The sequence below is a fragment of the Malus sylvestris genome, chromosome 14 (genome assembly GCF_916048215.2).
Source record: "Malus sylvestris chromosome 14, drMalSylv7.2, whole genome shotgun sequence".
Lineage (NCBI taxonomy): Eukaryota > Viridiplantae > Streptophyta > Magnoliopsida > Rosales > Rosaceae > Malus > Malus sylvestris.
Window position 1 is genome coordinate 13,254,079 of NC_062273.1, and position 54,356 is coordinate 13,308,434.

At 39.1% G+C, this 54,356-nt stretch overlaps 1 long non-coding RNA gene across 2 annotated transcripts; it reads right to left on the reverse strand.

Annotated features, from left to right (window-relative positions):
• Positions 1-30,043: 30,043 nt before the first annotated feature.
• On the reverse strand, positions 30,044-48,519 carry LOC126598676 (uncharacterized). 2 transcript variants are annotated; one of them, XR_007614922.1, is made up of 5 exons: positions 48,328-48,519; positions 47,967-48,118; positions 44,446-44,499; positions 41,258-41,386; positions 30,044-30,558 (listed from the first exon to the last, which is right to left on the reverse strand). It is a non-coding gene; the product is annotated as an uncharacterized LOC126598676 (long non-coding RNA). The 2 variants fall into 2 exon arrangements; XR_007614923.1 differs by lacking the exon at positions 41,258-41,386.
• Positions 48,520-54,356: the final 5,837 nt, after the last annotated feature.

A 54,356-nucleotide genomic window follows, 5' to 3' on the forward strand; every position in this document is an offset into this window, starting at 1 on the left:
TGATCCTTCGGGATTTGCTTGGGAGCTTTGGAGTTTCAAAGCTTCAAGATTTTGGTGTGAGGTGAATTGGTTATGAATTGGTATCCAAATGAATGCATTGGCTTCCTATTTGTAGAATTTTCCAAGGCCTAATTTTAAATATAATATGCAGATGAAATAAATCGTTTCTGCCAGGTGTTGACATGTGTCTTATTTGATGAGTTTTCTAATTTATTTTGATTTTTCTTTTAGTCACACGCTACGTGTAAAATTTATGTGACACGTGAACGTTGAAATTGTAACTATTGGTCAACATTTATTTCACCGAAATTTTGATGTCTACAAATGCCCCCACTTCAAGGCGCGTCATATACATGTGCTTGTCACGTGTAGGAGATGCGTTTTGAAGTCCCTTAGTGTAGATGTCGATCCAAGGGCCATCGAGGCTTGATCTTGAATTGGGCTAGAGATTTCTTCAAGGGCCATTGAGGCTTGATCTTGAATTGGGGTTGAGATTTCTTCAAGGGTCGTTGAGGCTTGATCTTGAACTTTGTTTGAAATTTCTTCAAGGGTCGTCGAGGCTTGATCTTGAAGGTTGAAATTGGACCACAAGGAGCTTCATTTGGTAGATGATCTTTGGCTTTGGTAGTGGATGAATTGGCACATATTTGTTTTTGCGCTTGTTGACTTTCCACAGCTTTGATCTTGAACTGAGTTGGAGGATTTTCTGGATTCCTCCAATTGTTGACTTTCCACAGCTTATTCTTGAACTGGATATGATTCAATGGTGGTGGACGCTTGATCTTGAATCGGACTTGTGATTTCCTCAAAGGCCGTCGAGGCTTGATCTTGAATTTGGCTGGAAGTTTTTTCAAGGGCTGTTGAGGCTTGATTCTTGAAGGTTGACTCGAACACATGGTAAGTAGGCACGAGGTGAAGGTGACGACTTATTGCTTTGTTCAATCTTTCTAATTCACCACTGAGCAGTTTGGTCAATGGTATGATCTTCAAGATTGATGGACTCTTCTTCCAGTTGGTGACTTGATCTTTAAGGATTTGATTCAAGGGTGGTGAATCGGCACTTGCAGCCCACAATGCCTAGCGAGTCAACCCAAGAATTTGAGGGTCAAAACGAGTCCTCCACCCAGAGTGATTGCAACCCTGATGATATGAGATACTTTTGGTTTTGAAAAAGTAGCAGATGAATCGGCACGTGCTTTGTTGTGCTTGTCTCCACATACTTTAATGTATCATTTTCCCTTGCCTTATTTGTTCTTCTGGTAAATGTGGTATCTTCTCTGGAAGCATAAGATGTTGAGACAATGGGTACTTCGAGAGCAGTGCTAGGTAAGCAATCAGGGAAGGGTTCTAGGCAGTCGGTTCTAGATCGGAAGATTGATACCAAGTGCTGACTGATTGCTTTCTTTCTCCTTGTCCCGCACGTAAGAACAATGACAAAGAAAAGGACAGGGAGAAAGCATGATATGAAATACTCTTACTTTCGAAGAAGTGGTGGCGATTTGACAGCGTTGCACAACAAGGCTTTGCTCTTCGGCGATGGGGCCATCAATATGTTGTTGAAGCTTCTTGAGCTCTTAGATTCAACTCAGACTCCTGCTGGGTTGGTCGATTGTGCAGGGAAGATGAGACTTGATTTTGAAGGAAATCAGCACGTTGTCTCCACATGCTTCAAGGTATCATTTTCACTTGCCTTATCTGTTCTCCAAGAAAATATGGCATCTTCTCGAGTTCCTCAACTCAGACTCCTTCTGCTGAGTTGACTGTGCAGGCTGCATTCTTCTCTGCTTGTTTCTTCTGCACGTTGTCTCCACATGCTGTAAGGTATCATTTTCACTTGCCTTATCTGTTCTCCAGGCAGATGTGGCAGCTTCTTTGGAAGTACAGTAGCAGTGGAAGATGAGTACTCGAGAGCAATACCATGTAAGCAACCAGGCAAAGGTTCCAGGTAGTTGATTCCTTACCCGAGTTTAAGTGAAGGTTCCGACATATTGCTTTCTTTATCCTTGTCTTTGCAGGTAAGAACAAGGACAAAAGAAAGGATAGGGAGAAAGCATGATATGAGATACTCTTGCTTTCTACCCTGGTGATATGAGATACTTTTGCTTTGGTGTCATTTGTTTGCAGAGGTACCCCAAGGAATAAGGAACACTAAGTGACTCGAGAGGTGTCGTTGGGAAAACATTCTCGAAGATGAAGAAATGTTCTGTATGTCTCCCTTGCAATGGAGGGTGAAGGTTGACATTTATATGGATTAATAACCAGTACTGTTCTTTCACTCTTGTCGGCAACCGTTGGATGATTGAATAGTAAACTTCACGTGCTTTCTACTTCACCAAAAATCTTTGACAAATTGCCCGTGATTTGCGTAAAGCTGAGTGTGAATGCGATAGATGCTGACACGTCTGGAAAAGCAGATGCCTCTTCGAGATCTGAAATCGGCGCTTAGACAAATTGCTCGTGATTTGCGCAAAGCTGAATGTGCATATGACTGATGTTGACATGTTTGGAAAAGCACATGCCTCTCCGATTTCTGAGCTTGCCTCTTTGAGTTCTGAGCTCCGTAAAGTGCAGAGGTTGCATGTGACAAGTGCGGACAAATCTGAAAAAGAGGATGACCCGTGGTTTCTGAGCAAGCCCAGCTTTTGAGAAAGCTAGCACCTCTTCGATTTTTGAATTGGCCTCCTCGAATTCTGAGCTTGCCTCTTAGATCTCTGAAATCCCTTCGAGTGTTAATTTTTATAGAGGCACGTAGTACGTTTCGAAGCACACTTGAATTTCTGCCTGTAGAAACTCCCTTCTTGCACTTGATTTGTCCGACCTCTTCTTTCTTCAACACCTTTGAAAATGTTTGGCCCCTCCGACCGTCATTTTGACTTGAACCTTGGTGAAGAGGCAGCCATGCTTTCTCAAGACAACATATGGCGCCCATCTTTCATATCCCCTACTAGTCCTCTTACCGTTGGGGATTCGGTGATGAAGAATGATATGATCGCTGCAGTGGTGGCCAGGAACCTTGTCACTCCCAAAGATAATAGACTACTTTCCAAATGGTCTGATGAGTTGGCTGTTAAGGATTCTCTGGCTCTCAGTGTGCAGTGTGCAGGTTCTGTGTCTAATATGGCCCAACATCTATTTGCTCGAACCTGTCAAGTTGAATCATTGGTGGCTGAAGTGGTGAGTCTCAAATAGGAGATTAGAGGGCTTAAGCATGAGAATAAATAGTTGCACAAGCTCGCACATAACTATGCTACAAACATGAAGAGGAAGATTGACCAGATGCAGGAATCTGATGGTCAGATTTTACTTGATCATCAGAGGTTTGTGGGTTTGTTCCAACAACATTTGCCTTCGTCTTCTGGGGCTGTACAGCATAATGAAGCTCCAAATGATCAACCTTGGGTGCCTCCTCCTTCTGGGGTTCTGCCTAGTACTGAGGCTTTGAATAATCACCCTCTGGTGCCTCTTCGATCTGGGGCTCTGCCGACTGTTGAGACTTCTCCTGAGCAACCTTTGTGAAGGCTCCCTCTTGTTTGTTTGTTTATTTGTTTTTGTTTTTGTTTTTAACTTATGTAAAACGTACATTTATGTAAATTTTTAGAGAAATCAATAAATGAGCCTTATTTCATTCTCTCTGTGTGTGTGTGTGTGTATATATATATATATCTTAGTGCCAAAAGCATAAAGAAATTATTATTATTATTATTATTATTATTATTATATTATTTTTTTCATGGTTTTCAAAACACTATCCTAAAAAGATATATATATATATATTTTTTGCACATGGTGCCAGATGCACCAACCATTTTTTTTACATTTTCTTTTCTTTTCCTTTTTTGCACATGGTGCCAAATGCACCCTTTTTTTTTCATGTGGTGACAGCACCACTTTGCTCCACCATCCTTTTTTTTTTATTATTATATATTTTTTTCTGTATAAATTTGGGTGATGGGTAGAGGAATTTGCGGGGAGCGGAGCAAAGAGGCCGAGAAGATGGTGCTTCGAGCTTCACGATCGGCTAGTCATTTGACAGTGGTCGTTGAAGTTCTTTGCTATCATGGTGGTCATAGTGACGAGCTCGAGGGAGGTCAGGCGCTGCGGTAGAAGTAGCAGGAGATGATGGAGATGGAGTTTCGCTTGATGGCGTCGTCGGGGGAGAGGTTGAGGAGCTGGAGAACTTGGGCAGCAGCCATAGTGGAAGAAGACAAAGAAGTGGAGTTTGTGGTGCATGCAGGAAGTCTCGGCCTTGAAGTAGATGAGGGCACGACGAGAGCAGATCCACCATTTTTTCTCTGAAGGCTTTACGGAGCTCTGACCGAGAGAAGATCCTCGGCAAATCCCTGTCACCCTTGGTTGGCTATACAACTTTATTCATATCTGTTGTAGCTGTCACTTCACCTGTTAACTACCTTGGCAGCCTCACTGCTCCGTCGAGCATCCTCGAAGCCATGTCCGCGCGGACGGAAATAGTCGGCGCTAGAGGAGACAAGAAGGTGCTTGGTGGATCTAGACCAAACTCGCTGGAGTTGCAACGGAGTTGCGGCGCTGGACGATGAGCAAGTGCGTTCTAGAGGCCACTCCATTTGAAGGTTTGGACGAGAGAATTCCCTAGCAGAATAAGGGTTTTAATGGAGGAGATGGATATCTTTTGGCCCTGTTCATGGGCTTTGGTGAAGAAGGGCTGTTGGTTCAAACCGCGAGGGCTGAAGGTGGGTGATGATGAGGAAGCCGAGAGACAGAGGTGCAGTGGGCTAAGTTGGAGCGGAGCATCCTCGCTAGGCAGAAGGAGAGGGAGAGCCAAGTGGTGATGAAGAGTCCTACTCGTGACTACTTGTAGCTGCTGTGACGATGGTTGCCATTTGCTTGTTGCTGTGGAGGAAGGCTGAGCTTCGCATGCTTCAAGAGGGATGCTGCTTTGTGAGCATGATGTTCATGGTGTTCTTGGCGCAGAGCAAGGAGGAGGAGCCACTGGTGTGAAAGTTTTTGTAGTGGTTAGCCTTGTTATCGAGCTTGCAGAGGAAGAAGACGGAGGTTGTGATGCGAAATATATAACCACACAAATTAAACCCTCTTTTTATCAATTGTAGTAAAGTATGTAAGTAGGGATCGTTCTGGACCGGGGATTAGGAGGGCTTGCTAAAACCTCTAAACTGACTTAGAAACACAAAAATAAAGTTTAAAACACTTAACAAGACTCACAACAAAGTCACAAGACTCAAAACAGATTATAGAGACTCAAAACTGCCTAGAAACAATTCTAAGGCAGTTTCTGCCACTAACACAAAGTTTGGACGAAAATTGATTTTATCTTGACTTTAAAACCCTTAAAAACACAATCTAAAACAAGTTCTAACTAATATGACTCAATAAAGTAAAGGGGGAATTGGTTTTGATGAATTTAAAAATAAAACAAGAACTTTGTAAAATAAAACAGGTTTTAGAACGAAATTGGTTTAAATGGATGGATGGAAAGCTAGCTAAGGGGTTCTTCTCAACACATGTTATACTTGCATAGAAAATGATTTCCAATTGCTCTTCGACAAACCATGAATATTCAACGCCCCAAATTAATCGTGAATTGCACTAATTAACCCTCAGTTTTTCCACAAGTTATTAGGTTGGATGATTGCATACGACAACCCAAAACATTCCCTACAAGTTCCCTACATGAATTGCATAATAGAGATACAAGCAAGAATCATTAAGTTCTATGAAAAACATAAGCATTGACGAGGCACTCGTTACTATGATTTGCATGAAACTTATGCCAAGAATTTACTTAACACGATTGTGATCAACAACCTTTACTACTTATGAATATAAGTTCATAACGATTAGGTGAAACTCCCTTATATCCTAGCAACAAACTTATGCATGAAAATTAAGCGTGCACTCTCAACCAACATACACAAATTAGTTTTAATTCATAGAGATAAGTAAATTAAATTCACAATTCATGAAACGCAATTGGAAGTAATCAAATCATATAGCAAGCTTAAACATGGTTTTGAATCCCCCCCTAGCCAAGGGGGTTTTAGTTCCTCATACTTGCAAAGCAAAGATACATAAAATTAGACATTGAAATCAAAGATAGAAAAGACCTAGAAACGCTCCAACACTCCCAAGGCTTGGGCATAGGCACGGCACCAGGTTTCTTTTTCTTTCTCATTCTTTGCAAGCTGCGGCACTAGAGGGATCGGTGTGTTTGAGTGGTTTTTATGGTGTAGAATGGATGGGGAATGGTATGGAAATGTTTAGGGTTGATGGGTGGTGTGGCTAGGGGTGATTTTTGGCTGAATTTGGAGAGAATGGTGGTGGAAAATTTCGGCCAAGGAGTAAGGATCAAAAATCTGTTATGTTGATGAATATGTGAGGTGGTATTTATAGGCTTGAGAGAGGACCACTCCATTTCCTTTGCATGTGCATCTTGTGTGGGTGTGAGTTGTCATGTTTCCCCTTTACATTTACACACACATGCTTCATCATTTCAACCACCAAACACCCACAATTCCTACCCATGTGTGTGTGTTTCCTTTGCCCATGTGTGTGTGTTTTTCCTTTGCATTTGCAGACACATGTTCTTCATTATTTCAGCCAACAATCCACCCATTTCTGCCCATGTGTGTGTGTTTCCTTTGCCCATGTGTTGCCTTTCTCTTTTTATTAGCCAAATCTGCTTAGCCCTTTTCTGACCTTTCAGTGTTACAATGCCCATAACTTCTTCTAGAAAAATGAGATTAACAATCCCTAAATTGCTCCAGAAAATAGACATCCGTAGCTTTCCACGCATATAAGGTTCATTCTCCCATTCATTCTAAGCTGTTTGTAACATGCTTCCAAAGTCAGATAATCTGCACAGGCAGTTTTGACGAATTTGTTACTTAATAATTCACTTGTGCTACTTTTCTTTTCTTTGCTTGATAAATTACACAAAAAACAAAAACATAGTAAATAGCTCAAAAATATAAGGAACTAACTAAGAAAAGACAAGTGAATTTTATGTAAAATATATATAAATATGAGCTTATCAGGTTGTGCTACCGTTAACTGTGCACTGCCGGCTGCTACTTGCTACGCTTGCTGCCATGGCTGTGTTCTGCAAGGCTTAGGCTGAAGCGAAGCAGAGCTGGTTGTCTTTGTTAGTGGAGGAAGAGATTTGGTTGATGAAGGTGCAGAAGGCCGGTCTCGGTTGAGCTGAGCTGCAGTTGCGTCTTGAATGACACCATTTGGGTATTTCCAGTGACAAATTTCCGAGCTCGAAATTCAATCGGGAAGATTAGAAAAAGACAGACGAAGTCGAAAGCTTAGAGCCGAGTGAGAATGGGCTTTGAGAGCTGGGCCCGGATTTGTAGCTGGGCTCGCTGGCTTTGGGAAGAAAAAGTTTTGGGGCTGGCCCCTTTATTTTATTTTTATTTATTTATTTATTTATTTTTTTTGTTTTTGTTTTTTTTTTGTAAATACATAATAACATATGTATTCATTTTTTTTTCTCGAAGAAACTGTAATTTAATTTTGTACAAAGAAACTTGCAAATTTTTTTTTTAATAAAATTGACCTTCATCAATGAAACTTTAATCAAACCCCTATTTTTTAATTTCTTATGTGACTGAACTCGAAGTCGAATGCTCGAGCTGCTTACGTACCCTTCCAAAGAAAGAGATCAAGTCAAAACGTAGTTCAAATACAGATTTTTTTTTTTGGATTTTTTGTTTTGGTGCCGTACGCAGTTTATGCTCTTGCGGGCTAGGAGCTTCTTGGTGCCATATGCAGTTTTAACTCGTGCAGGCAAGGAGCAATTTGATGTCGCCTTTTATGCTCGTGCGGACAAGAAGCGATTTGCTGTCGCCTTTTATGCTTGTGCGGACAATGAGCTTTGGTTGTCCCCTTTTAGGCTCGTGCGGACCAGGAGCGTTGGTTCATGCAATTTAGGCTCGTGCTAACAAAGAGCTTTTCAATTTGTCAAACGATCTTGGAGAGGCATTCCTTGCAATCCTCATAGCAATGAGTCTTGACTGAGTGATTGAAGAAGTCTTCGGGGAGGAAATCGCGCATTGTGATGGGGATGGATGATCTTTGTGTCAAAGTTTTATCATCCTTAACATTTTCACATTGCTTCAGAGGTTGACAAGAGCTGTTTTGCCCCCTTTCTGATTGGTGACCTTGTGGATGAGACGTATGCTTCTTGTGCAGTTTCTTCGAAGTAACATGAGTCCATCCCTTAACTTTACTTTGCTTGACTGGCATGGATTTGGAGCATGACCCCAGCGATTGAGGTGAAGATTTTGAGTCGACATAGCCATAAGTGATGGTGGTATAATTTGACTTCACCACATCGTCAAGATCTAGCTCAATGATTCCTTTCTGAGCCAGCTTCATGATGAGATCTTTCAGTACGAAGCACTTTTCCATTGGATGACTTATGAAACGGTGGAATTTACAATACCTTGGACTGTCAGTACGATTCATCTTTTCCGGCTGTCTGCACTCAGGTAAGTCGATCACCTTTTTGTCAAGCAAGTCTTTTAACATGGCAACCACATCAGAGTCGGGGAATGGATAAGTCTTCTCCTCAAGCTCATTCAAAGTATGTCTACGCATCTCTTGATCACGAAAAACTTCGGCTTGAATCGCCTTGCCTCGTATAGAGATTTTAACGAGAGCTGTGTTGACCGTCATTGCTTCCTTAGTAGATTTCCACGCAGCATTCTCTACCTTTGTCCCAAGAACTGTAGTCGGCGATCGGTTCTTTCTTCCCATGATGGGCGATGCTCAACTCCATGTCATGGGCGCGGGTGGCTAACTCCTCAAAGGTCCGTGGTTTGATGCCTTGAAAGATGTAGTGTAATCCCTACTGCATGCCTTGAACACAAATCTCGATCGAGGAGGTCTCCGAAAGTCTGTCTTTGCAGTCAAGACTTAAAGTGCGTCATCGGTTGATGTAGTCCACGACTGGCTCATCTTTCCATTGCTTTGTACTTGTCAGCTCCAGCATGCTTACAGTGCGGCGGGTGCTGTAGAAGCGGCTAATGAATTCTCTTTCCAATTGCTCCCAGTTGTTGATGGACTCAGGCTCTAGGTCCGTGTACCACTCAAAGGCGTTTCCTTTCAGCGAGCGCACAAACTGCTTGGCGAGGTAGTCTCTCTCCGTCCCCGCATTGTTGCAAGTTTCGACGAAATGTGCAACGTGCTGCTTTGGGTTTCCTTTTCCATCAAACTGCATGAACTTTGGTGGTTGATAACCCCTTGGCATCTTCAGGGCATCAATCTTCTTGGAGTATGGCTTCGAGTAGAACAAGGAGGTATGTGAGCTCCCTTCGTACTGCACCTTGATAGTGTTGGTGATCATCTCTTGCAGCTGCTGGATAGAAAGAGATCCCATGAGTGCCGCTGCTTGGTCTGGCTCTAGCTTCACATTGATTTTCTCCACCGGAGGCTTCTCTTCTTCGCCAGCTCATCTTTTTAGTGGATCATCCTCTGGGTTGGGGTTCTCGCCATCCTGTGGCTTGAGTCGGCTGACGAGTGTAGCGATTTGCAAGTATTTTTCTTCCACAATCTGTGTTAGCCTTGTGATCGCTTCATTCATTTGAGCCAGTTGTTCTTCAATAGTGGTAACGCCGATGGTCATGACTTGTGCAACCAATATACGTGACTTTCCTTTAGACATCCAAGATGTTGACGAAGAACGTTGTTGGCTGCTTTGGGATGTCATCTTGTGTGCATTAGCAGCATGCTTCGGTGCCCCTAGCGAGGTCAGGTTGATGACAGACTCACGCTTTTGATGCTCCCCTTGCTCCTTTAGCAGCACCAACTTTGAAGTGGCATGTTGAGGAGCGGTTGTAGCGCCAATGGATTGTCCTTTCGCGGCAGAAGTGCTCAGGATCCTTCCCTTGGTGGTTGCGAGAACGGCTTGTCCCTTTCTTGATGCCATTGACTTTGAGGTGTGTTTGGATTCCTTGAACGGACAAAGAGATGAGAGGTAGAGATGATCCCACCAGGCGTGCCAAATTTGTAAACATGGAAATTTCTGAGACAAATGAGACAAGAACACGTGTACAAAATAATATTTTGTATTAATGATTTAGGGGTTACAATCTCTTCTACAAATTTAGCCTTTGATTCGATCTCCGTAAGGTGTTGATTTGTGGATGTGTGATTGATCCAAGGGCCGTCGAGGCTTGATCTTGGATGAATGGTTGAAAGTTTTCTTCAAGGGCCGTTGGGGCTTAATCTTGAAGGTTGAGGGAAGTTTCTTCAAGGGCCTTTGGGCTTAATCTTGAAGGTTGATGGATGAACGGATCTTCAAGGCTTTTGGGCTTGATCTTGAAGAACTGTTGATGAACGGATCTTCAAGGGCCTTTGGGGCTTGATCTTGATTAACAATTGATGAATGGATCTTCAAAGGGCTTTTGGGCTTTATCTTGAAGAACGGTTGGATGTGTGGATTTGTTGATGTTGTTGATCCAAAGGGCCGTTGGGGCTTGATCTTAGGATGAACGAATGATGAACGATGAACGTTTTCTTTAAGGGCCGTCGAGGCTTGATCTTGAATTGGTGGGAGTTCCTTCAAAGGGCTGTTAGGGCTTGATCTTGAAGGTTGGGTTGACGAAGAACGAAGAGAGCTTTCTTGATCCTTCGGGATTTGCTTGGGAGCTTTGGAGTTTCAAAGCTTCAAGGTTTTGGTGTGAGGTGAATTGATTATGAATTGGTATCCAAATGAATGCATTGGCTTCCTATTTATAGAATTTTCCAAGGCCTAATTTTGAATATAATATGCAGATGAAATAAATTGTTTCTACCAGGTGATGACATGTGTCCTATTTGATGACTTTTCCAATTTATTTTGATTTTTCTTTTAGTCACACGCTACGTGTAAATTTATGTGACACGTGAGCATTGAAATTGTAAGTATTGGTCAACATTTATTTCACCGAAATTTCGATGTCTACACCCTTAAGAAAAAAATTATTTTGATAATTTTAAAGTTTAATTACTAAAAGATTTATTATAAAAATTATGAAGCTCCTTTTGGTCACCTGGGATTGCTAATTTGCTACCCTCCACTTTCTTATGGCTGCCAGTGCCACAAGCACATGAGCTATCCTACCATAAGGACTCTCAGAAGGCAATTTGTGCCTGTAATACGTAGTCCCCATCAAAAACACCACAATAGAGATTGCAAGCACAAGTGTTGGGAGACTATATCCAAGGGCCCACCCAACTTTGTCTTGTATGTAAAGAAGGTGTTCGAGAAAAGGGTCCCAAAGAAGATGTTGAACATCCACCGGTTGAAAAATGAGAGCTTTTGGATCCTCTCTTTGGGCTCAAACTCATCAAACTGATCTGCTCCCATGGTGGAGATGTTGGGTTTGGTTAAAATACAATAGCCATATTAATATATACAATATATTATATATTAAATATATAGTTTTGTATTATTATTCTATATAAGTTAAAAAAAAAGTTTTAGCCATTATTTATTTTTATTATGAGAGTTCATTATTATCATTACTAGGATAAATTTTACTTAATATGTTGTTGTTCAAAATTAAAATAAACTAGTATAGTATTTGTATATACAAGAACTAAAAAGACATACATACAAGTATGAAAAATGTGAAAGAATATATAAACACTTATGATTCATCATTATTCCTCCATGAGTAGATAATGGTTACACTTACATTATCGCTTAGATTTTTAAAATTCTTCAAACCCTCATGAATAATGTTTTTTATATAAGGGAAAAATTAATAATAATCATTGTGGAAGTGTAAAAAAATGTAAAAAAAAAATATACAATCACTTATAATGACAAGCTTTACAACTTTCATGAAGGGGTCAGCTTCGAAATCCAACACTATAATTCATAAACCTTAAATTTATATTTAACTGTCGGTTGTTATTTACGCTTTATTCTTGTTACTGAATTTCATTTTTAAAATTTTCTTTTCTGAAAACATGATCATCTGGCGGATGTAAGAAGATGAACACTTCAGATATTTGATATCACATTTCGATTTTTACGGTTAACTGAAATATGAGTCGATGTCATATAGTTTGTAGAAACTTTATAAACATCAAGCAATAATCTGTCGAAGATTTCTTGTGAAGTAGAAGGCACGTGAAGTTTACTGTTAAATCATCCAACGGTTGCCAATAAGTGTGAAAGAATAGTACCGGTTATTAATTCCTATAAATGTTAACCTTCACCCTCCATTGCAAGCCAGACATACATAACCTTTCTTCATCTCCGAGAATGCCTTCCCAACGAAGCATCTCGAGTCACTCAGTGTTCTTTATTCCTTAGGGTACCTCTGCGAACAACTCATCCAAAGCAAAAGTATTTCATATCATGAAGGTTGAAAGCAAAATTATGTCATATCATGCTTTCTCCATGTCCTTCTCCTTGTCGTTGTTTTCATTTACGAGACAAGGAGAAAGAGAGCAATCAGCCATCACTTGGTATCAATCTTCCGATCTGGAATCGACTGCCTGGAACCTCTTCCTGATTGCTTACCTAGCCTTGCTCTCGAGTACTCATCTTCAACATCTTATGCTTCCTCTTGATCTACCACATCTGCCTGGGGAACATATAAGGGAAGTGAAAATAATACCTAAAAGCATGAGGAGACAATGTGCTAATTCATCCTCAGCTAGGGACAAGGAGAAAGAAAGCAAATGGTGGGCACTTGGAAAGATTGAAGAAAGAAACATACTATCACCTCTACCTCGTGCCTGCCTACCGTGCAGAAGAAACAAGCAGAGAAAAATGCAAACTGCACAATCAAATCAACCTAGCAGAAGGAGTCTGATTTGAAACCAAGGAACTCTGATATTCCTCGCTCAGAATTCCAAACCAGTTCGAGATCAAAGCTGTGGAAAGTCGCCAAGATCATCTATCTCCAAAACCAGATTTGCGTTCTTAAACTCTACTCTGTCTGGTTTTTACTTTACCATACTTGTCATGTTTATTTGTTGTTTGTTTGTTTTTGTGTGAGTTTATGCTTGAAACATTGAGGACAATGTTTGATTTAAGTGTGGGGGGGGGGTAACCAAGTTGTTTTGCATGAAATTCGTAGGAGTTTATCACCCATTACTTCTAGTGTTGTTCCTTGATGTTTTAAAGTGTTTTTAAGCTGATTTGGAGTGTTTTAGTGTGTTTTGACATAAAAATCCAAAAATCTCATAAAAATTTGAAAAAAAAATTTGTTTTGAAAAACCCAAAAGAGTTGTTTTTGTGTGTTTATTTGTGTCTTAGGGTACCTTCTAACACAATGATGAGGATTTGGTTTTTAATTACATGACTATTAAAGAGAGTTATAAACATGGATGAAAATTGATTTACTCTTTGGTGTATGCTTGGTTGTGGTTATAATTTATGAATTCACATGCAATCATAAAGGAAAAATTAGTTTTTGTAACATGCTTGAAGGAAGGAACTCAAATGAACGCTACAACCTTGTGAGACTTGAGCCTAAACGTTTATTTGGAGAGTTAATAATCTGTGCATCATTGTTTTCTAAAGTCGTTGCATGATCTCATTATTCTTTGCTTGGTTGCTACTTAGAAGGCGTTTCATCATTTAGTTCCAAATGCTAGAACTCATGCCTATTTCATTCAAAGCATGCTATTGATTTGCATAACACATATTCAAGATGAAGTTGCGTAGTGACCACCAAAGCCAAATTGCCGTGCCCCTATTTCATTATGTGTTTAAGTTTAACACCGTTGAGCCTTGTTAAGCCTATGTTCTTTGTTAACCCACACTATCCTTACCTAGCCTAGTTTTAGGATCATCCATACTGTTGTTCTTGAAGCATAGTAAAGCATGACCTAAAATGAACTCCATTTTTATCAATGTATTGCAGAAAGCAAGTGTGGGGGAAGTGATTCTTGTGTGTGTGTGTGTGTACCAAAGTCCTTAATAAGGCACGGGTAGAGAAAAGAAAAAAAAAAGGAAAAAAAAAGGAAAAAAAAAAGTATGAAAAAGAGCTCTAAAGTGTTGTTTGTTAAAAAAAGGGTCCAAAACATTGAATTCAGCCTTAAGTGTTGCATGAATCTTCCCTTTGTATGTAAAAGTTGATTCTGCATTCTAAAGTGAATTCCAAGTGTCTATTTAATTGCTTTGCTTGCTATTGCTTTAAGAACGTTTGTTATTTTTGTCCTTTCTTTGTTAGCCATTACCCCCAAGCCTTGTTACAACCTTTGACTTCAATCTTGAGTGTTGTGCGTTTCAATTTGTGGAGTTCGAAATTGGTATGAGCATATGGTGTCACTGGTTCTCGCATCTAAGTAGTAGCATACCATTCATGAGATCATATCTAAACATGCTTAATAACTCTAGAAAATTGCTTCCTTTGTTATAACATATGTAAGTCCCAGTCTCTAGTGTAGGGTGTATAGTCAGAAAATGTGTGTGAAAATAAAGAGTATCTTGTAAGGAATTGAGCAAATTCTCTAAGGCATGTTACTACATTCAAAACATTGTTTTAATTTGTTAATTATGAACTAGTAAGTAGTGACTGTGATTAAGTTTGTGCTCAAGTGTGAAGATAATCAAAATCTGTGGGAATGATGATTTTTAACATGTCATGTGCATTGGAAATCCCTAAGGCAAATGTTAGAAGGTTAGGTTGTGTTTTACTTGTTTTGTTTCGTTTTGTTTCGTTTTGTTTTGCTCGAGGACTAGCAAAAGGGAATTTGATAGGAGCATATTTATGCAACTTAGTTAGCTTGTTTCTTGGCATTTACTTAGTTTAATTCTAGTTATTTTAGTACTTTAAGCTATTTTCGTGTGTTTGTAGGTTCAAATAACAAAGTTGGCAACAAAGTGCTATTTGGAGCATTTTGGAGCATTTTTGGGCCAAGATTGGATAGTGCAAGCATGGAGACATGTGGATGGACGTTTTTGAAGATTAGAAGGCTAGAAATCAGCATGTGTGTGTGCAAGTGTGTTGACCTACAACTACAAACATCCATCCACTACACCCATTACATCCACTCATTACCAAACACTCATCCACTACACCCATTACATCCACTCATTACCACAACACTCACCCACTACACCCATTACATCCACTCATTACCACAACATACACCACTGCCACCTTAATTAGATGGTGGTCCTCTCCCCAGCCTATAAATACATCCACCCTTCACCATAACAAAAGGGAGGAGATCTAACCTAAACACATCAGCCATTCCCTTCCATATATCCATACGCATCCATCAAACCACACCTTGTGCCGCAACAAAGAGAAGAAGGAGGACCATTGGACGTGCTTGCCATTCAAGTTGGATTGTTGGAGCGTTTTTAGGTGTTTTCATTCTTTTGTTTTCAATGTCTAAATTTATTTATCTTTTCTTTGTGAGTATGAGGAACTAAACCCCCTCTTAGCTAGGGGGAATTCGAAACCATGTTCATGCTTGCAATATGATTTGATTACTTTCGGTTGTGATTCATAAGTTGTGAATTCAATTTACTTATCCATTTGAATTAAAACTGATTTGTGTATGTTGGTTGAGAGTCCACGCTTAATTTTCATGCATAAATCTGATGCTAGGATATAAGGGAGTTTCACCTAATCATTATGAACTTATATTCACAAGTAGTGAAGGTTGCTCGTCACAACCGTGTTAAGTAAATTCTTGGCATAAGTTTCATGCAATTCATAGTTACAAGTGTTTCGTCAATACTTATGATTTTCATAGAACTTAATGATTCTTGATTGTATCTCTATTATGCAATTCATGTAGGGAACCTGTGGGGAATGCTTTGGGTTGTTGTATGCAATCATCCAATTCAATGAAATTAGAAAAATCTGAGGGTTAATTTGTGCAATTCATAGTTAATCTGGGGCGTTGAGAATTCGTAGTTTATTGAAAAGCAACTGGAAATCGTTTTGTTTGCAAGTGTGTCATGTGTGGAGAAGAACCTCCTAGCTAGCTTTCCATCCATTCAATTTACTCAAATTCGTGCAGATTTCATTAGTTCTTTAATTTACTTGTTTTGTTTTCAAATTCATGAAAACCAAAACCCCCTTTACCTTGTTGAGTCATATTAGTTAGAAACTGATTTAGTTTATGTTTTTAAGTATTTTGGAACCACCAAAATTCGTCCAAAAGTGTGTTTAGAGTCCAAATCTGCCTAGTTTGTGTTTTTAGGCAGATTTGAGTGTTTTTAGCTTGTTTTGAGTTCTTTGAGTTTGTTTTGAATTCTTTGAGTCTAGTTTAGTGTTTTTAACTTTGTTTATATGTTTTTAAGTCAGTTTAGAGGTTATTAGCAAGCCCTACTAATCTCCGGTCCAGAACGATCCCTTTTTACATTCTTTACTACAATTGATACAAGAGGGTTTAATTTGTGTGTTAAGTAAATTCGCATAAGCTTCGGAGATAAGTCTTCGAATAAAGATCATGGCGAAGGCTTATTCAGCTCTTCCATGCCATTGTTGGCTGCAATGGTTTCTCAGCTTCTTGATAGTCAAGTGGAGATTCACGTCTTGTATCCCATATAAAGTGGTTTCTATTAGAAACGTCCAAATAAAGAAAATCGAACTTGTGATGGTTCAACAATCCATTGAATTGGAGGGAACAAGATTGTGATTGGTGTTATGGGAATGAATCATCCATAAGCATCAAAGTTAGAACATCCGAGTTCTAAGACATGGTTTTCATGAAAAACGTCGAGTTTTCATGGGTGTATTTATTTTATGAAAACTTCGGGTTTCACAGACACTAAATTTGAAACTACAGGTTCAATTTAGTTTTATGAATGATTAGTTCATAAAGGAGAGGTTCTTGCTAGAACACAGAATGCAATATGCTGATTTGAGTGTAGTGGATTTAAGTTGCTTCGGGAACTCAAGTGTGAGTGCTTCAGGACTACGAAAGGATGTCGCGGTTCAAAGGAGAGAAATAAATTATTGAATCGTTAATATTGAAAAGTGATCTTTAGGTCAATAATTTTAGATTCATTATCAGATTAATGGACTGCAGGTTACTTTTAATTAATTTAATAGATCAGGACCATACAGGGACAATTGTGGAAACAAAAATAATTATAACATTCGAGTTAAAATTATTTAAAATGCCAAAAAAATTAGCATTGGGTCAAAAAAGTATAGCCCAAAGGGGTTTGGGCTTGGGTGTCGTGAGTAGGGCAAAGCCCTAGAGGCGTTTTAGGCTCGGGTTGGCTACAGGCCACGGGCAATCCCAATTCGCATAATAAGATATTGTCCGCTTTGGGCTTCGCCCTCATGGATTTGTTCTTGGGCTTCCACCTAAAACGCGTCTCTGTATAGGGAGGTGGGCATGTACATATAAGGCATATCACCTCATCTCCCCCGGCTAAGATCCCATATTGCCTAGGGGAAATGAGGTAATATGCTTTATATGTACATGTTCACCTCCTTATATTGAGATGCGTTTTGGGTGGAAGTCTAAGAACAAATCCGTGAAGGTTTGGCCTAAAGCGGACAATATCTTACTATGTGGACTAGGATGTGACACCGAGGGTTCTTAAGCCCAACAGCAAGCTGCTGACATATGTGGGCCGAGACCATGGCGTGGGAGCAAGCCCAGCTGCGTGGGTTGGCATATAGAATCATGAGCCATGGCATATACAAAGCCCAGCAAGCACAAAGCTTGTTGGCAGATTGGGCTGAGATCACAAGGATGGGCCAAGAAGTTTACGGGCTTTCCTTAGCAAGCAGGCTAGGTTTCGGGCCTATGCAGTTCAACCAAGCCGAAGGCCTGGGGAGTGTCCATGTGGTTGCAACAAGGCCCAGAAGGCTACTACGATGGTGGTGCCATGGTGGAGATGCGGCGATGGTGCCGCATAGTGCCCAAAATTTGTTTTTTTTTTCCAACATAGTTAGGGTTTGACAAACCCTAAATTGCTTCTAATTTCTTTCGATTCTTTGACTCACAAATTCCACATAACAAAAATTATGTAATGCATGAAACGTGTGTGTGTATATATATATATATATATATATAGACAACTATATAAAGCATATACAATATATATATTGGAAGGTAAATATAAACGTAGGGGGTTCATGCATCATGGAGAATGTTTTCATACTTCATGGTCGTTTCAAATATCTTCTTTTATTTTAAGCGTACATGATTGGTAGAAAAACTACAAAAGCCTTTGAATTTGTTGAAGATCCTTCTCGGAAAGCCGGAATTGCATTTCCAATGCGTTGTATCACGTTCAACATAGAAAAATTAAATTGAATCAATAGCATGTAGGTCAATTCAAAATAATAAATCAATCATAAAAAGAATGATTAAAATGTAATACTCCCCTATTTGGAGAATAAACTCTCTTTAGCTCAGCATCAAGAGCGTGCTGATAACGTGTTGTAGGCATAATTTACTGAACAATTATGGAGGTCATAGAGAGAAAGGGGGTACGACAAAGAGAGATGAGAGAGATATGTAATTGTGAGGAGTGTTCTATTCCACCCCATTATGCCTTTATTTATAGTAGTAGGAAATGTTAATTCCTTACCCTTTTAGGATTACAACTCTTAATAGGTAATCAACTTGTAGCAATGATCCCTCAACTCTAATCAAATTGGAGCAACGGTCCCTCAACTAAAAATCCATTATCATTGGTCCCTCAACTCATCAAAATGTGTAGCTATGGTCATTTTCATCAACTTCGTCAGAATTTTATCAAAAAGAGTTATGTTGGAAGGATCATTAGTACAATTGGGGCCCCTCAACTCATCAAAACGTGTAGCTTTGGTCATTTTCTTCAATTTCGTCAGACATTTGTCAAAACAAGTTATGTTGGAAGAACCATTGCTACAATTGGGTTAAAGTTGAGGGATCATTGCTCTTATTGGGTTAAAGTTGAGGGACTAATGGTAATAGATTTTTAGTTGAGGGACCATAGCTGCACATTTTGATAAATTAAGGGATGAATGGTAATATATTTTTAATTGAAGGACCATTGCTCTAATTGAATTAAAGTTAAGAAACCATTGCTACAATTTACTCTTAAATAAATAACTACTAACTTAACTTGGAAAGTAGACCTGGCATTCGTGTCATGTTTTCCGTGTTTGTGTCGTTTGTCATACCCAATATCTTAATGGGTCGTGTTGTGTAACATCCGTTAAAATAAACGGGTAAAATGACCCGACCCGATAATATCAACAGGTAATATAATCCGACCCGTTACCCGTTAAGGAAAATATATTTAAACCAATAAATAATCAAATGAAAAACATAAAAACACATTTTTCTTTGAAGTATATATTTACATACCCAAAATAAGAGCATAATAAAAAAAAAACCTTAGAACATTACAAAATATCAAATGTTCAAAAGATTTGCAAAATTAAGGACATTGGAACATTAGAACATTGGAACCTTGCACATTTTCTTCCAATCAAACCGTTCAATTTTCCTCAATCACCATGGGAAATAGTATTGGAACTTTTTCGATGTGGTGCACTGAGTACAGTTCAAGCGTTCAAGGCACAGAACATAGAACACGGAATAAGCAATGGCATAAAATTGATTCACCATTCATTGTGCATTAAGAGTCCAAATAAAATTGATTGAGTGAACACAGAACACGGAAACAAACACTTGAAGATTGGACTACTATAAAATAGAAAAAAAAACAAGGGACTACAACCAAACAAAATAAAAAAGATAATTAGGTTGTCAATGTTAGATACACAACATAGAAACTAAAAGTTAACTACATCTACATCACAAAGAAGTAGCAGAATATAAGAAACAAAACTATATGTTCGTTGATAATTAAATTATCATTTATTACATACAACAACTATATCAGACTCCATGTTTTATTAGTTTCAACAAGATCAATCTTTGCAAATCATGTCTTTTTTTGTAAAAACAAAATTAAAATATCTTAATCCTTTTTTTTTTCTCACTCCACTTCTTCATCAGTCAATCAATACAAACAACACATAGGTAAATAGATTAATCAATAAATTGCTGCCTGGTTGCCAAAATTATAAAATACAACCCATGAAATGAAATCATAAAATCAGTTTAAATCTTTTAACATCCAAAACCAAATGGGAATGAGCATAGATTTTCCAACAATAGGGAACAAAATTGACCTAAATATTCAAACTTTAGTCCATTTTCTCATCAGCCATACAAATCTAAACACAACCCATGTTCTCATCATCCAAACAAAACCTAAAACAACCCAAATTGATTCAAGAGTTACAGTGTTGGGGTTTTCTCACATCCTGTGTAGAGATCTTCAACCAGGTAGGTGGGGTCCTCTTGTATGGCAAAGCTGAAGTTGAAATACCCTTTTTGCAAAACACCACAAAACACAAAAACCACCATGAAAAACGGATCAATCCAATCAAATCAACGGCTCAAAGAACACAAATCATCGTCTCATCGAGTTTTGTTCAGAGAATGAGAAGAGAACGAACCCTCTGCTGTGCATACGCCCCATGATTGACGACAATAAGGCTATTTATTTGAAGAAGGAGAAATACTTACGTAGAGAAATAAAGAGGAAGTGGCCGTACGAATGGAGGACGAGAAGATCGTGGCCGTCGGATCAAAGCTTTTTAGATTTTTTTTTTTTTGAAAACATGATCTATTAGAGGATGCATGAAGATGAACGGTTTGAATCGTTGATATTATGTATTGGAATTGTTGTGGGGGAGGTTGTGGTGGCTGCATAGGTCTTGAATAGAACTCCTTTTCTTGCTGCCCATATCCATCTTGTTGGAATTGTTGAGGTTCTCCCCACATGTAATCTGAATAATCTCTCCAATCCGAATTGTAAGCGTTGGAAAACTTGTTGTCCCATGATTGGCTATGGCTTTGATAACCCCAAGCATCTTCATTCGCAGCGAATTGAGAACATTGATGAGTTGGATATCCTTACCCATAGGACACACCACATGTAGGGACACTTTGCATTGTGGTCCTTTCGGCATATTGTGACAATTGAGAAGTAAGTTTCGCCAATTGAGCTTGAATGGTAGCAAAATCCATGTCTTACTTCTCTAGTACCTGAAATCAAGGAAACAAAACTAAATCAAATATCAAAAGTAAAAATAAAAGACACAAACAGAAACAAAGTCAATAACTAAAACAAAAGACATGAAAAAGAAACAACGGGGGATTAGCAAAGTTGCTAATCCCCGGCAACGGCGCCAAAAATTTGATGCGAATTTACTTAACACACAAATTAAACCCTCTTGTATCAATTGTAGTAAAGAATGTAAATAGAGATCGTTTTGGACCGGGGATTAGGAGGGCTTGCTAATAACCTCTAAACTGACTTAAAAACATATAAACAAAGTTAAAAACACTAAACTAGACTCAAAGAATTCAAAACAAACTCAAAGAACTCAAAACAAGCTAAAAACACTCAAATCTACCTAAAAACACAAACTGGGCAGATTTGGACTTTAAACACACTTTTGGACGAATTTTGGATTCAACTTGGTTCCAAAATACTTAAAAACACAAACTAAATTAGTTTCTAACTAATATGACTCAACAAGGTAAAGGGGGTTTTGGTTTTGATGAATTTGAAAACAAAACAAGTAAATTAAAGAACTAATGAAATCTGCACGAATTTGAGTAAATTGAATGGATGGAAAGCTAGCTAGGAGGTTCTTCTCCACACATGACACACTTGAAAACAAAACGATTTCCAGTTGCTTTTCAATAAACTACGAATTCTCAACGCCCCAGATTAACTGTGAATTGCACTAATTAACCTTCAGATTTTCTAATTTCATTGAATTGGATGATTGCATACAACAACCCAAAGCATTCTCCACAGGTTCCCTACATGAATTGCATAATAAAGATACAAGCAAGAATCATTAAGTTCTATGAAAATCATAAGCATTGACAAAACACTTGTAACTATGAATTGCATGAAACTTATGCCAAGAATTTACTTAACACGGTTGTGATGAGCAACCTTCATTACTTGTACCTTCACTAGTTGTGAATATAAGTTCATAACGATTAGGTGAAACTCCCTTATATCCTAGCATCATATTTATGCATGAAAATTAAGCGTGCACTCTCAACCAACATACACAAATCAGTTTTAATTCAAATGGATAAGTAAATTGAATTCACAACTTATGAATCACAATTGAAAGTAATCAAATCATATTGCAAGCATGAACATGGTTTCGAATTCCCCCTAGCTAAGGGGGGTTTAGTTCCTCATACTCACAAAGCAAAGATAAACAAATTTAGACATTGAAAACAAAAGAATGAAAACACCTAAAAACGCTCCAACAATCCAACTTGAATGGCAAGCATGTCCAATGGTCCTCCTTATTCTCTTTGTTGCGGCACAAGGTGTGGTTTGATGGATGCGTATGGATATATGAAAGGGAATGGCTGAATGTGTTTAGGTTGGATCTCCTCCCCTTTGTTATGGTGAATGGTGGATGTATTTATAGGCTAGGGAAAGGACCACCAGCCAATTAAGGTGGTAGTGGTGTATGTTGTGGTAATGAGTGGATGTAATGGGTGTAGTGGGTGAGTGTTGTGGTAATGAGTGGATGTAATGGGTGTAGTGGGTGAGTGTTTGGTAATGAGTGGATGTAATGGGTGTAGTGGATGAGTGTTTGGTAATGAGTGTATGTAATGGTTGGTAATGAGTGTATGTAATGGGTGTAGTGGATGAGTTTTTGGTAATGAGTAGATGTAATGGGTAATGAGTGTATGTAATGGGTGTAGTGGATGGGTTTTTGGTAATGAGTAGATGTAATGGGTGTAGTGGATGAGTGTTTGATAATGAGTGGATGTAATGGGTGTAGTGGATGGATGTTTGTAGTTGTAGGTCAACACACTTGCACACACACATGCTGATTTCTAGCCTTCTAATCTTCAAAAACGTCCATCCTCATGTCTCCATGCTTGCACTATCCAATCTTGGCCAAAAAATGCTCCAAAATGCTCCAAATAGCACTTTGTTGCCAACTTTGTTATTTGATCCTACAAACACACGACAATAGCTTAAAGTACTAAAATAACTAGAATTAAACTAAGTAAATGCCAAGAAACAAGCTAACTAAGTTGCAGAAATATGCTCCCATCAGAAGCCTTACTAACGGAAATACCTCCCGAACAAGGATTCCATGGCTCTTTGGCTCGCTCATATAGACTGTCTAATCATGAAAGATATTGCCCGAAGCACACCATGATTACGTCCATGAATGAGTACAATTCTGAAGTTTATAAATCCAATCGAATTTTGACTGGAGAATACTTTTCTCATCCTTCCATGTTTCTAACTCGCTCCTGAAGCAGCAATGTAGAAAGCGAAAGTTTACCAAATTCTCGGATCTGATTACTACCACAAACGTGAGAGAAAGGTATAGACCCAGCTTCGAATGGAGTCTACCGAACGATATTTATTCAGTTCGGCTGGAGTCTACTGAACGGTATAGACCCAGTTCGGCTGGAGTCTACCGAATGGCTCGGCCCAGTTCGATTAAAGCCTACCGAACGGTGGTGCCTTGCTTCGGCAGTGGTGGAGCCTACTGTACCCAATTCGGGGTCTCTCTCTGACAATCCAATTTTGGGTTTGTTTTTACAACATATGATAGAATCAGGGCCTACCAAGCTGTGGCATCATGCCCGAAGCATGATTTTTGGCACCTAATATAAGAATAAGGTATAGTATTCCCAAACCTTAACCTTACAGAATCCGTCTTGATGGAATAAATGCCTTTACCAATGTTGTTAAGGTGTACCATTCTAGTAGTCAATATGTGAGACCTAATTTTGCTCCACTAAACATCGTTAGAAAAGCATAATTTTGACATGGATGGCCTTGTTGGCCAAATCCCCTTTGTAGACCATTTACTCTGTGAACATTTTTCCATGTTCTTGGATTCATGTTTGGTGATTGTTTTACTTATGGATAATCTTATTGATATTGTCCTCGAATATGAGTTAATTGAATCATGTTTCATAATACATGTGACCCAATTCAATTAAACACATGATTAGGAAGGAATGTGGGAAAGTTAGTTGTTTAGATGAATGTGATACTACTCACACTGATTGTATACCTAAATCACATCTCTAACAACGACTTGAGGTCTATCCAACCTGATTAAGAGCATTGGCACGCTCCTCGTTGTTTGAACGGTATTGAATTACGATTTAAAGGACCTTAAATTCTCCTTATTGTTGAGTTTTTAAGGATATTCGAGAGAACAATGATCATAAATGAAACCACCAAAGAAAATAGAGTGGAATATCTTTGCACCACCTCTAAAAATGAGCATGCAACTTTGATTTGGGGCCAATGGGTTGTTTCCCAACTGGGAACACGCCACATGTGGCCCGCCTAGAGCCTGGTGATTGAGCAATTTTACTTGCTTTAGCATGACCTTTTTTGGGACACTTAGGTCGAACAATGATGCTATGACGCATCTCCTTACCAAGGATCTTGTGCCTACAAGCACACTTTGCCAAAGCTCGCTCGTTAAGAAATTTGATTTCTATATCATTCCTCACAAAGATATGAAACGACTCTCTTTTCACAGTGGATTCAAGGGAAAATATGTGGACTAATCCAACCAAAATGCGGACCATATAAATACTTATGGTTTTGGTTGATGAATCAATAAACTGGTCACATGTTTGTGCACACACATTGCTGCTAAGCCCCATGGCCGATTAAGGGTTCACCACCCTACTTATCCCTTAAAGTTCGGGAAACTGGAATGCCAGAGAGTTTATATCAACAGTTTTCGATAAAGTATTGCATGTATTTTGGGTTTATAATTGAACATCGAATTCTCATGTTCATCCCAAATAGCCTTGCCTAGTGATCATAAAGCGCAATTTAAATGATCGACCAGATTTTGGTAAACATACCAAGTTTTTAGTTTTTTTGCCTAGGGCTATGCAATCTTGTATGCAACTATGTTGGTCCGCCTTAAGGCCCATTGCCACCTAACCTATTCGACGTTACAGTTGGTTATTGGGTACGAACCTGACGATTTTCGTATTTATGCATTTAGGTGTGCATTCTATGTGCCAAGTTGCGCCATCGCAACGTACCAATATGGGTCCTCAAAGAAGGATGTGAATCTTTATCGATCATGATTCTCCTTCACACTAGCTCTCTTAGAACCTTGGGATGCGATATCTTTACCGCTCATTTGCAGGTTATTGCTTTAATGAGACAGTTTTCGTACCGTTAGGGGGAGATAAGAACGTTAACGTTCTTGTAGAACGGCACAAATTTACGTGGACATTGCCCACTATGTCTCATCTCGATCCCCGTATCGCATCGCACAAAGTATGATAAGAAAGTGCGATGAATTCTAGTTTTCAGAATGTTGCTCCAGATGCATTCCACTGATCTAGTTAAAGTGACGAGATCATATAACAGCTGCAAACATGCATGCAAGGATAGACGTACTTAATGGACGTCGAGTCAACATCCCTGAAGGATGTGCTGCTTCTGTTGGACGGTCCGGTACACCGGCGGATAGCCGATCAATCTGTCTTAGCCTGGAACACGACAGATCACTTGGTTAGTAGGATTCACTTCCCTAGAAGAGGAACACACGACACAATGATGAATCTATACTTGATTGCTGTCTCAAATCATTTCCATCTCATGAGATTAATCCGGATTACTCCCAAGACTTGAAGTTCTTGGTCCAATATACTAGTTTGGATGAGCTAAATGGAATTGAAATGAGATTACCATCAATAATGTTTTCACTTATATGGTAGCTACCGACATAAATGAAAAGCGACAATATCGAACCATGTTCCATTGATTAAGTGACAATGTAGAACTAATTGGACAACTGAAATTACAATCCAGGTCAAATTCCTTATCGAAGTGTGTTTTGGACATATCGTTCCTACACTACCCAAGGTAACCTTATTGTGTTACAAGTGGGAAATGAAGCGTATTGAGATGAATGAAATAGTGCGATATGATGTATGCCTTACAACGCAAGGCTTTTCTCAAACGTCCTATGATTGATAGCAGCATTATGAAATATGGTTAATGTTTTCTCCATGGGGAAATAGATACAGAGATTTACATGTAAGTTCCTGAAGAATTACATGGACTGGTTCAAATAGTTCCAAACCATAGAACACTCTCTTAACTTGTGTGAGGCGTTCACTTATGGATTGAAACAACCCGACTGATGTGGTATACCCGTCTAAATGATTATTTGATTAGTCAGGGATTGAATGAATGCCCTTGCGTGTTAAACTATGAAGTCTTATTCCGAATTGCTAAAGTTACAGTTTATGTCGTTGACACGAATCTCACTACGACTCTAGAAGAGCTTGAGAAAACTTCCTCGCACCTGAAGACGGAATTTGAGATGAAGGATCTTAGGAAAACTCAGTTATGCCTTAACTTGAAGTTCAAGCGTTGTTCTGACGGTACCTTGGTCTACCAGTCGAACTACACCCCGAATGTGTTACCTTTTAGTAAACCTATGATCGTCTATACGTTATATGCAAATGAGACCCTTGAAGAGGTTATGGAATCTAAAATTCCATATCTAAGTTCAACTTTGCGCTTCTTTGTATTGAGTTCATTGTATTAGATAGGATATCTCATTCGCTATTGATCTATTGGTAAAGATACAACACCGCGCATACACGCAACCACTGAATTGGTATTAAAGATGTACCCTAAAAGTACTACAAATTTGGGCAAATCCCAACGCATCTCGATGATGGTGATTTTTACCACTTGTAAAACAAAGGTTAAACCATAGAAAATTCTTGCAAAAGAACAAGTGTTTGTAGTATAGAATGGCTCAAGCAAGGTCGATCTCCTCAGGGACTGATATAAACAATTTACGAATTTTTGTGTATTTAACTTATTTAACTCTAAGAACTACACTAATTTGACGAAACTAAATACTACTAGAAGTGACTTAAACAAATATCTAAAATGGGAATTGGCTTATAGGAATAGTGATTCAACTAAACAAAACAAGTAAATGAGGAAATTCAAGATAAAATAAATGATTGAAGAAAAATAGATTGACAATATGCTAGAGTTCAACCTTTACCAACAACACTCCTACCTAGCTCTTCCAATTGCTTAAATAATTGAAAACACACATGCTTTGAAGGTTGGATTTTCCTTGTGTATGTTTTACTTGTGACATTCAAGCTAAAACGTATACCACTACATGCAACTTATCCATGACATTTGGATTAAATATAAACATGAGTGATTCATAAATCTTGGTGAAAATCCTTTTGTTAAACCATGTAATCCCTAAGAGCATGATATTTACCTTAGGAGAGTACAATCCTCAAGCACAACCAATTTTAACGTGACATTCGTTCAAAATTGCATCCGATAACTTTTCTAAGCATCCTAATGGTGATCAAGCATCAAGGTACATAGATAGTTTAATTCAGTGATTGAAAATATCAAAGCAAGCATGTAACAACACTTAAGCAATTGAAGGAGAAATCTACGTAATCATGTTGCGGCTCATGGCCTCACTCTAGCGAAAAGAAATTAGTTACACATAATTATTTGAATACATAGGAAATTATCCATGAAGAATCAAAGAAAAAGACAACCCTTTTTTACAAGGAGGTTATCTCCTTGTGCTCTCCGATCCTCCTTCCATGTGGAGCTGCGGCTCCCTTATTTTTCTGCTATGTTGCTTGTTGCTTCTTTTGCTCTCTGCCCTCTGCCATTCAGTTATTGCCTTGAACAAAAGGCAATAATTGTCAAAACCAACCAAAGCTACAAGTGGAAGACCAACCAAACTCCACTTCATAGTGGGTACCCCATGATCTTCTATTTTCTACCATCTTTTCTTTCCCACATCCATGTGTTTTCCTTGCCTTTAACCAAAAGCTTCTATTTTTCTAATGCTACAAAGGCCAAATGAGTGGCATTGAAAATCCCATTGTCTGCCAAGTGATGATGACAAAGTAAAGCACAAAACAAGTGCTATTACTTTCTTATTTTTATTAGCTACATGGAGTGGGCAGATTTGGCCATAACGTTTAGTAGACCAAAAGTCCTTAGATTTCAATGAATGAGATGTCCTTAGAAAGCTTAAAAGGTCAGCTTCAAAAGCTAAGAAGGAAGTTTCCTCAATTTAGGCTTTAATTATGTACTTATGTCCTGTGCAACCTTCAGAGGTCCAAACTGCCTTGTCAGCACGGTAACCTGTCTTCATTCTTAAGCTGGGAACAATTGGCTAGGAAGTTTGAGCTGAAAATTTGATATGATCATCTTTGATCTCTTGTGAATCCTCTCAAACTGGAATCACTAAAAAATTCCAACGTTTTCATACTTTTCCACCAAACTCAATCTTGCTGCTCCTAGAAACACAAAATGGCAAAACTCATAAATACTCAAAAATTCCAACTAAACTAGACAAGAAAAGAAATAGAAAAAGGGGAAAATATATAGTATAAATATTGGTTCATCACTCGAGCTGATGCAACCCTCTTGATCCTCGGAATGATGCTTACCTTGTTTGTTATGCTGAAGCATGTTACTTATCAAACCCGCACAAGGAAAAATCTCCAAATGGTTATGTCTGTACCGTTAAGGGATATCGCAATATCTTGGAGGTCCACGATATGACCTTAGTTGTGAAATCATCAAATCATTCCAAGACTCACCTCACTTCACTATATCATAAGTAAGACATGGTTAAGAGTTATTGTTGAGTATATTTGAAGTACTTGCTGTGTTTTCATCCATCGTTGAGTCCCGACAACAATCCATGAAGATTATGCAACATGTATCAACCCGACTAAGACATGATACATCAACAAAGTCAACACCAAGATATATTGCGTCTACATCTACATCAGCAAAGTATCAAGAGATTGAAGTCATGCAAGCCGATCCCAAACAACCTTGCTGACCTTTACACAACGTCACTGCCGAAGTCAACCTTCCAGAAGCTTGTCCGAGAAATTGGTATGCCTAACTATCATATGCAATGGTTATAGTTCTCATTTGGAAGTTATGTCAAACTCAGGGGGAGTATCCAGAAGTATAATCACTTGATCTTAATGTACTCTTTTTCCCTACGATTAGGAGCATTTTTCCCATTGGGTTTTTGCTACCTAACTAGGTTTTAGCGAGACACCCATCATGGGCTGATCATACCTTTATGAACTCTTCTACTTTCATCCAAAAGATGTATAGTTTTGACCTAATGCAACTGCTCACTTTTCTCCTTAGTCTATGGATTTTATCCCACCTTGGGCTTTATCGTTGATCTGAGACTCGCATTCGCTCATTATGCCGATGACTTCATCAACTGTACTTGCTTCATCACTGAAGACCTGATGCGCCATTTACTTGAGTATTTACACACTCAAGGGGGAGTGTTTTATTCCTATTAGATTAGGAATGTGATTATGTAAATCATAGTAGATATAAGAATATCTCTTATATTCCTATTAGGAGTTGATTACCTATTAAGAGTTGTAATCCTAAAAGGGTAAATAATTGACCTTCCCTACTACTATAAATAAATGCACAATGGGGTAGAATATAGCACACCTCACAATTACACATCTCTATTTTCTCTCTCGTTGTCGTACCCCCTCTTTCTCAATGGCCTCCATAACTGTTTAGTAAATTATGCCTACAACACTTATGTTTTACTCCATTGTGTACCCCATTGAAATTGACATGTATACATCAGAACGACTATTTTACATTTTAAAAAAAAAAAACTAGAACATATTGTAATTATAACAAAAAAAAAATTCTAATAGAATAATGCACATAAACATATGTAAATAATCATTCCTAATTGGAAATGAGAATCATGACATTAAATATAATAGTAATGCTAGAAATACTACATATTTATACTATATTAATGTACTATTTTATGTAACAAATGATGCACAATCGCCATTCAATAAAATAAATTTAAAAATTAGCATGATATGTTCACATCACTTATCACATTAGAGTTGTAATATGATTAAAAAAAAAAATGGTATTCTAACATTTTCCTAAAAATAATTTCACAGAGTTTGTTTAAAGAAATTTACTTTCATGTTATTGCAATTAACAATTGTCAAAGCAAAATCTCAAAATTGTCAAAATTGATTCCTTAATGATTCTGATGATGTGATTCCACATGTTGGACAGTAAAAAGGTTGTACTTTTTTTAACATCGTACTTTCCCATTGTTCAACTCAGCAGCAGAGCTGGCATTTTACACCCGACTCGTTAATTCGATCTGAACCATCAATTTAAAGTAGTATTTAAATGGATGCTTAACGGCTTGAGTTGTTAACAGGTTCACCCGTTAAATAATGAATTATTTTGACTCGTTAGCATCCGATACACTCATTAAATGAGAGCGTTTGAGTAATTTCAATAAAAATTTAACAAGAAAACCTGGCCGACTCGTACTCGCAGCCCCGCGCTCTGGTTCGCGCCCTTCTTCTGGCGCCTTCTCGCTCTCTTCTCTCCTGATGAAAGCCGCCTAATCTTTTGAAGTCCTCAAGCAATTTAACACTAAAAGCAATAAGCTCCAACCACTTCAAAAAAAAATAAAATAAAATAAAAAAACATATGAGAATCAAAGGGGAACATTCATACAGCAGACAGCTTGGAGACGAAATAAAGAAACCCAATTGCCAGAAACTCACAGAAACATAGAAAAATGGTGATATTGATAGCATGGACAAATTGAAAGCTTTGAAATTTAAAATGAAATGATGCAAAAAGAGAGAAGCTTTTGGTTTTGGGTTGAATTTGATTTGAATATACTACCAACTAATGTTGGATAGCATGAAAATAATAGAAAAAGGGAACCTGGGAGTTGGGTTTGGTATTTTTCTGACCAGGTCGCCATGGCCAATGCTGGATAGATGATCGAAGTTGATGATGGCGATGATCATGATGTTACAGCCCATCCTTTTCTTTTGCTTTTTTATTTTATTTTTTAATTTGATGTGTGTGTGTGTGTATGATGTTAGACTGTGTTCGTGGCTAGAATTTCCATTGGGGATGTTTCCTAGTGGACGAGCACACAGTTCCCCGAGAGGTTGGCGCCGATTGATACTTTCTGTCGGGCTTCTGCTCACTAGCGGGCTTGTCGGGCAAAGCTTGTCGGGCAAGGTTGAAAGAGAAGGACAGGGTTAACTTTGAAAGGTGCCTTTGTAGGGCCTTAGGTGTAGGCCTTGAGACTCACAATCAAGATTAACGTTTTAGGTGTTCAGGCGTGCCACTGCCATCTTTAGCATGGCAGATGTAAAATAGATGTTGAGTTTTAATTGTATATATACCCGAGAGGCTGTTTTAGTTATGAAAGGTGCCTTTGTGGGGCCTTAGGTGTAGACCTTGAGGCTCTCAATCAATAACTAACCTAGTACTCGAACATATAATGTTTATTTCATTAATTGCAGAAGTGTTATGACTATTATACTTCTAATTACTCGAGCCCGAAGAGCAGAATGAATCCAAATAGGTGCCTTTGTAGGACCTTAAGTGTAGGCCTTGAGGCTTCCCATCAGAATTACTTCTATACTCAAACGTTATACGATAATCATAATATAACAGAAATAAAACTAGGAAATAGGTCGATTACTTGCGCCCCAAGTAACTTTGGACTTCCTGTTATCAAAGACTGTCGTAGATGGGTTAAGTCCACATAAGGTTCTTTTTTATGCCTTGAGATAAGGACTTTTGAATGATCAATCTTACATGCCCGAAGGTTTAGAACTTAGATCTGATTTAAACTGTGAATACAGATTCCAATCGAATTCAAGCACTGAGGAGTCTTTTAATCATTAACTTGCTAGAACTAACTTGGATACAAATGGAAGTATACAACATATTACTAGACTTATGAATGAAAAGACAAAAACAAAGAGGGTCGGGCAAGGTTGGTCGTCTTGCAAGTTCCTATCTTTGTGATTTATAAAGGGGCTTAAGAGCTTAGAAAGAGGGATAGGGAGATGAGTTTACAGAAGGAAATCGATACTACATTAAGATTTAGACAAGGTAGCAGAGCTTTTACAAAGGCTTTTGGTGAGGGTTGATCCCGAAAGGGATGAAGGCTTGGGCTGACTACAGCTTTGTTGAAGGCAAATCTGGCTTGAGCAGAGATTGTGTATTTGTTTGTTTGTTTGAGTGTCCTCATCTTTGATTTCTCTTTCTTCTTTTATAGATAGTTTGACTTGGCCTCTTGTAATTTTAATCTTGCCCGAATGCAGATGAAGGGAAATGACTCATCAACTTTTTACTTATACTGCCACTGTAAAGTGTTTTTGGGCTGATTAGCTGGTTGGTCTACACCACTTGGTCTCTAGGTTGGTGAACAAGTGGTTCAAATGATCTGCACCTAGTCAGGAAAAGGCATTTTCTGCCTTCTGGGCTTTGGCTGAGCTTCGGGCTCCTTTCCTCCTAGTCTTTCTTTTGGGCCAACTCCCTTTTAAGCCCAAAGTTCAAGTTTTAACCCAAACAGTGCCCCCTTCAATTAATATTCAGGCTGGAATTCCAAGCGCCAATATTGATTGAATAGCCGCATGCCTGTATACCTCCGTCTTTCTCTTGGGATTTGAACTCTTTCTAAAGATAATTATCACTTTCTTGCTATCTTTCCATTAACCCACGAATCCTCTACATACTTAGCACGAAATCCCCTTTCCTTAAAAATTTCTACCTTCCCAGACGTCTTACTTCTCTCAAACTTTCATACTCTTCTTTGTTCTTTGCCCGATATCTTCTACTATTGTCATCTTCTTTATCGTTCCTCTCCCAAACTTTATTAAATGGCTTCAGGATCCAGCCAGGTCTAACTATCATACGAATCCGGCGAAGGCATAGCTACCTTACACCGCTTACTCAACGGATTGCATCGCCATCAGGCAGGTTTGTATTCTGAACTTTTCTTTGAAGCGCATGGGGCACAATCGTTGGGTCCTGCATGGATTTCTCGTGTCCCTATAGTGATAGAGAACAATATGCCCAGGGGTAACTGGTTTTCCCCAAATCCTTTCTTGGCTGAGTCGGGCATTTCTTCAATTAAATGGTCGTCATATCGTCGAGGCTTTCCTCTAATGAACGATCCGGCTTGGGCTCAATGGATTGATTAACTAGAGCCAACTGTTAAGAAGAAATGGATGAATAATGGTATCTACGAACTAATAATGCTCTAAAAAACTACCATTATTCCCAAGCCCGAACTGCTTGCTACTTCTCTTCTTTTCTGGAATTCGAGCACAAATACCTTTGACTTTCGCATGGGTCCCATGTTTCTAACTGTTCTAGACATGGCCCAAGTCTTCGGGCTAAGAGCATCGGACATGATAGTAGATGTTACTCAAGACTGGGTTCCCCCTTCAATTGCTGAAAGCTTAGGTTCCTATGCCTCTTTCCTTTCACTGGAATATAATTCTGCAACTTTCAAGAGTTACGAAACTTTTTTCAAGGAGAATTTTGGAGCAGATTCTTCTCATGTTGATAAGGATCAAGAACACATGTACTTCCTTTTATACTGGCTCAACAAGCATGTCTTCCCCAATAAGTCTAAAGGGGTGAAGGTTGAATGGATTCCCTTAGTAGAAGCTCTCCACAACTTTGATGATGTTGCTACAGGTCTATTCCTTCTTTCTCATCTCTACCACTTCCTTTTTGAAATGACTCAAAGCGAGCCATTTGAAACCAATCAGAATGGACCCATATGGATGATCCAAACATGGCTTCAATGGTATTTCCCAGAGTTTCGGGCTGCTAACTTAGAGTTCCCAGAAAGTGTGGCCCCTGCCCGAATCTTAGCTGAAGCTGCTCCTACAGATCACTCCACATTTACCTGCTTCTTCTTCTTCTTCAAAGTTTGTAGAACCCGATCATACTTGGAATGGGGCGCGTCAATTTTGAGGAGATATCCTTGGTTCTCTGATCAAGCCTTACAAGACGCTCCCGTGAAAGATGCCACTTCTTTTTTGCAAGGAGAAATTCATTAGTTGTATTCAACCAAGAGACATGGCCTGGGGAGTTCGGGGCAACCGATATGATCAAAGGTTGGAGGTGTATCACCCTAACTTTTACAGTAGGCAAATAGGCTTTATGCAAGCCATTCCCATTCCGTTCTTTGATTCTGTCCACTGTGGTACTTCCTTCCGATTACCATCCCCTTCAGAGGCGACCTTCCGAGCTGCTCGACGTAGTCTTGAGGTTATGAATCAGGTCACCCGAAAATCCATAGTTCTCAATTTTGAATGTACTCCACTCTTTTCTGCCTGGTGGGAAGACAAATGGACCAAGAAATATGGAGGAGATTTACGGGAAACTCATGACCTACTCTTCAGTCAACTTTCCCTTAAGTCATACCCTAGTTCAGGCGAACTTGAGAACTGGAAGGAAATGATCCAGCAGAAGAACTGGTCACTTTTGATAGGTATTTCTCTTCTTAACTTAACTCTGTCCCCCTTCTGAAGTCTTTTAAATCTTACTTTGCTTGATCCTGCAGCCCAAGTAGATGTTGAAACGGCGCCCATTGAGTTCAAGGATGATTCAGCCGATGCAGCAGTTCTTCATAGAGCCGCAGTAGAGGCTAAAAAACGAGAAGCCGGAGAAGGCGAAGATGTTTTGGAATCTTTTGGAGATTCAGAGGCTGAAGAAACTCCTGATGCGAACATTAAAGCACCTAAACGAAGGAAAGTAGTTGTGATTGAGACCTCAGATCTGAACCTGCATCCCTACCTAAACCTAAATGATCAATTCCTACCAGAAAGAGTAAAAAAGTAATAACCATCCAGACTTCCAAGCCTTCAGTCCCGTCTGCTCCAGTTTCTGAAACAGGCAGAAAGAAGCAAAAGTCTTTAAGTAAGTTTCCTGTTCTCCTTTATCAAACTGCCATCCTTCTTCCTTATCTAATTGTTCTTATCTTCTTTGAAATCAGGATCTCAAGCATCCAAAAAACCAACTATTGCTTCAAGGAAGGATCCACTAGGAGCTGAAATATATCAAAAGGCTGAGGATTTACGAAATATCACCCTCAAAGAGCTTGAGGTATTTTGCTTGTATTTTTATCTGCATAATCTTCCTTAAACTATGAACATGATTATTTGATCTAGACCGCGAGGGAGGAAAAGATCCTTCCGCCTGAGGCCTCTTTGTCATTTGCCTGAGAAACAAGCATCTCTCCTCCTCGGGTTAATCCTTTAAAGGTGCATTTCCTTCAATCTTGAATCTTGGATAACTTTATAGTCTCTAGAACAAATGCCTGATCCTTTCTTTTCTCATCTCTTCATCCAGGTCGGGGTATCTGCCCTCTTGCCTAGTTAAGGATCATCTTCAAAATCTTCAATTTCTCCTTCTACCCTGGAGGCACTCCATCTTCTCAATTTGATCCATCCACAAGAGTCATGTTGCACTTTGTGGATGAGGGTAGTAATTCGGTGAGCACTTGTCCTGTCATTGAATTTCTGTACATTGTGTCCATATTAACTTATGTTTATATTTTCTTCAGCCTTCTCCAATATATAGACCACAACAACCGTCAGTGGTAACACGTGATGAACCCGTAGTTCCTGAGATTCCTGTGACCTTAGGGGCAGCTATTTTGCAAGTGCTTTCTTGCCTAATAGTTATCACTGATGAGCTTCCTTCTTCTCCTCAGGGTCGAACTCAAGTATGGAAGTATTTTCTTTCTAGTTTCTTCTTATATCCTGTTTTATTAACAATTGTTGCAATCCCTGGATGCCTCTTAGGGCATTGGTGAAGTTTCGGGCATAACTTTTTCTTCCCCTGTTGGTGATAGTGGTTCTCCTCCTCAAACAGAAGTTGATATTCTTTCTTTCGAAACCCCCGGGCCCATTCAGGCATATTGTTTTTTCCCATGGTTCCTTTCTGCTTTAAACTTTTTCACTGTTTTTCTTGCCTTACTCTAGTCTTCTTTGATTCTTATAGCAAGCCCTGAGAAAAGCTTCGGGCAAATCTCTCTCGCATTTGGTACGTAAGACGGAGCTTTCTCGGCCTTCTTCAACTTCTGGAGGTACAGGGATTACCCTTTCTGGGCTTGAGAAGACCGAGAAGACCGAAATTACCCTCTCAGTGGTTACTACTCCATTAGAAGAAACTGGAGTGAGAACTCCTCCTCGTTCTTCTTCTTCATTTTCACCTACTGCTAACTTGCTCGAACTTTTTGAAGAATTCGGACAACTTGAGATAAGGTTGAAATCTTCAAAGCATTCTTCAGCACATTCCGGCTTTCAAGAGCAACATCAAGCTTTCCAAGAATGGGCTTGGAAGGACTTCTCAGCTTCATTCAGCCTCGAGGCTCATCGTGACCTAGAAAAGGTTACGATTGAGCTTTTCAAAGCTAATCAGCTATCCAAAGCCCAACATGATTCTTTTCTCTCTTATTTTAAGAACTTGAGGGATCTTAGGGAGCAACATCAGAGAGCTGCTAGACAAGCCAATCATGTAAAATGCTTTAAGGAGAAGGAATTAAGTACTTCTGCACAGGTCGAGCAGTTGATGGATGAGGGCTTGCAGACAAAAGAAATGATCGGAGTGGTAACTTCTGAAATCCAGAAACTGGAGGAACAACTTGTTGCTCTTAAAGCTGAGTAAGCAACTCTTCTTGGCACCCTCAAACATAAAATCGAAGAAGTGAAGAAGTCAAACTCGGAGCTAGAGTACACTAGGTCTCAACTTGCAAATAGCAATACTATTCTGGCCGAACCTAGTAGGATTTTTGTAATTATGCAAACTTATCATTCCCGAATAATCACTCTGAGTAAAGATGTAAAATTATTAGACTAGGATTACTTGTAACCCTTCTTTTAGCATAATGAACATGTGTTTTGCCTCTGCTTGCTTTGCTTATGGCTCTTGTCTGAATTTTATTCGGGCAACTCCATGTCCCTTTGTTTATTATTTTTTTATTATTGTTTTTCTCTGCTTCCTTTACTAATACCAATTTGGGACCTGATCATGATCACTTGGTCCTTCTTATGGTACTATTATTTAAGCGGGGGTGTTGGGGCAACTTGGGATCCATCTCCCTCTTCTTTTGTAATAAATGATGACCCTGGCTTCTCTACCCAAATCAGGTTGATCGTATTGATAGGGGCCTCCGGGAACTGGTTTGTGTCAACTATCATACTGGCTTGAGGCTTGTCCAGTAATAGCTTTCCCTTCACTATAAGGTCTTGTATCCAATCTCTAAACTGGACACAATTGGCTATGGAATGATTGAAGGTATAGTGTAACTTGCAATATTTCTTCCCTCTTAGCTCTTTTGGCTTGGGCATCTTTTTAGTACTGTCGGGCAAAATTACTCTTGCCCGCACCAGTTCTTCATAGATCTCATGAGCTTTGGCCAAGTCAAAGGAATAACTCTAGTACTTGGGAGGTTTCATAGGAACAAACCTTCCATCATTCATCACAATTTTCTGATCTTTGATGGGTTGAACCAACCCTTTCACCATTAATGGTTTGAAAGGAGTGGTCATCTCAGCAGCATAAACATCAATTTCCTCCCTATCATGGCCATCTTCATGCTCTGGCCGTGTTTCTTCTACCTCTACACGATGAATCGCAGCTTTGTTTTTATAAAAAGGAAGAGCCTTGGAAGTGTGCTTCACTTGTTGTTCCTCTAGCAGCAGCCTTTTACACTTTGTTGCAGCGATTACCAATTCTTGCAACTCATTGAATTGCGTATCATAGAACCTCTTCCTCAAAGGTAACCTCAGAGCCCTTTGGGCGATTGATATGAGCTGAGCTTGGTTGACGGGGAATTGGCATCTCATCCTTGTTTTCTTGAACCTCATCATGAAATCCTCTGTAGACTCATGTTCGTATTGTTTGACTTCAACCAGATCATTAATAGTCATTTCTGGTTCTATTCTGTAAAACTGTTCATGGAAGGCCATCTCCATCCCCCTAGTTGGCAATAGAGTTAGGGGGTAATAGAGAATACCACTGAGATGCTAGTCCCGCCAATGAATTTCCAAACAACCTTAAGTTGTAGTTCGGGTTGTCTTCATATGCCACACAATGATTGGAGAATTTGAAAATGTGGTCTCTGGAGGACACACTACCATCTTCACCAAAAAATGTTGGGAATGCAGGCATTTTGAAGTTGAAAGGAAACGGGTTTTGCTCATCAATGTACTCAGGATAAGGCTTTTGATAGGTAACCCTGAATACTGGGCGAACTCGTGGTTGAACATTATGAACCACCGTCCTCCTTAACTCAGCTAACTCATCCCTCAGTTGTTGAGTAGCTGTATTATTATTCTGGAATAGAAGGGCAGACTCGCTATTCGGGCTCCGGTCATTGCCCGCGCCTCTTTCTTTGACTCAGGCTTCCTCCAGTTGGCTCCTCCTCCCTTATTAGCCAGAAGAGGTGGCCTATAAGGAGGAGGTTTATCTAAGGTGACAAAGCCTTCTTTTCCGCTGACTCCTTCGGTTATTATGGGCATCCCATACCTCGTCCTTTCTTGTTCATTCTGCTTCCTATTATTAAATGATAATAATGGAAAGCTGAGGAACTCTTTTTCTAGAACTGGTTCAATCATGGGCTGGCTTACTTCAGGTACTTCTTTTTCCTTTCCCTTATCTTGTTTTTCTTCTAATAACGGAAATAGGGGAATTACTGTTTCACTTCTGATGGTAACCTAGCTCATCCCACTTCCTTGAGCACCTTTTGGAGTAGAAAACTCCAGATCTAGTCTTCTTTGTAGATTCCCTGTCAAGGTACACAGTCTACTTACTTCCTTCTTAGTTTCCAAAGAGATTTTTTCCATGCTTTTCAACACTTGTATCATAGTAACCTGCAATTCTTCATTAGTTCCCTTTCCTTCAGTTCTTCCAGATGAAGTTGGGCTTTCCAGGACCACCTAACCTGATGGAGAAGAAAGATTTCCTAATTGATTTGTCATCTTTAACAAAGGTTGAGATGATTCGTATTTTGTTCTCTTTTTAACATACGAGATTGAAACATAAGTCCCACTGGGCATGCCAAAACTATGTTCGTGGCTAGAATTTCCATTAAGGATGTTTCCTAGCAAACGAGCACACAGCTCCCCGAGAGGTTGATGCCGGTTGATGCTTTCTGTCGGGCTTCTACTCACGGGCGGGCTTGTCGGGCAAAGCTTGTCGGGCAAGGCTGAAAGAGAAGGACATGGTTAACTTTGAAAGGTGCCTTTGTAGGGCCTTAGGTGTAGGCCTTGAGGATCACAATCAAGATTAACGTTTTAGGTGTTCAGGCATGCCACTGCCATCTTTAGCATGGCAGATGTAAAACAGATGTTGACTTTTAATTGTATATATGCCCGAGAGGCTGTTTTAGTTATAAAATATGCCTTTGTGGGGCCTTAGGTGTAGGCCTTGAGGCTCTCAATCAATAACTAACCCAGTACTCGAACATATAATGTTTGTTTCATTGATTGCAGAAGTGTTATGACTATTATACTTTTAATTACCCGAGCCAGAAGAGCAGAATGAATCCAAATAGGTGCCTTTGTAAGGCCTTAGGTGTAGGCCTTGAGGCTTCCCATCAGAATTACTTCTATACTCAAACGTTCTATAATAATCATAATATAACAGAAATAAAACTAGGAAATAGGTCAATTACTTGCGCCCCAAGTAACTTCGGACTTCTTGTTATCAAAGACTGTCGTGGATGGGTTAAGTCCACATAAGGTTCTTTTTTATGCCTTGAGACAAGGACTTTTGAATGATCAATCTTACATGCCCAAGGGTTTAGAACTTAGATTTGATTTAAACTGTGAATACAGATTCCAATCGGATTCAAGCACTGATGAGTCTTTTAATCATCAACTTGCTAGAACTAACTTGGATACAAATTGAAGTATACAACATATTACTAGACTTATGAATGAAAAGACAAAAACAAAGAGGGTCGAACAAGGTTTCACCTTGTCGGGCAAGGCTAGTCGTCTTGCAAGTTCCTATCTTTGTGATTTATAAAGGGGCTTGAGAGCTTAGAAAGAGGGATAGGGAGATGAGTTTACAGAAGGAAATCGATACTACATCAAGATTTAGACAAGGTAGCAGAGCTTTTACAAAGGCTTTTGGTGAGGGTTGATCCCGAAAGGGATGAAGGCTTGGGCTGACTACAGCTTTGTTGAAGGCAAATTTGGCTTGAGCAGAGTTTGTGTATTTGTTTGTTTGTTTGAGTGTCCTCATCTTTGATTTCTCTTTCTTCTTTTATAGACAGTTTGACTTGGCCTCCTGTAGCTTTAATCTTGCCCGAATGCAGCTTGAAGGGCAATGACTCATCAGCTTTTTACTTGTACTGCCACTGTAAAGTGCTTTTGGGCTGATTAGCTGGCTGGTCTACACCGCTTGGTCTCTAGGTAGGTGAACAAGTGGTTCAAATAATCTGCACCTAGTCGAGAAAATGCCTTTTCTGCCTTCTGGGCTTTGGCTGAGCTTCGGGCTCTTTTCCTCCTAATCCTTCTTCGGGCCAACTCCCTTTTGAGCCCAAAGTTCAAGTTTTAACCCAAACAGACTGTTCATTAATATGTGTGATTTGATTAAAATATGTGTGATTCGTATTGGAATGAAAAAATAAAAAATAAATAAATAAATTGTTAATGAGTGTTAACGGGTGAAACAGATAACTTATTAGATTAACGGGTTGGATTTCGATGATCCGTTATCTAAACAGGTTGGGTTTGGATGATCCATTAAGTTAACGCGTCGGATTGAAACCGACTCAAACCCAGTAAACCCGATCTATTTACAGGTCTACTCAGTAGTCAGATTCCAGTTCTCTGTCTATTGTAATTTTCCTGAGGTAGCTGGCCGATCCATATTAGCATGCCTTACAAGTGGCAAATTCCATCGTAGAAGTGGCGGAACATATTTTGATATAAAAATGTTAGATAGATGGCATTTGGTAGAGAGAGGATCCTCGCCAGATTCTCTTTCTGAGGATCTCGAGGATCCTCAAATCACATCCGTTCATCGTACATCGTACGGTCAGAAATCATTGTAATATTTTATATTTAAAATTGAATATAAACAGTACCTAATGAAAACTGGTCGTACGATGTACGATGAAGGGATGTGATTGCAGAATCCTCAAGATCCTCACAAATAGGCTCCGACGAGGATCCTCTCTTGCATTTGGTAGACTACATGTAGATCACTTGGTGAGATCTCTATTTATTTATGGGTCTTACTGTTATTAGAGAAATAGTTTATATGTTTCGTACAAAATGTAGTTTGTGAACCATTAACACTACCAACCTCGGGACCCATCGTCATCTTTGCATTCACTATTTAGTTTATCTACGTCCGGTTTTTTAGCATCAACATAATCTCCCATTGACTCATTTGTGGGAGCAAAGTTTCACCTCAGATTAAATTGACATAAACCTACACACGCAAAGAAAAGAGATAAATGGAGTTAGATTAACACTGTTGTAGTGTTAGCCAAAAAGTCTTCGATGCTTAAGTTAGACAGACTGTAGAAAGTAGTAAAAGTGTGGTGATAGTTCTTAATTAGCGGAATAAAGTGGTTAGCCTTGGCTAGTTATAGAGAAATGAGGAGTAGACAAGAGAATTCAAGTATTTAGATTGCGTTACCACATATTAACCCTAGATGGGTGTATTTATACCGTGGGGAGAGAGACCTTTTTAGGAATCTTCGTTCTAAGCCGAGAGAATCGTAGAGGATATCTAGAAGTAGATATTGCACTCTCATAGAGTTATGATTAGTTGCAGCGCATGTCAATTCCTAGATTATAGGAACTCCAAGACTTATAAGATTTGATTGTGTCCATATCCGGATCAAATCGTGTGTCTTGCTAAACAAGCATGGTCATTTAGCAGAGTCGCTAGGACTTCGCCTAATGCCACGGAGTAGATTGATGGTGGCACTGCTACTCCATCTAATACAGCTCTGCCCGGAGCTGGTGACTCTATGACCAGACTTCTAAGGTAATTGTATTCAAATCAGCCTTACTCCAACTTCGAAAAATTATGGTCCCACAATTGTCCCTAACTATCCATTTGAGAGGCAACTTGTTTCCCTTGAGGATAGATTGTTATCCAGAGACCATGCCTTTCTTGAAATTTGGTTAGCTCATTAAAGGGAGGCAGTTGGTTTGTTCTCGATTCCTGTAATTCTTAAAACTAACTGTCATAATGCACGCCTCCGTTTTGCGCACACACTCCTTGAAAAAGAAATCACGTATCTCATTGATTGGTCTTGATTCTCATCCATGCTAATCTAGGATGACGATTCTTTATCTTTAACTATAAGATCTTTTCCTAGTTTGTTTTTAAATAGCCTTCTCAAATCACATTTTTCTTCATTCCTTCCTTATTTGTGCAATGACTTATGTTTTTCCCCTAAATTATCTCTTCAATCCTAATCTTCCTCTTGGTTATTTGTTAGAGAAAATTTCAATCCCAGAAAATCATGTTGCGTATAGCAAAAATCTATGCATTCTCATAAATGTCTCCTTGTTTCCTACAACTTGCTCTATAATATTCATCACTTCTTGCAACTCGTTCTAAACCATTCATTCCTTCGCAAGGCTCTCTATATGGGCTTCGTGGAAAGGTAGGATCTGCATGAAGTGTGAAGATCCACCGAAGGGTCTTTCATCACCATTTTCTTCTTCATCTGATGCTCGCTGATGGTGATGATGACGTCCCTTCATTTAAACACTCACCCATGCGGCACTCATATGGCTTCAGTGTTTGAAATTGCACTAAAATGCCCCATCGCGAACCTTCTCCTTTGCTGACACATTGTGCAAAATTTGCACCAGTGTTCAATTCCTTCGAGGTGATGGGATGTTTTAGTATTCTCTGCCTCAGTGTCTTTTAATTTCTTCTACTTGTGGATGCTAACGATGGCAAATCTTCATTTGAAGACTTGCTCACAATGTAGTGTTATGTCTGGAATACAGCAAGGTGGGCGTAGCATGTCACTAGCTTGACAGTGGTATTCTCTCTAGGATCAACGATTCCAGTCCAACACGTCGTCCTGACTCTAAATTTTCTCTTTTGCTAGGGCTGAGGGTTTGTCTCCTTTAGATTGTTGTACTAGTTTGATCTTCTTTAATTTATTTCTGTGAGAATCTTCCTTTCTTGTGTATCTTTTGGCATATAGAATTCCCAATCCAATAAATGTTTCCAAAGTAAATGAATTTTGAGAAATAAAATAAGCAAAGAAGCAAAATGTGAATAAGTTTGTGGGCTCATGACAAAGTTTTAGAAAACCTCTTGGTAATGTTGGCTCGAAAAAACATTACCTCCCAAACTCTGCATCTATAAAAGATTCTCATCGCGATATCCGGAGTACCACTCAACTTCGGTACCAGGAATTGAACATTAAACCCATGAGGAACCCTTCACTCTAAGCTCATTTTCTACATTTATCGAAACTGAGGTGACTATACTTACATCGAAAATATCTGGCAAGAGATAAGTTAGCAAAACGTTTTATACATCTCTCATGTTGTTGGGCTAAAGGTTTCAAAATTGCAACATAGTAAGGAATTTTCCTTCCCAGATTGGATTGCATGTCCTTTCTAGTGAATCTTAAATGATAGTTCTTTGGAAATATAGTTTTCGACATATAGGTCAGAAACACTTTTTGAATCCTTTTGTCAAAACCTTGTGTTGCACTTGAGTGTTTCCGATCGGACTAATTGGATTTACTAACCCAAAGCATTTCCCCGTAACTGAGCTTCGCTGGAATAAAATTCCTCTTGGGGATTACCTAGTCTGGATGCCCTTTTCAAATTCAACATACTAGCTGTTGAGATGTGTCTGTTGGAAGTCTCTCAAGTCTTCTATACCCTCTTGTCCCTTCAAGGCTTATCGCTTATTTCCTAGGTTAGTAGCTGGCTCATGTTGATCAACATCTTGGTAAGGAGATCATTCCACATTATGACCATCCATGTCGAGGATATGCGACTCTTCATGTTGGTGGGTACCCAACTGATAATCAACAGTCATGAGGGCGATAAGCTCATGAGATTGAGTCTATCTAGCCTCGTGGAGAATCTCAAACAACTTCTCATAATGTTCTTGGAGAATCTCACCCATGATCGTTATTTTGTTGTTCTGAACTTCCAACTCTTTGAATTTAGCTTGAAGGCCAGCTCTATTTTGTTCCTCCTTCGTTTCCTCACGCTTGGCACAATAAGAGTGCTGTTATGCATGTTGTGTGACACACCTCGACTCGGAATGTCCACCTAGACACTCGAATTGCGATGTGTTGGCTGACACCTGGAAGTTACGAAGCCATATAGTGTAGTGATGTGGAAAATGTAAATAAATTAAAACCTAAAAGTGACTAAATTAGAGTGTGCATGTGAACGGGATTGAACCCATATCACACAAGTGATGTCAGAGCATAGATAAATTACAGTAAAAGAAGAGTAAAGACATGTATACCGAAAGGAGAAGTCACCTACATGATAGCTTTTACCAGCAATCATCATCGTCATGAAACCTCTGCCACTAAAATCCTGGAGTGGCAAAAAACAAGAGTGACAAATAAAGTTTTGTAAAACCTTTTTGAAAAGTGTAACCCCTCACTATAAAACAAGTATATGGTTTCCCAAAAATATTATAATAATAGTATGTAGTAGGTACCCTGCAGCATAAGTGAGTCCAAGATGTAGGGTACAACAACAAGGTATCTCAACATTAAATCTGAAACCGTTATTAAAAGAATTCAATGCTCATCAATATATGTAGGCACATAAGTCCACTGCAGAGATATTTAATCAATGGAACAGACTGGGTGTAGGTTTTACACTCTAGTACTACATCACGTGAGATGTGCTAGTCGCATCACAAACGAGTCCAAAACATCACACAAAATGATAGTAAATGGTGTATGTGAACTACATATGAAGCTAGTCCTTGGCCTAGGACAGTACAAATAACTAAGAGACACCGTGCAAACATGGAATAATGAGCAGATAAAACACAAGGATGTCATGCCACAAGTTTATGCTCACAAATAATATTAAAAAAATATAAAGTGTACGAAAAGTCTATTTGTAAAGCTAAAAATGACATGTCACATCGTAATATATAGAAGCAATTGTTGGGAAAAATCACATATACACACATATACATATATACATATACACACATATACATATATATATATATATATAAACAAAAAGACCCACTCACACATACATGCATGTCATAACCGTTCGAGCTAGGAAAACCGAAGTCTTCGATAGTAATTACACCTAGCATAATATTGGGTCCCATCAGTAAAAATCAACTAAAACGAATAAATTTGGAAAAAAGAACGGCGGATTTGGAATCAACGCGTCGAAATACGCTAAAAGGGGTCCCCAACGAATTTTGTAAAAAGGCAACGGTCAACCATATAAAGTCAATTGAGATGCCCCGATGGTCAACTATGTTAAACCTTCAGAATTTCCTAAATGGATGTCAAAAATGAACTTAGGACGTTGAAATTAGGCTAGGAGGGTTTTCGAGAAAATTTCAAAAAAGTCAACTAACGGTCAATAGTGAACTTTAACGGAATATTCCCTCCTCAAAAGGAATATTCTATTAAAGTTGATTGGGAGTTAACAGAATATTCCAAGGGGATCCAGGTTGGATTTGGCCCACGGATCCGGGTTATAGTTTTTGGCCAGTTCGGGTTTGGGCTTTTCTTTTTTTTAGAGATGGGCCGGGCTGGGCTAAAATCAAGGCCTACAGGTTTGGCCTGGGTTGAAGGAAAAATTTTGTCCTAGCTAAGAACAAGTATGAACATTTGAATACATATGCATACTATTAACTCATTAATATAGGCATGCATCCAAAAACAATTCAATAAAACCCATGACTTTCAAAGCCTAGTATATGGTGAACCAAAATGAACTCTTTAACAACATTAAAGAAAAAGAAGAATTTAGTGATTCTTTACCCTTGAAGCTCATCCTTGTTTACACAAGGGATTCACCCAAGTGGAGGGCCTTCAAGTCACCTCCAAGCTCCTTGAATCCTTCTTGTGTTTTCTTCCCTTTAGTGCTCCTTTGATGATTTGAGGAAAAAGGATTTGTTCTCCAAAACACCAAAAGCTTGATGTCTCTAAGTCTCTTCACCAAGGTTGTATCTTGTGAAGATGATATGGATGATTAAAAGAAGAAGAGATTGCTAGATGTTTCTTCCTTTAATGGCCGGCCTCTTAGAAGAAATAGAGAGAAAAATGTCTCATCAAATTTCAACTTACCAAACCCTAAAGCTATAAAGTTGAATTTATACTTCATTTCTTTGGTGAGTGGCAAACTTACAATTAAGCAAACTTTGCTCATCCAACCCTAATGGCCGGCCTCCTTGGTGTTATTGGGCTATTTGCCCATTTTGTTTTAGTTGTCATACAACTTAAACATAATGGGCCTTTTGGACCAAAACGCTTTTGGGCCCCGAAACCCAAAACCAACATATAAGCCCAATACGAACCTTTCGTATAATTAATTAACTAATTAATTAATCTTGACCATTCTTCAATTAAACCATTTAATTGCTTATCCATTTCATTTGATTTCTTCACATACATCCTTACTCGGTGTACGATCCATTAGGTTCTAATTAGCGAGGCAGTGGGCGATGTTACTTTTAACTATCGATTATGAATTGAAACCACATTTCAATTCTCCCTTTCATTGATTAGTGTTTGCTAACCATTAGGGCTTCCACAAACCATGGTTGACGCCTAGCAGCATGTCATGGTTACCCAAGCTAAGTAGAATTGGTTGGAGAACCTATCCAGTTACAACTACAATGCAATACGGTCCTTCTCTAATACAATACTCTTAATCACATTGTTTAAGTGATAGTTTGTTTCATGTCTACTATCCAATGTGATTCTTTCTTATATGATTCCCTTGAATATGATTTGGAACAACCTTCCTTTAGTCATATTCATTTGCTTTGGCCAAAGACTTTAGAATCATATCTTAGAGTATTCTCCCTCCACCATGGAAGGTTAGAGATCCTTTGTTGTACATTCATATGCCTACATGACTAGATAGCTTGACCCCAACAATGCCGTGGACACTCCGAGGGAATGCCGTTGACAGGATCAAAGATCAAGGACCTAACCATTAGACATCTATGATGCCTCAGGTCAAAGGACTACTTTGCATATTGCAACCTTAGAGTTCTTACATGACATGTATGTTCAAACTCTGATTTGATCGTAGTTCAGTGTACTCGATTACTATTTCGAGCACCTATGTGTCTGTCTTAGTGTCCAACACCAAATCACTTGAGACTAGTCATACTCACACTTGAGTCAACATAACACATACTAACCTTAGCGGATTGTCAATGCCCAATTGGCAATCCTATGGCTAGGAACGTTTTAGGAATGAACATAAGAGAAAGGTCTCGATAATCTAACTCACTTAGATCACTTATCTCTTAGAACAAATACATTCCTTGGATTCACTTATTGCTTAAACACATGATATAATAAACAGTGATTAACAATAAGATTTGCCCTCCATTAAACATATAAAAGTTTAACATAATAAGTATTCCAAAAAGCTATTACATCAAATGAGTGGCTTTGTGGGCATACTTCCAACATGGGTTTGGGCTTAGGTTTTTTTTTTCTTTTTCTTTTCTTCTTCTTATTCTGGTTTGTTGCAGATTTTTGTCGAAAAATCTGGGGAGGAATTCAAACGCTCTGTTCGGAGCCATTTCGCAACCAAATTTTGCCCATAATATATCAAAATGAAGCTAGGAAAGTGTAGAACAAGATTGTACTTATATGGAGTTCAAAAAGTGGCCGAAGATGGCCAGAAAATGGCCTAAAAGGTGACTGGTCCGTTGGCAGCTGGGTAACTCACCGGAAAATTAGACAAACTTTAAACGTCCATAACTTTGTCAATTCATAACGAAATTGGTGACTCAAAAATGAATATCATACCCTGGAACAAGATGAACAGATTCGTACCTTTCTAGGCGGTTAAATCGTCGTGGTTTGGCAGGAAAATGGCCTGAAAATCACGGAGGTTGCCGAAGTTTGTCCATTACCCCTCGTTGAAAATTGGAAAAGAGATAGAGATGTGCATGCAGAGGTTAGGGCTCAAATGGGTTCTACTCAATCTATCACAAAGACATAGAGGGAGAGATTTGATATGTTAGGAACACCCACTAACTTCTAACTCAACGACATTTCGCCGGAGTTCGTCGTCAGGGGAAGACATGCATGCATAGATTCATAACAGGGTCTAAACCCTTGAAATTTTGACATAAAAACACAGTTTGAACAAGATTATAACCCACAAAAACCATTTTGAAAATTAGAACCTTACCTAAGGTGGAGTTTGAGAGAGCTCAAGCTCTTGATGTTAATGGTATGGCACATGAAGGTTCTATTATGGCACATGCAAAGCTGCCGGTGAATTTCTCATGTCCCAGAGGTCAAGGTTCCACTTTCTAGGGTTTGATTTGGTCGAAGAAGGTGGTTTGCCAGAGAAATAGAGGGTGAAGGTCGTTGGTCTTTCGGCCTCTCTATTTACAGAGATGAAGAATATGATGGAATGAGAGAGAAAGTTTTTAAAAATAATACAATTAGTGAGAGAGAGAGAGAGAGAGAGAGAGAGAGAGAGAGAGAGAGGGAGAGAAAGCCAAATGAAGGAACCGGTCAAAAAGAAAGAAAAATGATGTGATGTGTGATGAAGCTAGTTTTGAGTTTCTAAAACCCAAAATAATATTTGTTTAAAGCAACTTGCACACCATCCCTCAACATTAAGCCTCTTTGAAGGCTGGTATATGCTTCCCACGCCAGAACAAGGCAGTGGTGCACACTACACGAGGTTGGTTTTTAAAGTTTCAACCTCTCTCACGTGAATTTATACTGTTTCGATTATAACTTGTTCATTATAACTCCGAATTGAGTTCCGTTTGTGGCCACGTGTTTGTAAAAATGAGTACTATTAAAAATAGTAAAGTGAAAGGAAAATTTGAAGTCCATGTGGAAGGCCTACCTGGCATCTTAGGGGTATTTTGATAATTTCACTACTACTAAGAATAAAACACAATAAATCTCGGGACGGGATGTCACATTGTGACTCCCCTCACTTCTTATATTGGAGATGGATGCTTGATCGTAGGAAAGTGTACGAAAGATGGAAGTAAGCTTGACTGGTAAGAGCAGGAGTCAGTGTTGTTCCCATAAACAACACCAAATATTAATGCACAAAACCGGGTTAACTCTCGAACAATATCAAGTGTCAAGTTATAACCTTCACAAGGTTGCTGGTCATCAAGTATGGGTAGTATGTAAAGAGATAGAAGTAGGGAAACAAACACATGATGTACGTGGTTCACCTTAAGTTGAACTACGTTCACGAGGGTAGAGGAATTCCCATTGATAATGTATTTACATGATACAAAGGTTTAAGGGGGGTGTAGTCAAATTAGGATTTGATAGGATTTTAATAGACTTTAAAATCTGGGTGTAGTCAATTATAATTCTGAAAGCAGATTTTAAAAGATTTTGAAATCATGGTGTAGTCAAGTTAGGATTTGAGAAGATTTTAAAGAATACATCCAAATCTAACGATAGTCATTTAGGATTTTAAAAAGTCCACACATTCTAAGTGTAGTGAGAATATAAAAGATTTGCTAGGATTTTAATGGGTGAGGGATTTTGATGCATTTGAGGGAAGGTGTATAAGTACCAAATGCTTTCAACAATCCAACCTTCACCCCTAGGATTTCTTTTCTAGACCAAAGAATCCTCTTTGCAGAAGATGAACAATCTTTCGTCATCCCTCATCCCGAGCAACGCACCCACTGACATTCTGTCATGTACAATTCCAATCCAACGTATTATTTGAATGGGACAACATCCAAAATATGAAGAGCAACAACTCACAGAGAACGGATGGGACAAAACCCAGAATATAGACAATGTATTTTTTGACTTGCCTTTTGTGTGTATGTGTGTGTGTGTGTGTGTGTGTGTGTGTGTGTGTGTGTGTGTGTGTGTGTGTGTGTGTGTGTGTGTGTGTGTGTGTATTGAATTAGATTTTAAAATTCAATTGTGATGTTGCTTTTGGTTTATACAAAATATTTGAATGGCTTCGATTCCTTATTTTAATTTTGTGAGTTGAAATTATTATTTTCAAGTTTAATCACATGATTGATTGCAGGTAGTTATGAGTCAATGATCTTTGTTTTGGTTAGTTGATTTTTTTTAATTATAATTCAAATGAGAAGGGGAAAGACATATTTGATTGGTTTGTATTTCTATATCAATATATGTATGTTTATGTTATGTTTAATTTTTTTTGTCAAATTGTGCATTGATAAAGAAATTCATTTGATGTTGTAGAAGTCAACTAAAAAATCCTAAGAAATCCATACAAATCTACAATCGAAATCCATCTAAATCTGTCAAAATCCATCTAGAATTGTAGAGTCTATTAAAATCCTTTGAAATCTGCCATTTAAAAAAAGTTTTTTTTGAAATTCTTCGAAATCCAAATTGACTACACCCCCTAAGTACAATACCATGAGTGAGTTCCAATAATTGATTAAGTAGAATAATAGCATTAGAGATTAATAGTGGGATAACGATCTTCTTTTATAGCTGAGAAGAGTCCCATGCTTTCGTCCGCAGTCGATGGAGGACTCTAGGAGCTTTATTATAGTGTTGACATGTGTCATGTTGTGATTATTGGTCTCTTGATTGAAGAGGAACTCATGTGTTTTAGTATATATAGGTACCTCACCATGAATTCTTTAGTAAGTCTTCGAAAGTATAAAGTTGACAAGTGCTCGGTAGTTTCAAGGTTAGTGAAGTATAATACAAACAATATTGTTTTCTTATTCAAGTGATTTTCTAATTCTATCATAAAGGAGAGAGGATTTTCTAAGCGTAAGTTATTCAAGCAATACTTCACGTGTTATAATACAAGGAAAAGGAAACACAATGTGAACATTTTTTCTTTGTCGAATCACAGTGTGCACACTTGAGTTTAGTTAAGTTGGCTAGAAATGTGCTTCGCTCTTTGCATCAAAGTTTAAATTTTCCCAGTAATTTTGATGAATATTGTTTAGAACACAATTGGATTGATTTATTTTTTTCCTATTTTATATACAAGTGATTAAACTAGTCTTGTTGATGCACAAAACCGGAGGGTCTTGGAACAACTTAAATCCGACCGTGAATTTACAAAAAAGTAAAGAACACAAGATGTATCGTGGTTCACCCCAATGTTTGGGCTACGTCCACACTGATGTTGATTGTATTTCTCTGTAACTGTATGTATGGATTACAAGTGTGAGAGGGAGTCCTCTAGAGAAAGAGAGAGTTTGAGAGAGCTTTGCTCTGAATATAAGAGCCTCTGTTTGGGGATGTGAGGCATGTGGATTGTGAGGGTAAGGAGTCCCTTTGATAGACTAAGGGCTCATCCCCTTTTACATAGATCATGGGCTCAATGTCTGGAAGCCCAAGTAACGAGGCCCAATATAATATGGTACCAACAGTAGTCCCCCAAGTCTTCAGTCAAGAGAGTCTTTTGGCTGGAGACTTGAAATTCAGTCCATGTGTAGGCCGAAGTAACTAGATGTCATCTAGAACTGATACTCGATATGAGGCGATGCTCAATGTGAAATGATGCTCATCTAGAAGTAGCACATGTTGCCAGGCTGCTCGGCTTGTGGCTTATATTGCCTTGGTTGGCTCGGCTTGATGCATTGAAGGTGAAGGGGTCCCTTTTATAGAATAAGGGTTCGCTCCTCGATACATAAATGATGGGCTAGAGGCGGTTGCTCAGCAGGCGGCGATGCTTTCTAATGATGGTGAGGGAGTCCCTTTTATAGAATAAGGGTTCGTTCCTCAATACATAAGTGATGGGCTAGAGTTGATGCTCACGGCGAGGCGGTTGCTCAACTGGCGGTGAGGCTTTCTAATAATGGTGAGGGAGTTCTTTTTATAGAATAAGGGCTCGCTCCTCAATACATTAATAATGGGTGCTCTCTAATGAAAGTGAAGGAGTCCCTTTTATAAAATAAGGGTTCGCTCCTCAGTACATAAATAATGGGTTAAGTCCCCCAAGTATTTTTCATGAGACCCAGTTGCGGAAACCTAACATATGGTACATAGTGTAGTCCCCTAAGTCTTCAGTCAATAGAGTTTGTTAGTTGGAGACTTCAAATTCAATCAATGTATGGGCCGAAGTGGCGGTTGTTCGGAGGCAGTCTTGGTATACCATGCACTGAAGCTTTTATAGGTGAAGCTTTGAAGCTGGAGCTTTTGTAAATGAAGCTTTGAATCTGGAGCTCTGTAAATGAAGCTTTCGAAGCTGGAGCTCTAAAAGCTAGAGCTCTGTAAATGAAGCTTTCGAAGCTGATTGACATGAGTGATGCTTATGAATGTTTATGTTGATTGACATAAGTGATACTCATGGATGTTGACAAGAGTGATGCTCATGAATGTTGACATGAGTGATGTTCATAAATGTTTATGTATGATTAACATGAGTGATGCTCATGAATGATTATGCATGATTGACATAAGTGATGCTCATGTATAATTTTGGAGTACTGGACGTATTTTTGATCACCTGGTTGATGATAATAGCGGCAGGCTGCCGAATAATTTTGGAGTACTGGACGTACTTTTGATCATCTGGTTGGTGATAATAGAGGTTGAACCTTAAGTGGAGGGATGGAGGTTGGAGTTTAAAGCCATAGGGCCTGGCTCTTTTGGGCATATGGGTCTTCGCCCTCCACATAACATTCCAGCCCATTGAACTAGGCTTGCTGACATTTTGCTCTTTTTTTTTTTTGGCATGTTGCCTTCTTTCTTTATTTATGATTACCCTCTGGTGGGGTTATACAGATGTCTCCAAAAGATAAGAAAAGTAAATCGGCAACAGCGAGATTTCCTTTATGAGAGTGGTTGACAGTTGCATGTTGTTGGTACGTACTGCGCCTACTGCGTGCTAAAGAGTTTTTTCTATTTTTCCTTTTCTCTTTCCACCACACCTCTCTCTCTGTCTCTATCTTTGGGCTGTTGTCATGCATGTGCGCCCAATTAATCTTTAATCTCTTCTTTACTGTTTGTCCCCTACCACTTGCGGTCCTACTCAGTCAAATCCCAATCTCTCAGATTTTATTCTCTTCTCTACTTTTGCTTTCAGCTTTGCAGGTTTACAGCATGGGTGAGCAGTGACTGTGAATCCACTTCCTCCTCGGCTTTTCTTATCTCCAGACATCCTTTTTTAGAAGTGGAATCTTATCTTGTTCTATGCTTGCCACTTCTGTATGTTGGTATACCAACTCCACTGCTCTGGGACACGTCATAAATCTCACCCTTGATAGCCATGAGCAGAGACTTCTTATTGCTTTAATTCTTCTTCAGTGATCTTGTTGAGCTGGACGGAAGGCGGCAGAGGCTGCATCTCCTCCTCCGAGTCATAGAGGTTACTAGGAAATTAAGCTGTTCTTGTATAGTGTTGTATCTCCTCATCCAGAAATAACAGTTTTCAACCAATCAGTAACTAGATGTCGTCTTCTCCAAGAAGGAATAAGTGGGTACCTCCAAATTGTGTGGTGCTAGTATCAGCTATGGAGTTATGGATCTATCCACATTAGCCGAATCTTTCTCCAGCCAAGGCAAGCTTTTGGTGACCTCAGAGTTGTGCTCCTGGTCGTCACGCAAGTAATCCAAATCGTGATGGGGGACAAAACCTCCGAATAGCAGGCCGACTCCATCTGACCCAGAAGCCTCATCTTCAGATCTCTTGGAGCCAGGCTCGAAAGACCACCCGTAATACAAACAGAGCAAAAACCCAATTGAAAGATTGGAATTTTTTGGATTGTTTGAGAGAGAGTGTGTGTGCTTTCTTGGTCAAGTTGTCGAGCCATGGGATCGGAATCTTGTAGCCGTTGGGAGTTGGGATCAAGCAGATAGGGGTCTCCTTGGACAGACGACAATGCCTCTCTCTGTAAAAGCTCATTTCTTGACTTAACTGGCTGTTGCGCCGGGGGTCCTCACAGGGCATGTGGTCAACGACATCAGTCGGGCATGCTTCTATAAGCTGGTGGTGCTTCCCTAGCTCCACCAACGTCATTAAATGGTGCCATTGTTTCGGATCGGCATCAGTCGATAAGTGAAGAGCCTGGCGACCTGAGGCGGCGAGTGAGTCGCCCAAAGGAGTGAAGACTAAGTGGAAGAAAACAATCACTATGCAGAAGAAGCTGCCGAGATAAGGTTGAGGAGGCGACATTGCCTTGAGCTCCGCTTCGAGGCGAACAGGTTCAGGTGACCCATTTGGGGTTCAGATCAAGAGGGTCTGGATCCGATTAAATTGGCATCCAGGTCGTA